The sequence below is a fragment of the Papaver somniferum genome, chromosome 7 (assembly GCF_003573695.1).
Source record: "Papaver somniferum cultivar HN1 chromosome 7, ASM357369v1, whole genome shotgun sequence".
NCBI lineage: Eukaryota > Viridiplantae > Streptophyta > Magnoliopsida > Ranunculales > Papaveraceae > Papaver > Papaver somniferum.
This window is the reverse complement of record NC_039364.1, coordinates 233,084,346-233,146,276: the sequence shown is the minus strand read 5'-3', so window position 1 is coordinate 233,146,276 and position 61,931 is coordinate 233,084,346. Positions and strand designations below refer to the sequence as shown.

Below are 61,931 nucleotides of genomic sequence, written 5' to 3'. Positions count from 1 at the left end.
TCATTTTTCCTAACTTTTTTTCCAACCCCAACTTCTTAAATCAATGTGAGGATGACATGGCTTAATTTTTGTTAGATATTGTGAAGGTGAATGTCTAGTTATCCTAATAAGCTTTTTCTTACTTAAATTAATTTCAATATACTAAATAACCATTTTTATCTCTAAAAAGTTACATTTCAATTACTAAAAATAGAAGTTACATTTAATCCATGAAAAATCATAAACAACACCATTGGAGATGAACTATTTTTCTTCCTTAAATTTAAGGAAAAATTGGAATCCGGGTATCTTGTTTTTGTTGCCACCTAGGAAACACACACAACCACCATTAGAGTCGTTTGGAAAAAATTGACTTGCCTAAAGTTACCATGAGAGATAAACAAGCAATTTTAAGAAAAGAATAACTTTAGAAAGTATAAAATTTGAATTTTGGTGATAATTATGTTTTCTTCAAAACGATACTTGAGAAAATTGGTATTATCAAAACAGTACTTGTGATAATTATGTTTTTTTTCAAAATGACACTCGTGAAAATTGGTATTATCACTGATCTGTGAAAATTGGAATTTTCAGAGAGCTAGTTATGATGATTTTTGCATAGTAGCTAGTATAATAGGGATGCAAGTGGCACATAATGATTACGCGCTACAGAGTTACAGGCCAAGTCAGTGTGCAGCCATAATGACGCAACACTGCATAGACTGTCAAGTGCCAATAATGGCATAACCCTTCAGGGCTAATGAAGTGCAAGAGTACCACTACATTATAAATACATTTTTCTAAGTAATGAAGCTGGTTGGTCAACACAATGAAGCTTCATTAAGGAAAAGGAAAGGCAAAGCCAAAGTTACAAGAGGTAACATGCGATGTTGGCATGTTGGCATATCCGTGGAATTGAGTTGGCCCAAGATCAAGGATAATGAAAGAAGGTATAATAGTACAAGGGTTGGTCTATGCATTAGTTCAAGGATAGACAAATCTTGAATAATTCAAACAAGCTAGTAATGTGAGAGTGTGCATTACTATTGTCAAGCAAGTTGGCTGAGTAAAGCAAGAATAACTCGTATGAGCATATGGCACGTACTGGCATCAATTGGAAATCATGTTGGCATGAATTTGGATTAACTAAGGCGTCTTAGCAAGTTCAAATCAGGTTCATATGCAGTGGTGCATCAAGTTGGCGTAAAAGTGGCACATTATAACTCAAGTGTTTTTTATTGTCTTTGCGAGCATGCCAATGAATTGAGACAAGGTGGAATGGTTATAAATTCAATTTATAACCATATTAGAGTGTATACAACTATTTGGGACAGGTTTGGCGTGATTTGGCAGAAGTTGGTAAAGGATAGTCAGTTATAACACTTTATGCGGTTATGGAAACTACTTGTGGACATATGGATGTTTGTAGGATGTGCAAGCGGTTGCACAGAAGTTTTGGCCTGATCATTAGATTGTATAAATAGCTTAGGGATCAATAATGTTGGTGTTGTTCGTTTGAGAGAAGAACCACTAATGTAGAGAGTGTTTTAGGAATTCACTAAGAGGGTGAATGGCCTGTTTTGGTCCATGTGATGGACGAGTTTCGTAATCTTCCTTTAGTGCAATAAAATGAGTTTGTTGCAGTATATCTTTGTGTTCTAATGTTGCTGATTTGTGTGAGATTGTCAATTGGAATTGATGCATGGCAAACCTCTTATGATTATGGGGGTATGAAGAGTTAGAGAGAAAGAAGAAAAGACTTATGTTGCGTATTGCCTTATGAGTAAAGGCAGATGCATACTTTGGTGCGAGTATATAAGGCTGAGTACTTGTAGGTGAAGATGATTCACTTAACAATGTAGTATTTCCGGTCGTGTCCCATGAAAATTTTAGGCGATTAAATGGGCATGTGACAGCTGGTATCAGAGCTGTGTTAGGGGAAACAATTGTTGATTTTTCTCTCTGTTTACTCAAGTTGGTGTCATTTGTTTGTAAAATTCAGTGGTGAATTGTTTGGGTTTCGCTAGTATGGATATTAGAAGAATTTAGTTTTGTGTTGAAAGATCAATTAGAAAGAACTTTGAAGCTTGAAGTAGCAACATGCCATGAAAGTTTATGACAAAGGTGTCAAAATTCCAGCCCAAAGTGTTAAGCGAACGTGCAAGAGTCATTGAAAACCGGTTTTTCAAGGAATGGCATGACAAAACTAAGGAGTATGCTGACTTTTATGGTGCAAGTCAGGTGTTAAAGTCCATGTTTCTCACAAGTATGAAAAGATGACACATTTGGAACACATATATTTGTGGTGTTATCAGTAGAGAGTACATTACATGTTGTAATGGGGATTTTGCGAAAATTTCTGAATACAAAGAAGTTATTGGCCTTTGCGGTAGAAAAGAATATGGAGAACCTCTCTATGGGATAAATTGAAGGTGTTCTCATCGTATCCAGTTGATGGAAGATTAATGTTATCTCTCTCGAATGCATGTACCTTGGTGGTAGTGCAAAGTCTGGTTGAGGACCAGCATTTTTGTGGCAATTGTGATTCCATAAAAGAAGAATTAGAGTGCCAATTCTTATCTAGCATAAATCTTATTGAAAGGCTGAAGAAAGAAGCGCAAGTTAGGGGAAACCGATACACCACAGTCTTGCGTTTGCAAAGAGTTATTCGTTGATGCTATATGCGCACAAGGAGTGTTTTTGCACCTGGTTTATGAGTGGGATCAATATGCTTAGACAAGGGTGTCCAAATACCTGCACTTGATCATAACCACAAGTTGGTGTTCTTGTCGACTACAAATCAGTATTGCTATAAAGCTGATTTTGGAAAAGGGGAAAGACAAGAGTAACCAGTTGTGCATGGACAGTAAAAATGAGTTCTAAATTTGAATAAGAATGTGGCATTCTTTCTTCATGAAACGTAGGCAGTGGCGCCTCATTTTCAAGGATTATGGCCTTGTTAATATTTTCCAAGGGATTTGTCCGTGGAAGTCATTGAGCGATATGACTTTGCTGAGATCTATGGTGATGCTCATAATCACCAAGTTAAGTCCGTTCCAGTTGCGCAAAGGTGCACACGTTTGTGTTAAGATTTGGGTGCTAATTAGCATAGCATGTATGCAACAGTAGCATGCACCAAATGAGATTTTGGCATGGCCAGAATGCATAATGCGTAAAGAAATGCAAGTTAGACGAATTGTAGATGCATGAAAAAAGAAGGACAAAGTACTGGTGATGCATAAGAATGGCATGAGGTCATTTTGAAGGACAAAGTAATGGAAAAAGAAGGACAAAGTAATGGTGATGCATAAGAATGGCATGAGGTCATTTTTTAAGAAATCTTCATGAAAGCTAAAGCAAATTGAAAGTATCAGTTTGAAGGAGTATTCAACTAAGTGTAAATTATATTGTGCTTCGTTATGGGAGTTGCATAAGAACATTGATAGTTGGAAGAGTGCATGTGGCAAAGTGAATTGTTACATTGGGGACAGTAGGTGATGTCTCGCTTCCTTTGTTGCTTAGAAAATAAGATGAAGTCAGTATTGCAAGGCTTTTTAGGTATTACAAGTTGCAATCAGTTGGCGCGAGTATTTGTTCAAGTTTGAGTATACTTTCAGTTTGGGTCGAGGGGACCTTGCTGTTGGAATGAAGTCTCTCTAAGTAAGATAGTAGCGAATGAGGGTATTTTAAGTGAAAAATCTTACCTCTTTTGTTCAAAGTAAAGCTAGTTCGCATGGAAGATGCTACATAGCATATTAAGCCAAAATATGCAATACAAGACGCTGAAAGTTAAAAGAAGCAAATAGAGGAGTTGGTGGAATAGTCGAGTTTGAAATTGAGAGTTATGTGGAAGTGCAAAGGCATTTGGTAGCAATAACATGGAGTAACGCATCAAGAATGAAGATGTAAGTCCATTAAGTATATGAGTTAAGAGTAACTAATAGATAGGAAGAAAGTGATGTTGTTTTTCCGCCACATTAAAGCGTATCTGTTTGAAAGAGCAAGTGATGCTTAAATTGCTGGTTTCAAAGGCGCGTGAAGAGTATATTGCTTTTAAAGCGATGGAGGAGATCCCGGGTATCCTAAGTCATGACTATACCAAAGTCATGCATTTCAACCAGGGTGTAGCAACAATGCAAGCAAAGAACAACAAGGTGTTGGGTTTTGGCATACAAATGGTGCGAAGCTAGGAGGCGTAATTTAAAATATGATTTGGAGGCCAAATCTAGTGTAAGTTTTTTTTCATTGCTGAAGGAGGCAAAGTCTATGGATTGTGGCGCATACCAGAGTGGTATGGAATCATAGCATGCATACCTTAAGGCATGACATGATTTGGCATAGGCACATATGATTGAAGAATGAGGCCGAGTTTTGTATAAGTCCTGTAATATTGCGTGGTGCAACTAAAGTCGAAAAAAATAGGCATAATACAATGGTAATGATCAACGTGATCAGTTTAGAAGAATCATTTCTTGTGTATACTTAGGCACAAATAATTCATGCGAAGTTCAAGCACAATTCAGGGAATTGGAAAGAAGAATTTCCAAGTTGCATTTGGGTGTTGATATGCGATTGTAGTTGAAATGGGAGCGTAGGCCAACGTGACAACAAAAATAAAAGTCAGTAGGATCAATGGAAAGGAAGTAAGCTAAGTGATATCATTTGGTACTAGGCATAAAGAGTTGGAAAAAATCAGGGCCAAACAAGTTTGCTGAATTCTGAGAGTTGATCAAAATTGTACAAGGCCGAAGAACAAGTATATTGATTATACTTGGTTGCTTTCAACGGGGACTTTGAACATATTGGGTGGGGGAGGTCTATAACAGGGATGCAAGTGGCGCATAATGATTACAAGTTACAGAGTTGCAGGCCAAGTCATGTGTAGCCAGAATGGCGCAACACTGCGTAGATTGTCAAGTGCCAAGAATGGCATAACCCCGCAGGTCCAATGAAGTGCAAGAGTAGCACTACATTGTAAATACATTTGGATAAGTAATGAAGCTGGTTGGCCGACACAATGAAGCTTCATTAAAGAAAAGGAAAGGTAAATCCAAAGTTGGAAGATGTAACATGCGATGTTGGCATGTCCCTGGAATTGAATTGGCCCAAACTCAAGGATAATGCAAGAAGGTAGAATAGGACAAGGGTTGGTCTATGCATTAGTTCAAGTATGGGAAAAGCTTGAATAATGCAAATAATCTATTAATGCGAGATAGTGCATTACTGTTATCAAGCAAGTTGGCTGAGTGAAGCAAGAATAACTCATATCATCATATGTAACGTATTGGCATCAATTGGAAATCATGTTGGCATGAATTAGAAAGTTCAGATCAGGTTCATATGCAGTGGTGCATCAAGTTGGCGTAAAAGTGGCACATTATAGCTCAAGTATTGGTTATTGGCTTTGCGAGCATTCCAATGAAGTGAAACAAGGTGGAACAGTTATAAATTTAATTTGTAACCATATTAGAGTGTCTACAACCGTTTGGGACAGGTGTGGCGTGATTTTGCAGAAGTTGATAAAGGCTAGTCAGTTATCACACTTTATGCGGTTATGGAAACTACCTGTGGACATGTGGTTGTCTGTAGGATTTGCAAGCGGTTGCACAGAAGTTTTGGCCTGATCATTAGCTTGTATAAATAGCTTAGGGATCAATAATGTTGGTGTTGTTCGTTTGAGAGAAGAACCACTAATGTAGAGAGTGTTTTAGTCATTCACCAAGAGGGTGAATGGCATGTTTTGGTCCATGTGATGAACGAGTTTTGTAATCTTCCTTTAGTGCAATAAAATGAGTTTGCTGCAGTATATCTTTGTGTTCTAATGTTGCTGATTTGTGTGAGATTTTCAATTGGAATTGATGCATGGAAAACCTCTTATGCTTATGGGGGCATAAAGAGTTAGAGAGAAAGAAGAAAAGACTTCATTGCGTATTTTCTTATGAGTGAAGCAGATGCATACTTTGGTGCGAGTATGTAAGGCTGAGCACTTGTCGGTGAAGATGATTCACTGAACCACATAGTATTGCTGGTCATGTCTCCTGAAAAATTTAGGCGATTAAATGGGCATGTGACACTAGTCATGATGATTTTTGAAAAATCTAATTTTGTGAAGATTATAACAGGAAAGATTAATTTAGAGAGGATATTTTACCCGTTGTTATTTAAAAACAGTTATGTAGGGAGTTCTTTTAAGAATTTTACTGGTAGAAAACGTTTCTTTAAGATTAACATTAATTCTTGGATTAACCAAATTTTAAAGAGTTAACTTAGTGAGTTATTTTAGGAAGAGGAAAAGGAAAAGGAGAAGTCATGATAAAAATGTAGAGTCATTTTAGGAATTGATTTGAAGATAAATTTAGGTGGAGTTCTTATAGGAAATTTCTTATAAAATCATGTTTTTTAGTTGTTTTTTCTTTCTATTGTAGAATATTAGGGAAAGAGAAAGAGGCAGGGAAAGAGAAAGAAAAAGATTTCATTCATAAGAGTTATCTAGGTTGCATGGATAGATTATCCTTTATATACATGGAGAGGGGAAAACCAAAAGACCTGTGTTTTGGACCGCACATCCATGGGCATGGGCCCTTTAACACTCCCCTTTGTGTGGTTCAATAAAACTTCGTATGCAGTGCTTCACATATAGGCTTCGAATGTTGATCTTCAAATGTAGTTCTCTCTTTTATGACTATTGTGCCGAAATCAATTGCCTTACTAAAACTTGAACAATGAAAACCCCAGTGGGGTAAAACCTTTGTACAACTCTTCACATGTGGTACTTTACATTTTGTCTCGTACTTTACATATAGTTCATCACATGCAATACGATCTTCAAATATCGATGATTCTAAGTTAACTTCCTCGTTAAAACTTCGTTAGGCTAACCCAGAGGGACAATTAAAACCTGAACTAAATAAAAATAGTACAATATTAAGAAAACTTAGAACATATTTGGACTCGAATATGTCTCCTCATTAAAACCTTGACAAGGAAAACTCAGTGGGACAAAACCTTGATGAAGATAAAAGAGTACAACGTGACAGACCCAAGTAAAGGTGATGCGTTCCCGATGATCACTTTTCTCTGTTGAAGTTGACTAGTTTCTTCACAGCTCCTAATGCAAAAAATGCTCGTCGGAAAGACAATCCTTAGCTAGGAAATTACTTTCTGGTGTTTTGTTGTTGTCTCATTAAAAACCTTTCCGAGTAACAAACCCTGTGGGAAAAAGAAACCTCGGTGAAGGAAAATAGTTCAACACACAATTAGTTTCTCTCCCTTTCTAATGCAGACAAAAGGAGTTTATCACATTTTACTTTGGTGACTTGAATGTTTAGATGACCATGTTGTTGATTCTGGAAGTTACGTTACTTAACAGACTATCGTTTTTCATTTCTTTGATTCATATATTTTCAATAATATCAACGCGATATTTATGTCTTCAACGTTCAACATACTTGATGCTTTTAGTGTCGTCTCGCGAAAAACCTTGTCGAGTAACAAACCCTTTGGGAAAAACTATTCTCGATCGAAGGGAAAAAGTGTAAGACACAACTTCAGTTTCGAAGTAAATTATGTCGACATCATATCCTTGGATCCTCTCCCTGATTACTTTAAGAGTTGTTACAGACTATTCCTTTAGTCAATTACTTTTCAAAACTGAATATCGGTAATGACCTAGAAAATAGTCTACCGTATCCCCCCCTGATTACTTTCGTTGGAGAAAATATTATTGTTCCTTTATAGTCAACAACTTTTTGGAATGCACTTTCATTAGCATTCCTTTTAATGTCTTTGCAGGGATATAACACATTTATGTCAATGGTGACTTTTAAGTGCATGATAACATTCATTATACCATTCCAATGACGTTGCGTTGGCGCTGAGCTATATCTATCTAACAAGTTCCCTGAAGATGTAAACTTTAATCGGCTACATTATTATACTAAGTACAACAATGCGTCTATTGTACTTATATATGGGAATTTCATCTCCCAACACATCTTCGTCATCTTCCTTTAGACGAAATGGTCAGTCACTTACATTTGAACCTCGATTAAATATGGGAATGCTATCAGGATGCATGTCTTTGATAAATTTCCTGAAAACTTTAGACATATGCAAACTGGTAGAATAATATACCACAAGCTCAGTATTCTGTCGATCTTTCCCTAAACTTTTCATCTCAAATTCGGATTTCAAATAACTTTTAAGGTCTCTTATTACATCAAGAGTACCCATCATGTATGTACCATAGACATAGATAGCTAAAATTCCAAATCAGGAACTTTCTTGTGAATACGCAAGGGAAAATACCTTACTTTTCTATACCTTCCAAATCAAATAGTCACTTAGACGGGTATACCGCATCCGCCTGATTGCTTCAATCTATAATTAAACATTATATCAAACTGAAAAAGCGGGGTCTAAAAACCACATCCAATATTTCGCTTAGCAATCTGTATGGACTAACTCCAATATACTTTCAAGAGAATCAACTAAACAGTCAGACTCAATCTTAAGAAAAGTATATCAAAGATTTGTATCTCTATTTTTCAATTCAATCCGCAATCAAACAAATAGTAATTTTCGAGCCCGATTGAGTATAAGAAATAACATGGACGGTATCAAAAACCAATATCCAAGTGTCAATCAATTTAATCAACAACCAAAGGTTGTATTCACAATTGATTGAACTTATGCTCAACCTATGACATTTCAATTATATAAACAAATATAATGCGGAAAAGAAATAACACAGACACCAGAAGTTTTGTTAACGAGGAAACCGCAAATGTAGAAAAACCCTAGGACCTAATCAAGATTTGAACACCACACTGTATTAAGCCTCCACAGGAACTAGCCTACTCCAAGTTAACTTCATACTGGAATGTAGTTGAGCCATAACCAATCTCACACTAATCAAGGTACATTCATGTTCCTTACGCCTCTAGAACCATGTCGGATTCTGCGCACTTGATTCCCTTAACTGATCTCACCCACAACTAAGAGTTGCTACGACACAAAGTCGAATACTTGATAAACCAATCTGTCTCATACTGAAAAGTCTATTGAATAGATAAACATGTCTCCCACAGATAAACCTATGAGTTTTGATCCTTCTTTTGATAAATCAAGGTGAACATGAACCAATGGATATACCAGACTTATATTCCCGAAGAACATCCTAGAAATATCAATCACCTCATAATAATTTTAATCATATGGTAGCGAAACAAGATATTGTGGAATCACAAATGATGAGACGAAGATGTTTGTGATTACTTTTTATCTTGCCTATCGGAGATTAAATCTCGAGAAAATCTTAGAGAAGAACACGCAACTACATAGAAAATAGTTGGGTCTCGCTTCACAATCCAATTAAAGTATTCAAGTCGTTAACCTACATGGTTTCATGAAAAACCTAAGGTTAAGGGAGAATCGACTCTAGTTGCAACTAGTATCATTCAAGAGGTGTGGGGATTAGGTTTCCTAGTTGCTAGAGTTCTCCTTTATATAGTCTTCAAATCAGGGTTTGCAATCAATGCTACATTGGTAACAAAGCATTCAATATTCACCGTTAGATGAAAACATCATTAGACTCAAGATAATATCTTTCAACTGTTAGATAGAACTTAGCTTGTTACACACAAATGAAAAGTGACTTCATTTAGATATGAGTAACCGTACCTAAACGTGTACAGCTTTGTTGGCTCAGCAATAGTTAACCAAAGTTAGCCATATGAACACTTTCATATCAACCTCATTCATCTTAACCATAAATAGTTCAATTGCCTCAAATGAAACTAGTTCTAGAATCGATCAATTGTTTATATTCTAATAGAACTATACAAGACACAATTGAAGAAAAATCGATTTTGATTCACTCGAATAAAGTCATGAACATTATAGCCACGGTTTGCAAAAGATTGCATTCTTTATTATATAAATGTATTAGTTCATGAAAAAATCAATTTAGAACCTAACTTACTTAGGTATGCATATGGGTACGCATACTTAAGTACCCGGACTAATTTTGGGTTCTCTAGTATGCGAACAGGTATGCATACCTTCCAAACTCAGCAGAAATTCTCGGACCTGAACCTCACGCCAGTACGCGTACCGGTATACGTACAAGGTTCCCGGACTTTCACTAAACCAACCAGTACGCACACGGTTATGCATATTATGGTTCCCGGACTTGGATTAAACATATGCAAGTACGCATACTATGCTTATATCCAATTTTTTTAAACTCTATTTCAATCATTGAAACATTTCGGAAAATGACAATAGATGTCTCACACAAACTATTAGCTTCAAAGAAATTTTTAAGTGATTGAATGATCAATACGAAACATTCCGAGTTTACATCAAGTGACTGTCTCACAGAAACCGTGTAAGGTGTTACAAGGAGATTTTCACATGATCATCTTTTGACTTTTGTCAAGAATACAAGATGAACTTGGTTAAAGCGAAATCTTACCAACACATATTCAGAGAAATATGTAAGCGAGTTAAACTCAGCTCGAAATATCAAATGTGCATAATTTAAGTCTATATAGCTAAACGAATTTTGTCTCAAATAGGAGATAGATTAGATAGACTTTTGAGTGATAGATGAGTTCAAGTCTCCACATACCTTTCGTTGATGAAGTTCCACAAGCTCCCCCTAGTAGTTCTTTGTCTTCAATCGAACTTCGTATGAAGTCTAATGCTCAACTACACTTTCTATCCTAATCCGAGACTTAGCTATAAGTAGACTAGAAATCAAGACTTATAGTTTTGGAAACTAAACTTGACAAAAAATCTTGAGATAGGAACGCTTGCGAGTTCGACCGATCAGTGCTCTAACAATCTCCCCCTTTGTAAATTTTAGTGACAAAACTATCAGTACTTATGGATTAAAAAATAAATAAAATTTGTAGCTCTCAATCCAAATGTTTGATTTCCTTGGTTCTTCAACATTACTCGAAATCTTCGTCACTTCCAAGTACTCCAGTGATTCTGAACGTGTTGAACTCAGCATCATCACTGTTGAATATCTGTAGCTATAACAATGATAAAAAAAATTGCTCTCAATCATTATTATACAGTGTCATGGTATTATTACACAGCATAAAAGTCCAATTGTATCACAACTTTGACAATAATACTATGGTGATATGTATTACTCCCCCTTAGTCAATACTTCATCTCACATGAAAAACACTCCCCCTTACATAATGATTCGTAAAGCATATGTATTTGTAGTGTGAACTACACATTAATCTCCCCCTTTTTGTCAATATAAATTGGTAAAGGTATGAAAACTAGTGGGATCCTAATAAATTTCCATAGAGATACTTCATAACTAAAAGAGAACATATCAACTTTGTTTCGATGATTTCACATAGACGAAACTAGTGTATTCATCAAGGAGTTTATAAAGATACAAGAAAACTCCTACAATATTCCACAGCCGCACTCCCTACAAAGATTTTGCAATTAAGCATAAGTTTAATTAAGAACTCTCCCCCATAAAATGTTATTCCAGAAAGAACAACAAGAGTGACCTTACTTTCACAAGAAAAGAAGGATTTCTTTGGACATTAAAAAATCACATGAAACATGAATTTGTATCCAAAATACTCAATTAAATTAACCACAAGAGAACCCATGATTAAATTAATCGGAAATGCTCACATAAGAGAACTTATGGAGCCGCACAGTATTTACACAAGGATATGGATCAGGGAAAGACCAATATTGTGGAATATTTAAAGGATTCATTATATTTTTCATCGATATTTGCACAGAGACGTAATAGACTTAATCTTTATAGACAAAAGTTCATCCTATCTTCCATCAATATTTGCATAATGATATAATAGGCTTAATTTTGTTGTCAAAAGTTTATTTTATCTTTTATCAATAAAGACATATGATAGACTTAACTTTTGAGGAAATATGGTACAATCATAGTTCAGGGACGCAAACACACATATCCCATAACAAGTTGCAATATGTAAAACCATAAAGATTAATACTGCAAAATCATCTTCCATGTAAACTTTAGAATTTAAATAAATAAATCTAAAATCATTGCAAGATGAAAAACGTTGGAAATAGTTATGTGTACTCACAATAATTGCTATTCGAAACCCTAGTTATCCTTCTTAAAAAAAAGAATAAATTCTCATAAGAAGTTTCCTAGACAAAATAACTCCTAGCTAGAATGAAACCGAGAGTCATTAGACATGACCAGCAACCAGAGATCGAACTTAAACAAGTTCATCAGTTTCTTTCTTCAGTTCGTTTTTAAGAAATTCAAGATTCTTTGTTGCAATTCCAAGTTGTTCACGTACGACCTCAAAATGTCGAATAAGATTTCCTGCCAGTTGAGATGACATCTGAACTGGGAGTTTGTTTTCATGATCAATAACATGATAAAAAGTTATGAAAACAGGGTTCTTGTGAAACTCAATAACCTTGCCATGTTCAACTTTGTTTTGCTTTTTGCATCCATCCATTGTGTGCGCCAAAGAGTCAGAGAACTTTCGACATTATGGAACGTATATGAGTGCATCATTGGGAAACCCTAGGCATACTCGTGCACGTACTCTCATGGTTGAGAACCAGGTTTAAAACCAGGAGAGTGATGGAGCCTAATTTAGAAGTAATTTTGATAAAACAATCAAACACAAATTCTAAACATATTGACATACGATCTTAGCTCAAAGGAATATAAGATAATTGTTGAAGAACAACAACTCACCCGTCAATGAGAAAAAAACAAAAGTTTTTCAAGGTAAGCAATAAAGAGAATATTCTCAAGAGTTATTGATAAAAAATATTACACTAAGTAATAATATACTGGAGCAGGTCTCAACAGTAATATGATCATTATAAAAATAATAATAATAATAATAATAATAATAATAACGGATCCTAGCTCAGCTGGTCAACCCCGTTCTCCAAAGGTGATGCGTTCCAGGAGGTCCCAGGTTCGAGTCTTCGATGGCATAACATTGCAGGAATTAACATGGAAGGTGTTGTTAGCTTTCCCCCCTTGTGCCACAATCTCGCCCCCCAGTCTGCCGTTTCGGCTCCCCTTGGCAAGGTTACCCATGAGGCCCGCTGGTAGGATAGCACAACAACCTGTTCAATTAATGTAGTAGTATTTCGTTGGAGCTTAGCTTGTTAGGCTTCCAACTAGTTTCATGTAATAATATCCATCCAATAATATAATAAAAAAAAGAGTTTTTTACAAAAATAGGCCCGTTTTTTTGGTGCTTTTCATTTCTAGGCCATTTTTTTTATTTATTGCTAGACTAGGCAAGTTTTGACCAAAAGTGATGGATGGAAAGTTAGCTACAGTTATCTTCCAGCTGTCCATATCTTCTTAGCTAAAAAGACGTTTTAGTCCTTTAAATCTTCATCAACGACATAGATTGCATAATAAAGAGAACGGCTAAGATGTAGTGCTAAGCCATACTCTTCCTACACACAATTCATCAGTTGCAGTCACTTCGTAGACTACTTCAGTTGAACTCTATTCAACACTATTACTTCTATCAAACATCACTGCTACAAATCAAACTCTACAACTCAGCTACAATGTCAGAACTAAAAACTCCCAAGACATCAACATCATCTCATTCGCCACAATGATATCTTCCCTATTCTCAACTACACTTTCACAGTATTGATACCAATCTCATACCCTGTAATTCACATTTACCCCATAACTTCGCAGTTCAACTCCCTTAACCACTCCATGACCCTGTACTTATCACACTGACAACACCTGGAACTCCTTCTCAGCACAACCTGCACCACCACTTGCAATCTGAACTGCAGGTACAATCCACAAACCATCTAGAGATCACAATTACATCCACAACAGGTACAATCCACTCCAAAAACTTGACCTGAGTATACCCCTTTGAATATAAACTAGTATATCTAGTTTTAAACGATGGTAACACTAACCCCAGATCCCCCTTTGAGTACCGTGAGGACTCTTTGAATATATCCAGGCAGTTCCGCCCAAATGAAGTGCTCCAACAGCGCTTCCTATCGCAGCTACTTTTGCTGCTTTCCTTGCATTTTCCACCTGAAGAAGAGTCGGTGAAAAAAATATTAACAACCTAGTAACAAAATTAACAAAAAGGAAGGATCATATTAGGGCATTGACAAATCTACTTTAAGCCATTCAGTCACTACATGGATGAACAAAATATTTAGCCAGCCAATGTAAAATTCTAATTCTCACATAAACTTCAGAATGAAATTTTAATTCTCCACATATCTAGACCTCAAATATGAAGCACAGAAATGTCAAGATCAGATAAAAATCTAAGGAACACGGATATCTTTATTCCTTTTACACATACAAAACCTAAAATCAACGAAATGAAAAATACCGAAATTATGAGAATTTTTGATGAATCTATATTAAAGAAAAGAAACTGGTTTGCTTGGAAAAGAGAGAGGGGTAACATACCACAGGTCCATGGATAGGATCAATAGAGATTAAAGATTGAACATCAGAATTAGACCATTTGATTCCGTTCTCATTAGCATCTATAAACTTAAACTCATGTAATTCTGTACAACAATACACATCTCCACTTTTGCTCATTCTCTCAACTCAAACACACAAATACCTTAAACTCATGTAATTCTGTACCTTAGCTCAACACAGTCAATCCCAGAACCACTATGAGTTCTTCCCTGCACTTCACAAAACCACAACAACAATATCCTCACCACCACCTCCTTCCTCAATTATTCATATGTGCAACTTCAGAATCACCACAACCACAACAGTAAACCACAATTACAACTCCATTCTACATTGATCTCAATTCTGGTTCTATTCTCAATCAAATAAATTGAATACTTTAATCAGCTCAATTAAAAATACCAGAATTAGAAATAATTAGAGACTTACCCAGCAATTCACGTTCTCTGAATTATTAAATCACCAAATCATTTCCACCCAGAACCTAATTCCTGTTTTAAGGAAGAACATAAACCCTAACTGACTACTTCAAGACCTGAACTGTCGTTCAGGCTTTCTGTCGAACACCTTTGTGTGTGTGAAACTGGGAACTCAGAGATGGCAATTTTGCTGTTGTATGAGCTCCCCTTTAACCTGCAATCGAATTGGAGATAAACCCATTTTCGTGTACCTTCTCAAATGCACATACATTCACTAATCAGTCACCATTCATCCAACACCAAAATACTCCCATCATCACCAACAGTTCTCAATCTTCATAAAAAATTCTATCGAACCCTTCTCTCGGTTTCCTGACTTCAATCAACTCCAGCACCACCACAAATCTTCTTTAATATTGAATTACTCTTCATTGTTTCCATCAATTCAGCATCAACAGCTTCTACATACTCTTCTCATATAACTGAAATCACCAGCAAACCCTAATTATTTGATTCATCTTCAGGACAACTTCAATCAAACATCAATTAGAACAAACCCATCTTCTAACTTCTTCTTATTCATCCTCAAATTAAACTCTGATTCCATTTCTCAGAAACCGTAACTCAATTCCCAATTATTCTCCCAGAACTGCTTCATATCATCAATTCATCAACAACCCCTCTTTTCTTCATCCATTAAGATCTCAATTCATTTCTCAATTTCATGCCAAACCCTAACTCTGATTTTATCAGATTAATCCCGAAATTGATTTTCTTCATAAACCTCAACCACACCATCTTCTTCAACAATCATACCACCTCAACATCTGATGTACTTAGATAGACATAACACACGACTCGCAGAGAGTCAGCAGAAAACAAACGGAGGATGATATCAGCAGAATCATTCAAAACCAGCACCAAGAACCCAATTTCAGTTCGAATTCAACCCTAGTCTTCGATTATCGAAACCATCACTGCCAAACACCATCAATACTTTCTTCACAAACTGAACCTTAATCTACTTTGCTTCTTAATTTCTATCAAACCCTTTTTCTTCACTAATGAGCAGAAGAAAGAAAACGGAAGGAGAAGAAAACAAAGAAGAAGAAGATAAGAAGAAGAAGAATGAATTAATCCTCGATAGCAACACGTGATGTCGTCTGGTTCTCAGATAATTAGGCTCGAGTGGTTTATCGTGGTCGTTCAATTAATCCTCGAGATGTCGTCTTAGTTAGATTAGGCTCTCAGATAGCAACACGTGGACATCTTATCTAGTGTGACTGACACACACGTGTGAAGGACATTTCAGTAATCTTACCACATCCATGAGATATCCCTATATGATATTTTGGCGAGATATTGACAAGTCAACGCGATAAATTGACCGAGATGGTTAAAGTGGATGGAATCCGTTTAACTTGCCTAGTTTTGCAAGAAATAAAAAAAGTGGCCTAGAAATGAAAGTGAGGGTCCAGACCAGGCCTACTTCTGCATATAATCCTAAAAAAAATTTAAAATAAAATAATAATAATAATAATAATACAACAAAGACCACATTCTCATGACATAAGATCTTCTTGAGAATTATGAGCATCCTCACACAGTTTCAAGGAGGATGCTCTTTTGAGCAGTCAAGTTGTATTTTGATGAGCACATTGCTCATCAACGATATTGACATTTCCCCTTTTACTTTCTTTAAGATCTTCAGAAGAAACGAAAGGGTTAGTAAAAAGAGAATTATTAAGAGAAGGGCAAGAGATACCTGAAATTTCTGCCTTCCTCGCATTCTTAATGTTGTGTCTGAGTCTATTTATACTTGTCTTGAGCTCGGAGACGTGATTATTGATGTGAATGTAATCGGGAGTAGACAGTTTAGATTCAAGACTTTTTCCCGTGAGAGGCAATGAGTTTGAACTCTTCTTCTTCCTTCGATGACTTTTTATTTTCACAAAGTGAACTGAAGAGTCAGTTGTCCATATGATATTCTTCCCTTTACAATTATAAATAGGTATTGTGTCATATTTACAATAAAGAAGTGGCTCATCACAGCACTTTTCTTGATTGCAGATAAGACATTTTACTCCAGCAAAATGAGAAGTAGGTTTGATTACTTCTTTAGACATACATACGAGAATTTTATGAAGTTTTTCATTTCGCATTCGAAAATGACATCTCCTTTCAAGGTGCCCTTTGTTCCCACTGAAAATACGAGGGTACCCAAATATACCTCAAACTAAAACTTTTCCACCTATAAGTCCTTTCTTCGAAAGTGATTGTCTATCGACTGACTCGAGACACTACAACTAATCGGTTCACACTTCGTGTGATCGTCTATGGATACGAGATCGAGACAATACAACAACGAAGTATGTTTACTTCATAAAAGGTTCAGACTTAACCAAACACAATAGGATTTCTTATCAAGTAAATAGGAAATAACATTTGTGTAATTTACTTTAAATTATAATAACAACAATTATAATTGCAGAAAATAAAAGTAAATGACACATCAAGATTTTGTTAACGAGGAAACCGCAAATGCAGAAAAACCTCGGGACCTTGTCTAGAATTGAATACTCTCAGGATTAATCCGCTATGCAAAATAAAACCAACTTCGTATAGTTGAAACCAAGAAACTAAACCTATAGTTCACCTAGTTCTGTCTGTATTCCCACACCTCCGACCTGTAATAAGTCACGTACTTGGAACAATTCTTTTGGTTCGTATTAAAAACAGTAAAGGAACAACAAATCTGTTTGGTATCAACTCTTTTCAACCAAGTGATATGAGTTCGAAAAAGGCTCTTCAATTTATCTCAATAAACTCCTTCGTCAGGTTCTTAGATCTATCTTATTATCAACTACCGAAGTAATTGTTAAGATTTTGCAATCAATACTTTTAATCACAAAGAATTGTATTGATGTCGATCTACCCAACTAATCAATCTAATCCATCACAAGGATAAACCGATTATAGTTGGATCCTCTTTTACCAAAACAAGTATTGTGCACACCAAAGATTATGAATCCCAAATTAGAAATCTTCAAATTCTTCTTTGTCTTCAAATTTTCTTAGATCTTCAATAAACACTTGCACACAATTATCTTGAATCTCTTGTGATCAATCATGCACATAACGGAGTCTGTTAACAATGGATTATCACAATACGTCTTTAGATCTACAAACAGTCTAAAGATACCCGTAAAAACTTCGATCTAGTTTGAGTGAATCTTATATCAGAAGAGAAGATTCTCAAGCATAAACAAACTAGGTGCAATCAAATTTCAACCACCATTAGTCAATCAAATCAATCGAAAACAAAAGATAAACCGCAATTATCTAGTTTCCCACCAACAGTATTAATAGACCTTCTCAATCCCAAAGAAGACTTTAAACTGAGCGGCCGTAAGAGATTTCTCCTAATTAGGTTACTCTCCTCTCCGAATAGGCGGTTTCACCATTAGTAGCACAACTAAGATAGTTCTTGTTGTACGAGATTAGTTTGATCGAAATGCAAACTTTCATATTTATAGACCAAGGAATGTTGGACACCAAGGAATTTCCAAAACCGAAAATATTCTCAAGATATGCAGTATATTCCAGATTTGGTTTCCATAATTTCTGGAAATGCCTTGTCCAAAATAATGACCGAAAATCTCTTGGAAAATCTCCAACTAGTAAATCTATATTACTAATTATCATTTTCCTAAAATAAAATTATAAACCTTAAATAAAAGATTCTCAATTTATTTTATTCGATCTGGGATTTTCTTCCTTTAGATATTAAGGAATAACTTTGAACAATTAAAGATAAGCCTTACTGCACAAGTTCAAAGTATGTCGACATCTTTACTTTGTAAGTCCTCTTTTATACTTACAATCTTGAAACCGATTTTCCACACTTCCAAACAAGTTTAGAATTCGTTCATCTGACTTTCAAGAACTATGTGATTTATCAAGAACACTCAATCAAAAATCATGGGTTTCACGGTTCTACCAAAACAAGTTTCGGTTCTACCTCATACTAGCTTTCCAAAATTCGGTTGACTAAGTACTAGGATCGGTTCCCCACATATATATGGTATCTAACTTGTACTTGTTGCACATGTCCATAGGATCGGTTCCCCTTTGCTAAAAACGTGATGCACATTTCCAGAGGACCTGTTTCCTTTTCTACTAAAAAATTGTTGCACCTCATACAAGGATCGATTTCCCTTTGTGATATGTTGCACCTCTTACTAGGACCGGTTCCCATTTACCCAGAGTCGGTCATACCAATAACACAAAATCAATCATACCATCTGAGGTGATTACTTAAGATCGGTTTCACTAATAAAAGTCATACCAATACAAAAGTCAGTCCTTTGTGAATAGTTTTACCAAGAACATAAACAAGTCATGAGCGGTTATACTAGTCACACATATTGGTAGTTCAAAATATATGTAATGAATAACGATACAAATAATGCCTGGCGATTTCTCTTTCGATTCACAAACAAGTTCGTAAATTTACTTCCTTAAAACAAATATAAAATATTATTCCCTAGGATGAAATCTTCACCTTATACCTATACATAATCACAATAGCATTCAAACGATTATATCGATGTCTTATATACAAAGTTTAATGGTTAAGCAATAAACCTCGTATTATATTCCTTAATACTATGTCTAACTAGAGTATAATCATTCATGCTTCGCAGTTTTGTTTTCAATATGCACGAATTGAAAGATACAATTAGGGAATGAAGCATTTCGAGTCAAATATCACTAACCTCAACTGGAAGGATGATGTTGTCATTGTAGCTCCTTACTTGTTCACTTCTACAAGTCTTCTCAATACTTGTAATGTCTCATGTCCTAATACTTTCAAGCTAACCTATACGAAGTTGACTCTAGTACATAATCAAGTGACTCTTTAAATGAGTCTTGGTTCACTAAAATATGACAAGCAAACTTGACATACCAACGCTTGGTGTGTTCACCGAGCTATGCTCTAACACCCGCAATAATAATAGTTGTAGAAAATGTTTTTGACTGTTCTCATATGAGCTATTTTGGAAGGTGGATGTTGTTTGTTCATAGGAGCATCAGCTGATGAAGGAGGTTTTTCACTTAGAAACTTGTCATTAGAACGGACAAAATTTATCTTACTAGTACTTGGAGCATCTATTCCTTTATATCCCAGACCACGTGCATCACGATGTTCTTTATATGCTCCCATCATAGTGGATAATTTATAGATATAGAACGGAATCTTTTCAGATTCGCTTCCAGTGATTTGACTTTATCAAGAGAAGCAGCAAGATCAGCCTCTAATTGTTTTTCTCTGGCGAGGAGGCTGACTTATCTGTCGTCAATTTTTTTTTTTTAAAGTCATATCTTGCTTCAGTTTCTGCAAGTCTTTCTTTCAACACAAAGAGATTTTAACGAAGATTATCACATTCATAATTCTTTGAGCGCACATCTTCTTAAAGATCTTTAAGTATAGATTATAAGAGTTTGTAACCACAATCATATCACCTAAAGCTCAATTTCATGTTTTCTTGACAGAGAGGAGTCAGATATTCAGCCAAGCAAGCAGTTGTCTTCTTTCTCTTTATGAGATGATCAAAAAGATTGATATATTGTGAGACTTCTTCGTCAAGATCTTGTCCCCCTTCTGAATCACTTTCATCTGAAAGATCATCCAACTGTTCATCTAGGTATTTTTCCGAGTCGAACACAATTTCAGTTAATGGGGAAGGTATGAGCGATTTCTCGGGATACTCAAGACTTTGAACCAAATCAGATATATTTCGAACTTGTGTTGCGTTTTCAGATATAACACTACTGTTCATAGAGTCATATCGCTATAAACACATACTTATAAGGTCTTAAACGTGTTTGCCTGCTCTGATACCAATTGAAAAATCGGGGGTCTAACAACCACACCCAATTTAGCAATCTGTATGGACTAACTCCAATGTACTTTCAAGAGAATCAACTAGACAGTCAGACTCAATCTTAATTAAGAAAATTATATCAAAGAGTTATATCTCTATTTATCAATTTAATCAGCAATCAAACAAATAGGAATTTGCGAGCCCGATTGAATATAAGAAATAACTTGGACGGTATCAAAAACCAATATCCAAGTGTCAATCTTTAATCAACAACCAAAGGTTGGATTCACAATTGATTGAACTTACGCACAACCTGTGATATTTCAATTATATAAACAAATATAATGCGGGAAAAAAAATAACACAGTCACCAGAAGTTTTTTTAACGAGGAAATCGTAAATGCAGAAAAACCCCGAGACCTAGTCCAGATTTGAACACCACACCGTATTAAGACGCTACATGCACTAGCCTACTCCAATTTAACTTAGGACTGGAATGAGACATAACCAATCTCACACTGATCAAGGTACAGTCGCGTTTCTTACGCCTCTAGAACCACGCCGGATTCCGTGCACTTGATTTCCTTAGATGATCTCACCCACAACTAACTGTTGCTACGACCCAAAGTCGAAAAATTGATAAACCAATCTGTCTCACAGAGAAAAGTCAATTGAATTGATAAATTTGTCTCCCACAAATAAACCTATGAGTTTTGTTCTGTCTTTTGATAAATCAAGGTGAACAGGAACCAATTGATATATCAGACTTATATTCCCGAAGAACAACCTAGAAATATCAATCATCTCACAATAATTTTAATCGTATGGTAGCGAAACAAGATATTGTGGAATCACATACGATGAGACGAAGATTTTTGTGAATACTTTTTATCTTGCCTATCGGAGATTAAATCTCGAGCAAATATTAGAGAAGATAGTACTGTTGTAATATTTCGATTGTAAATAAGGGTTCGTTGCTCGGACTTGTAAAGATTTAAAAACATAAAAATATATACAAACGTTTGTCACAGGATCAAGAGACACTAGTACTCAGGATTCCACCATTAATCATTCACACAATTCATATATTTATTCGAAACAATTATAGCTCAAATCATAAGGACTCTCATTCTTGCCAAGGTAGATTTTTAGAATATTTATTGTATATCACTAGCATGACGCATCAAAAGCACTACGACCAAGCATACATCATCATACGATATCACAACCAATTAAGAAAAATCATAAATCGATTAATAAAAAGTTCAAGTAGTCAAAAAAAGAATTAATATAATTATCATATGCGTAAACAACGGCTTCCTCCATCATCCCAGTGTTGGGGTTTATCTAATCATAATAATCATATTCTCAAAATATATTTGATGCTCAAAGTATGATTAAAAGAGTTAAAAATTATAAAAAATTGTTTCTAAGACTCACAGAAGGCGTCCAGAGAAGAACGACAAAAGGTAACTGCAGCTAACTGCGACACTTCGCTGATGCTGTTGACGCTGCTGAAAATAAGTCTGCTATGGTGAGTCTGTTCTTCGTGTTCTTGAAGCTTTTTAATGGCAGCAGAAGCAGCAGGTGAACATTGTTGTTTTTCCTTCTTCTTCGCTCCTCCTGGCTCTGGATCGACCCCAAACTCTTGATCCCCTCTTCTCTCACTTCTCTATAACTCTTATATATTTCAAAGCTCAAAGAAATCCCGATAGAATCTCCTTTTTCTTTCTTCCAAAGACTCGGAAAATATTTCTCATCTGCTGTTCTTCACGCGACTTTCTGTCGAATCTGTGTTGTTCAAAACTGCTCCAAACTATTCGTAGATAGTCACGGATCCAATCAGAATATATTCTTTCCTGTTTTATCTCCACAATCTAGCCCAAGTCAATCCCCTGAAAATCTTCCAGCGAAGCTCCGAGCATGTTGCGTCTCTGTTTCGTGAACTTGAGATAAAATCTCTCTTTCTTAACTCAACCAAGCCCACAACTTCTCCTGCACGATCAGACCAAGCCCAACCCAACTTGGTCCGATGAAAATTCAAGAGGAAATCACGTCCAAAACCATTGAGAGAAATTTGCAGTCTTAATATAGTTTTCCCGCCATTTCCGTCTTTGAAAATAAAGAAGGTGACCTCCCCCTATCCAACAGTGAAGTCCCCTTAGCAATTTGGGTGGAAACATCATTTTTAGGGTGTAAATAGCCATGGGGTACCCTTATCCAACCGAGGGGTGCCTTTAGCAATTCTTCTGGGATATTTTCCGCACTTTTTCGGGGTTCCTCCGGGACATTTCTAGGGTACTTCCGGCACACTTCTGGGACGCTTCCGGGATACTTCCGGGTGCCTTTAGTAATTTTGTCCCACGCGCGTAAATACCGCTTTTTGAGCCAATTTCTCCGCACATGTTTATTTCTCCAAAAATACCTACAAATACATAAAACACCATAATAAGTACAAAAATGGGTACTAACATTATACAAAATCGAGATGAAAATAGACACATAAATACGTCTATCAAGTACTCAATCACGATAGAAAACAACAAGATCATAACTCGCAACTACAGAGAAAATAGTTGGGTGTGGCTTCAAAATCCAATTGAAGTCTTCAAGTCGTTAACCTACCGGGTTTCGTAAAAAACCTAAGATTAAAGGAGAATCGACTCTAGTCGCGAGGTGTGGGGATTAGGTTTCCCAGTTTCTAGAGTTCTCCTTTATGTAATCTTCAAATCAGGGTTTGCAATCAATGCTCCCTTGTAACAAAGCATTCAATATTCACCGTTAGATGAAAACCTGGTTAGACTCAAGCTAATATATTTCAACCGTTAGATCGAATTTAGCTTCTTACACACAAATGAAAAGTGACTTTATTTAGGTATGAGTAATTGTACCTAAACATGTACACCTTTGTTGGCTCAATAGTTAACCGAAGTTAGCCGTATGAACACTTTCATATGAACTTCATTCATCTTAACCATAACTAGTTCAAATGACTCAAATGAAACTAGTTCTAGAGTTGTTCAATTGTTTATATTATCATATAAGTATACAAGACACAATTGAAGCAAAATTGATTTTGATTCACTCGAATTAATTCATGAACATTAGAGCCACGGTTTGCAAATGATTGTATTTCCTTATTATATATATATATAAATGTATTAGTTCATGAACAAATCGATTTTAGAACTTAACTTACTCAGGTATGCATACAGGTACGCATACCTAAGTATGCGGACTAAGTTTGGGTTTGCCAGTATGTGAACGGGTACACATACCTTCCAAACTCAGGAGAAATTTCCGGACCTGAACCTCATGACAGTACGCTTACCGGTATACGTACAAGGTTCTAGTACTTTCACTAAACCAACCAGTACGCATATGGGTATGCATACTATGGTTCCCGGACTTGGATTACACATATGCAAATACGCATACTATTTTATATCCAATTTTTCTAAACTCCATTTCAATCATTGAAACATTCTCGGAAGACGACAATTGATGTCTCACACAAACTCAGCTTTCGAGAAATATGTAAGCGAGTTAAACTCAGCTCGAAATATCAAATGTGCATTATTGAAGTCTATATAGCTATACGATTTTTGTCTCAAATAGGAGATAGAGTAGATAGACTTTTGGGTGGTAGATGAGTTCAAGTCTCCACATACCTTTCATTGATGAAGTTCCACAAGCTCCCCTTAGTAGTTCTTCATCTTCAATTGATGAACGCCGTGAAGTCTAATGCTTAACGACATTTCCTATCCTAATTCGAGACTTAGCTATAAGTAGACTAGAAATCAAGACTTATAGTTTTAGAAACTAAACTTGACAAACAAGCTTGAGATAGCAACGCTTGCGAGTTCGACCGAGCAGTGCTCTAGCACTAACTGTAAACGCACTATGTGGTTTAGAGTCACTTTATTTAGGGAAATTTTTTTTATCTAGTACTTTTGTAAATATCTGCTATCTCTTGATTCTTTTAGAGATACGTCGCAACCACATACATATGCTACATTTCAAGTTCTTTTGAAATTACTAAGCTAACTAAGTAGCAGAACGCTATAACGTTCATTACAAGAGAACAATTCCAGGGCTTTGTGAGAAACCTCACGCCACAAGGCGAGTATTTATCCTTTAAGACTGCTTTCTTCTCACTATGCTTTTTGAGAAATTAATCATGTATGTCCAATAGGATTTATACTTGGTTGGTTAGCATTACCACACCAAATACCTGTATATTTGTCAAAGAAACAAGTTCTACCTGGATTGTATATGTCAAATATTCTCTTCGTTGACATTAAGCAACAAGGAGCTTAGTTCGATCTTATCTTTCTCTATTTTCTTAAGCAAGTGTATATGAAATTAATCATTAATATTCTCGCATGATCTTTCTATTGACTCGTGAGCATTCTCATAATCCAAACACCCTTCTTCTAAGTGTAGTTGCAACACATTAGTCTATGTTGTATATCCCTTATTGAGGATTCGTAACCTTGCGCAGGTAGTTTTGCAGCTGGTATGTGTGATCTCATCAATTTAACGACATCAGTGTACATTCTGAAAATCAATTATTCTTTGTCACTTCACATTTACATTTGTGGAGTACATGAATCAATATGATACATAGTGGGAACACACTAAGACAATTCCCATCGTTCCCTTAGAAAATACTTTTTTTTATCTCCCCCTAACGACGGGAAGACTGTCTCATTAAAGTGAGAGATCTCCTTCCAAAAGGTTTAAAATGCAGATAATTTTTGTGAACTCATTTCCAACATAACTACTTAACAGTTTTGAAGACCCATCATAGTACGATGTGGAGTCGTAATGGCACATATATAGTGCAACCAAAAATACGTAAGAAAACAAATGTCAGGCTTAAATCCAGTTACCAACTGGTACACATAACAGGTTGACTAATATTGGTCTCTAAAATGAATTAAGTAAAGATGCGTCTAATATTGCATATACCCATAGCAATAAAATGTAGGTTGGTACGCATAACCTATTCCTTAGACACCATCTGTAACCTTTGATGGTAGCCTCTGCGAGATCATTGGGTATAAGATGCTCTATATTGATACCTATTAAACATGCAATATTCATCAAATTCTTTTGATATAAATTCTCTAGCATTAACAAGGGTGGTGAGCCTTGGCACTTTGCATTTTGTAATATGTGTTAGGAATTGTACAAAAATTAAACGGATCGTTTGTTGTGAGAAATAACTGATTCAATGTGTCGAATCATCCACCAGATCCATAAATCACTTGAATGGTCCGCATTCTGCATGGATATATGTTCACTAACAACAATTTATTTCTTTGAAGAATGAATTATTCACCATTTTCATCTGAGTAAAACAAGATGGTCTCAATCATGTTTTACTTAATAAATACTTTGTAAGATGAGTGACATGCTTCATTACTCAAAAGCATAATGGGGAGAAGCAGTGCAAATCTAGTAACTTTAGAAATCACTGATTACGATAGATGCCGGAATTTCACATTTTATTAGTTCATTGTCTTTTACACTCAAATAAAGTGATGCCCGTGTTAGTACTTTCAAAACGGAACATCGTGTTACAACCAATGTGCCTTATGGTTATGTCAAATTAATGTCTTTATCAATCAATCCCAATCATTCCATATCCAACATTATCAACAGCTGATACCCAAGAGGCGTCATAGTTAATGTTGTTGCACTGAGAGTCGGGTAATTTCCAAGGGACATTTAATTTGTTGTGCCGCTAAGTTAGAACAACTAGTTTGTTGATACATATTTGTTCTAGACATGCCCCATTAGTTCATATGCCTTTGAATTGTAATCGAAAGTTGTAGAGAAGAGGTAGCTTTTTTTTCAAAAATTCTGTCGCACCTTTCGTTCCATATGAACCAACATTTAGTTGCGCATATCTTAGTCAACATGTCCCCTCCTACCTTTCATTGATTATATTGTTCATTGAAAGAAAAAAGCCCTGAATTACAATTAACTCCCCCAAACTGATTTAAAATAAGCGCATTCAAAAAATAGATACTCTAAGTTTTCAATATGATCCTGACAGAATACACATTTTTCATCTACACCAGGCATATAACATGAGAGAATCTGACTAATTGGTAAAGCATCATTCAGACATTTCCATACGAGCAATTTTATTAACTGTGGCAGTTCAGCTTTCCAAAATAACTCCTTAGTTCTGTCAATATCATGCATTCCACATAGTCTATCATAAAGTGATTTAACTGTGAAGATGTCATTCCTAGTTAATTTCCATCTAGGTTTATCTTGTTCTAAGTTTTCATCCCTATCTAAAAACAAGTTGATATTCAAAATAGACTGTACAATTATATGAGGAAAAGATTCATTGATTAGTTTCTGGTTCCACTTATTTGTATCAGGATTAATCGGATCCGGTTCAAGTGTTAACGATTTGTTCTTTTCACAAAAGAGTTGATCAAGAGTAATTTCAAGATCAGGTATCCATTGGTCAGTCCAAATATTAATGGACTGACCATCTCCCACATACCAGCACAGATATTCGTGAATCATATTGATTCCTGCAGCATACACTTCCAAATCCAATTAGCAGATTTTTTGATAGAAAACATAGATTGATTCTTAAAGTATTTTTGTTTAAACTGCTTCACCTACCAGGAATATGGTTGGGTTAGAAATCTCCAGGCAAGTCTATCCATCATTGTCTGGTTCATTTTTTCAGCATTTAAACCTTAATCCCCCATGATTATAGACTTACACATGAATTTCCAAGACTTTATATAATGGCCCTTAGTAGTCCCATAATTTATTTTCCAAATTGAACCGATTTATAACTAAAGAGAGAATGTAAAAATTAGAAAGCTTTAAAATTTAAAATTTAAAATTTTGTGGTGGTATTTGTACTCATGGTATAGTCTTATATCCCAACAAACAATCATGTCAGGCCCATAAATGGCTGTTTCCATATTTTTTGAAGGCTGTTTTTAAGCATACCAAAAACTTTCAAGGCATACAAAATATTTTTCCCATCCTAGGTGACCTTATAAGGGGTGTATATTGGGTAGTTCAATTACCTATATACTCTTGAACCTAAAATCAAAAAATAAACTATCCTAAACATCTCTTCTTCTTCCTCCAGCCAAACCACCTTCCTTTTCTCTCAGAATTTTTTTTATCATCACCGTAATTAATTATCGATTCGTGAAAATTCGATCATCAGTTAAATTGAACTATATAATGGATCGTACAAAAAAAAAATCAAACGTCAGGTGTTCTAAATCCTCTTCCAATCCATGAATTAAAGAAGAAGAACCAATTGAAGATGAAGGTGTAAAAACTATAATTGAACCAGAAATTGAATCGGAAATTCAACCATTTGAAGCTCCAAATACTAAAATGAGGATAAGAAGGTATTCCCTACAAAACCAATCTTTTATTTGTTGTTTTTCATGGATTGAATGGGTTAAATTGCTAAAAACTTAAGGTTTTTGACGGTTACAGTAGCGGGTTCGGTTGATAATTGAGTTGAGTTTTGAGCCAAACTTTTCTTGAAATTTCACCCTGAAAGTATCTACGAACAGTTCGGCTAAACCGTAAATGTCAATTTTTAGCCGAACCCCAAAATGTGTATTGAATACGTCCCAGAAGAGTTTCAGGTTCGTCTAATACCTTGCAAACCTTCCCGGCCGAACCTGAGAAGTGAAATTTACCCCAGGTGGTTGTCAGGTTCGGCTGACTCGATTAGATCACTTTCAAGCCGAACCTCTCTCTGTAAACACTTCGAAAATATTGATTTGCAGGATCTAGGGTCGGCTAGCTCGTGTTGTTGAGTTATCATCCGAACCTTCTCTTTGCACACTCACGTTTTTTGATCTTGTTTTGTCCATAACTTTTTCGTCCGATGTCGGAATGACCTCATTCTTTTTGCGCTGTGTTTGTATTTTCATTCTCTTGAAGTTGAAGATAAGATCTCATTGATTTTAATACGTTTAATATGGACCTTGGTAATCTCCATCATTAGACTTCACTTTCTTAACACTTTTAGTAATTTCCACTTTTTTTGTTTGGTTCATCCTATGAAAAGGCTACACAATAGAAAACATATGTAATAAAAAGACGAAACCCTAAATGTGTATGAATTTAAGTGTTCCATGGAAAATCAGTATCATGTTCGGCTGATGTGATTTTTTGAATATGAGCCGAACTTGGAAAACTATATAGTTCAGTTGATATGATATTTAGAGTGAAAACCGAACCTAACTCTCAGGAATAGGTTCGGCTTGTTACTAGACTTTAATATAAGCCGAACTAGAATCTTGCAAATAGTTGGAAGTTGGGAAATGAAGGTTCGGAGTATAACATTAACAAATTCAGCTAGCCGAACTGTTCATCAATTTAGTGGATTCGACTTATATTTTTAAGCCGAACATAATCCTGGTTCGCCGAACCATTATGAAAAATACAATTTTTTGATGGTTTCAAGCTACAAAAGTGAGATTAAACATAAAATAGAAGTGTACATGTGTGTTAGAAGCATTGGGTTCCTCATCTATGTATTCATCATCTGGATTTGGCTCATAAAAATCATCATCTTGAGTTTGAGTTTGAGTTTGTGTAAAATTATTCTCATAATCTAAGAAATCAGCCATTTCTGGATCACTGTTGTAGTTGATATGTATTTTCCTAGGTTTTTTAGATTAATGATGACCCTTCTCATCCTCCATTAAATCAAGAAGAACAATTTTCTCACTTTCTCCTTCTCCTTTTCTCCTTCTCAATAAAAACTTTGATTTTCTTCCCGAAATTTTCTCATCTAAACAAACCTTTCTAATTCTGAAAATTATCTTAATCACTAATCCAGATTACTAACACTAATATGTAAAGGGTAGATTTGCCATTAAAAAAAAATTTGGTTAAGGGGATTTCTAATTTTATTATTTCACATCTTTTTTTGTCTTTATTCAATATGCCTAATAAGATTTCAGTATGCCCAAAATCATGGTTCTATTTTTTCCCAATGGTTTCAAAAACTGGAGAGCGAAAAGGATGAAAGTATTGTGGACACAACTAGGCATAAATGTATGTTTGTCGCTTTACATTTTACCCAACCTTAACTTTTACATTTTGGGCATTAGGCTCATTTGCGCTCTTCGTTAAATAATCGTTATAAGAGCTCAGGCCCAACTGAAGGGTGCCTGCAAGAGCCAAGAGTGAAGAGGTCAATGACGACCGGATCCCGACTGTTCAACCATGGCACGATCTCGCGAAGCAGGCACCAGTTGATCATCAAGGACATTAGAAGGACAAGCCAGAGAAGAGTTAACAGGATGGATTATAATTATTCGATGGTACTTCTGGCATGATAATTCTATCCATACAGGTCACAATCATTGCCATAAAATAATTCTATCAATAATACAAGAAACATCCTTTGAAATCATGCACACTTATGCATATTTTAACCCCATTTGATTCATAAAAATCTGCATAATATCCATTTTCCGATAAGAGTCGCCGTCTCATGGAGTATAATAATACTAATCGAGGCATCTTAGCACATGAAATGACGAAGAAGTCTACCGTATAATCTCTCATTACAAAAGTACATACATTTTTCTTATTATAAACCAAGTGTGCATGAGTTTTTTCTTTTGTTTTTCTCCAATGTTCTCGTTCTGTGCTGTGTTGTGCTGTAAACATGTTGGCATGATACATTCTTTTTCTGGATTGTGACATGTACCATGAGTTGCTTCTAGATAAAAGAATGCAAAGGTAAATTTCAAACCAAACTATTCTCTTCGTCTCCAAAAAAAAAATAGACAGGTTTGTGTGTAAATCAGATATTCAGCTCTAATTCCACCAACTAAATGGACTTTGATTTCTTGCCGGGGAGAAAAATCAAAAATTAGATGCAAAGTAAATTAAAAGATGTAACGTCACATAAGGAAACAAATTCTTCAACTAACAGGAAGCAGCAGCTGCCTGCATTTATAAAATGACTCCACACCAAACTCATGATGCCACCACTTCGCCATCACCATCCCTTTCTTCTCCAACTCCTCCTCCTGCCAATGGGGAGGGACCACATTAAATTAAATTAGGCAAGCTAATTGTGACATTTTTCTTTACAAGATAATAAACCCTTTACCTAAGTAAGCGTACATGACCTAATTTCTGGTTCAAAAATCATACATGCTAAAAAGGCGAAAAAGAATTACATGTGTACTGCTCCAGTATTTTGGATCTGGCAGCGCCACAACCAACCATTCTATTACAGATGATTGTTTATGATAATATTTATAAAATTAAAAACTTAATCAGATAAATTAGACCGTTTAAATGTTATTTATATTCTTTCGATTATGAAATGCTAAATCAAGAATGCTTGATAATGAAAATTGGAAGTTAGGAGGAGAGAAATGGAAACAAACGAGAGTTCAGAGAACAACTCCATCATCCATTTCTTGTAGTTGAATGAGTAGGTCAATCACATTCATCCAAGAAAACACCCAACTTGAAACAAGCCACCAATAAAATAATTTTGTTCTATTTTATTTTTAAAAAAATAATATAGTCTAGAAATTAAAATATTAATACAACAAGGGGAGAATAAAACATCAATGTCCATTTGTTTTGGCTCGTATATAAAGAACCTGACAATTCTATAATTTTTGATTAAACCATCATTTTCTTTCTCACATCATTTCTAAAGCAGAAAAAACAATCAAAGAATGGAGAACAAGATCAACATTCTCAGAAGATCATTTCATGCTTTCTTCCAAAACTACCAGTACTTAACATTTTTGGTGGCGCTCATTTTGTTGCCAGTCTCAATTCTAGTTCTCCTGTCACAGGCAGTTGAATTCTTCTCATATCCGCTCTTGCTAACAATCCAAATTCGCCTAGATAATCTTTTCAATGCAGCCGGATTCCCTCCGTCGTCGCATTTCTTCTTCCTGCTCAATGTAAAACTATCTCAAACCATAACTTGTTCAATCTTCTCTTTTCCTTTCACCCTCTCATTCCTTCTTATTGCTAAATCAGCTGTAATTCAAGCTCTGCACCACAAAACACCTTCAACTACTACTTCTTCTGTGTTTTCTCTGTACAACCCTCTTCTTCTCACCCATTTATGCAACTCATTTATAATCTTCTCCGCACACGCGGTAGGACTGTGCTTTCTGTTTGTTCTCTTCAACACATTTAGTGAATTCGGGTATTCCTCACCGGACTCGGCGTTCTTCCTCTCTGCTGGTGGAGCAGTTGTTTACTCACTAATCCTTGCCAACACCCTTATCATATGCAACATGGCTTTGGTAGTTGCAGGAATGGAGAACTGTGGCGGGTTTGTGGCGATTCTCAAGGCCTGTGTGCTGATCAGAAGCAGGGTGTCAACTGCTCTCTCTTTAGCCTTGCCTGTCAATTTGGGTCTAGCATTTCTTGAAGCTTTGTTCCAGTACCGCGTCATAACAATTTACCATCTGTCTGATAAAATCAGCTTCTATATCGCTTTAGAGGGTCTGTTGATTGCTTATTTATACTCCCTTCTCATAATTCAAGAAACTGTCATCACCTGCATTTTCTACACAAATTGCAAGTCAGAGTTGAGAATAGATGGGGAAGGAAACTCAAACTATTACTATTACAGGATTAAGAACATGGAGGAAAATGAAATATTCACAGACTCAAAAAATTTGCATGAATTGCCATGATGACAAGCTACAAGAAGTTGAACTGAAACAATGGAGATAACTGTAAATTTTTCCACTTGCAGATTGCAAACTCCAAAGTTAGAAAGTTACCCTGCATTACATGGATAAAATAGCTCATAATAGAAGCAACAGATGGAATGTAGCCCAAAATTCATAGTTGCTTTCATCTCTGATTGTCCTTTTCATGTACATTGAAAGCTCTTCTTACATCTAAGAAATTTCTTTCCTTTTCCTGCAATTTTATCTTGTTAGGTAATGAAAGCATTTTTGAGAAAAGACACAATTACAGAAGAATGCCAAGAAGTCAATGGTGAATAACCAAACCAATATGTATAAATGTGATCAACCAACAAGTAAATTGCATTGATTGCAGTTTAATTCACAAGTCCATTTATCCATAATTATTGACTATGACAAGTTAGCATAACCACCATTAATTGGTACTCTATTTCGAATGGAGTGGGCTCTGGTAGCATTTTGGAAGAGAATGTACAGGCGTACAACAGCATTCGATTCATTTATACCAAGAACCAGACAGAACAGAGTTCAGCGACCACTGCAAATCTGAACCAGACTGTAAGTTGTATTGGCCCTCTATGTTCTTCTCCCCAACTGGAAGTATTGAGAGTTGATGAGTCAGCAACACCAATCAAAGCCTTGCCTTAGATCATGAATCAAAGAATAACAAACTTCCCTCATTAAAGAACAACTAACTTGGTCAGATCCATTAAAGCATTCTAAGGTTAGCTAAAAGAGTTGAAGTTGACGCCTTGGATTCAACTACCAACTCATTTTGAGCAGAACTCCAGAGTTTATTAAAGTTCGTTGATCTGGGCACAGTTCTCGAGGGAACACGGTCACTATCTTCGCCTCCAGATGGCTCGTATCCATCGCTGGTAGATCTTACAAACGGGATTCCCTTATGTGTAGATGAAGCAGCAGCTGAAAGACCAGTGAGCACTCTGGACTCTTCGGCCCCTGATGAAGATATACGGAAAGGATGAAAATCTGGCGAGTCTTGACTGCTATCAGGAGAAGAAATGACATTCCTGGCAGTGGCAGACATGGCCCGACTTGTCTGGAAAGCGCTCCGTGCTTCAAGTTGCAATGGTGTTAAACTGCTTGATGTCTCTGCTTTGAAACCACTTCTGTGAATATCAGTAGTTTTGGAAGATATCTTAGCAAGGGCTTCATGTGGAAGGTCGGCAGGGAGGCGGACCCGCTTGGTGGTTCGCTTTCTGTTCTCAGGCCTTGGCGCCATCCGTCCACTGCTGCTAAAGCTACTATCTGTTTCTAGTCCAGAAGTTGCTTCTCTTCTCCCAACGGGCTGAAGGATTTTGGACTTCTTCTTCGCCTCAGCTGCAAGTCTTGATACTTCATCCGCATTCAAACGTGCCAGTGTCCAAGGATTTAGATTTACAGCCCCAGGATTCTTCTTCCTGATTGGTTGTTCTCCAATCATCCTCTTCCTTGAAGAACCTAGCGTCCTGTTGGTGTCAGGAGAAACTACATCGAACTGGAGGAAAACCGGAAATTTGAATATCAGCATCGTAAAAGGTGAAATCACTCGGTCACGATTTTATAGTTTGATAAGGTTAAGTTTATGACAAACCATATTTTCAGATAAAAAAGACAAGAGGAATAGCTTACCTGATCCTCTAGAAACAGACGTGGGGGAGTACACCAAGCGGCTCGATGAAATGTGTTATAAGAGCTTGCACTGCTTAACCCAGTGATAGAGCTGACAGGAGACATTTGAGGGGTTTGCTGACCTCCAACTAATTGTTGTTCCTGCTCCCTCAATGCTATGATGTAATCGTATGTGCTGATTCCCTTTTAAACAAAGACAATCACATCATCAGCTTCTTTCAGATTAATACAGAAATAAAAATAAATAAATAGAAACAAAAATGCAGAAAATAGACTACGCTATTGCTTTTTCCAAATTTCATGAGAAAGTGGGGTACCGGATGAGTTATTGGACTGACCTTTTTTATAATTAGTAAATGAAAGAAGAATAGCTGAACGAGTGGTAAGGTAGCAATCATAGCCAAAATGGTGCAAGAAGCCTGTTAAAAAATCCATTTGCAGTGTAATATGAGACTCAACAAAAACATTCAGTTGGCTAAGTTCACCAGTCACCACTGTATAATCGAATAAGATGATATACAGGATAAATAAAATAAAAGAATCATACTCACCACCACCGCGATAAAAGGAAGAAAAGAAAAACTGCTCCCCAATTTGGAAGTTATCTCTGTAGAGAACTGCTTTCGCTCCAGAAAACAACTGATCATTACAAGGATTCCAGTAGACCACTGAAGAATGAGCTGCAATCCCATGCCCAAATGAGCACAAACAATGATACCTGTCAATAATAACCAAATTGGAAAAGCAACTGAAGACAAAATGCTTACGCTTTGATCTTACGAGTGCTGCGTGTCACTAGAGGGGTTGAGGGGAAATTGGTGTTTAAAACTCGGAATGATTACAGGTGGAGATTGAAAGAAGGTTTTCATTGTTATTTCAAAGATTTCCAGAATTAAGGAAGGGTGAGATAGATGCAAAAGCAGGATGGTATCCCGACATGGCACAGAGATCGAGAAAATTTCAGAGAAAGTAGGATCATATAGCTCATCAAGGACACGGACTGAAAGTTTGAATTTACCAGATAATCAATGAGTAAAGAGAGCTTGAGCTTACCAAGAGAAGGGCGCAGACCATAAGGGTGAAAAACTGCCTGTAATTTCTTTTGCCGATACAATTGTTGACCCACTACAAAAACCATGCCAGAAGATATTAGATGTGTTTGTTCCAGCAAATAGGAATAGTTTCTGTCAAATCAAGAGGTTGCATACTCTGCAATGATGATCGAAGTGGTCCACACACTTATCACAAACTCTGCAGTGTTTACTATACTTGAAAACCTGGGTAATAGTTCAAAAGAATCATTATAAGGTCAATTGAAGCCTGTTGTTTGTCATGGAAAAATGTATCTACTAGAACTATAGCTTACTCCTAAGTGAAGTAAATTTATCAACACAGACAAGCAAGTAGACATACCTCCACCTCACACAGACTGCAGTAGAACATGCCCTCTTCACTCTTTTGTTGCTGACAGGATTCTTCATGGTGATTTCTGGATTTACATATTAGAGCACAAGGACACCACCTCAACAAACCCATACAGCATGATGGATGATGAGAAGATCCGTTTTCAATTTCATTTGCCGAGGCCACCACACCTTCATTCAAGGGCATTCCTCTTGCCGTTGCAGCATTTGCATCGTTTATCGAGGGTGCTGACTTCCCACCTAGTTTAGATTCCTTAACCCATGTATGCTTTCTACTCTCTACAATGTTGACGTACTTCTTGGACTTGAAGATTCCAGGGTCCCCAGGATCAGCTGCTGCGCACCAAATGTATAGGGAGACGACGCCTGTAATCTGATAAGAGTAACATATGTTGTTAAAATTTCAATAAGAAGAGAACAGTTACATAATTTCAAAGATATTGAGTCGAACAAAATCAAATGAGAAGACAAATGTTATCCTTGAATTAACACTGAACTTCACGATCCTTGACATACAGCAATGCAGAGCAGATATCTACAAGGCTTTCCACCTAATCTAGTTCATTCAATCAGTCAAAATAAACCTTCAATAAAATGCAACCCAACTGAGGAAATCTATCTGGTAAACAGCAATTACTCTGAATTGAGCAGCTGATAAGTAACAAAAGAATTGTATAACACTACATTTTCTACCTTGAATCAACACAGGTTTCTAACAAACACCAATTCAGCTTCAGTGGGATTGTCCAAGTCTCAAGTTTACTAATGAAACCCCAAATTCAACAATTCAACAAATGTAGCTAGAAATCAAATTCCAGTTTGATCCAAGGCAAAATGGATGAAAATTTGAAGTAATTTAGTTTCTAGTAAAACAGCAATTCAGCTTCAATCACTGGGATTGCCCAAGTCTCACCCATGTTTACTAATGAAATCCCAATTTCGAAATGTAGATAGAAACTAAATTCCAGTTCGATCTAAAACAAAATGGAAGAAAATTTGAAATAGAAAAACAACAAATCATGATTCATAATTAGAGAAGAGATGAACAAAATGCAAAAAGTTTAAAACTATAAAAAACAACACGGATCTGATTTCCATAAACCCTAAAATAATTAGTAAAAGAACTTACAAGTGGAGTGTAGATCCCCATTATAATATACTGAAACTTCTTCTTCCTTCCAACAAAAGGAACAAAAAACACATAGAAAGCAAATCCCAATGCCAGAAACACAGACACAGCAACCACCTAAAATATCAAAACAAACACTCGAAATTCAAAATTAAGAATCCAGAAAACACTCCAACTAAAATCATCAAATTACTGCGACTAACCTGAAGAGGATGGTAAGGAAGTTGCCATCCATGTTTCCTCATTATTACTCAGTAGATGAAATTTGTGATGAGAAGAGAAAAAGAAGAACCCAGAAAAGTTGCATGGGTGAACTGAAAAGGTGTAAGTAAGGAGATAAAAGAAGAACGAAAGAAACAATGGAGAAAGTTGAGATTTCTTTGGTTTGTTCTACACTGCTACTACTTTTTTGAAGTCACGGAAAAGTTTTAAGTTTATTGCAGGTCAGATAAGTCACCTTCCGTCATGGCAGACAGAGGGATCAGACAGGAAGTGTTTTTTCGCTTTGTGTTTTATTTATTGTTTTTGGTTGTCTCGTTGAGTGTGCAAATCTGCTACTATTTCTGGTGCAGTAAAACATAAAGTTATTAATTGGTCATCTTCAACCACTACTTTATGGTACACCACAGTACTCTCTCTCTCTCTCCTCCAGTGGTAAAAGTAAAAAAGGGTCATTTGGATTTCAAACATTTAAAATTAGATGACCTTGAAACTGACTAAAATATGGATCTTCAGGTGAAGAAGGCTTGCCGTAAAATTTCATGACTTTTACGGGCGGATACCGGCCTGCTCTAGTAGGGGTTGATACCAGTCCATCGATTCAATGGTCAAAATCGTTAGGATCTTTTTTACCTATATGCAATGATATTGGAAGAAGATTTGAACATACTCATTGGGTTAAATTTGAATAAATTTTAAGGAGGGAATCAGTGACGGAGCCAAACGAAGTATTGGATGGTGTCAAATGTTTTTTCTTTTTCTTCAAAATACTACTTATTTGACCCCTTAAAGACTAAAAATAAAATTTACTTCACAGTATATAAAAAATTCCAAAAATGCCATTAATTTGATATAACACCACCCTTTGAAAACATGTCGTTAAAATTAAAATCTGTATGTGGTGAGGTTTGGTATCCTGGAACATACTCATTTTTGGTTGGAAAATAGGGTCCTATAAGAAGCACGTATTATCAAAATATTAGATTTAAATTTGTTTCGGTTTGAGTTTTGTAGAAAATGGAGCAAATCATATATGATAATATGCATATAATAGTGTCCACAGATCCTTCCTTGATCGTAAGAAATTGAAAACGTGGCGGTTAGGGATAAAAAATATAACTAACATTTGGGCACGGAAAGGGAAAAAAATATCATTGAAACTCCATTAATTAATACTCGATTATTTTAGGTAGTGACTAAATGCAACCCCTATTAAGTTTAATCATAACCTTTTAGAAAAATGATTAACTCTATTGGAATAGGTAAACAAAACTCACTACCATCTTACCCAACAAATTTCGCAGGAACACAAAATAGCCTTAGAGAACAAGACCTTAGAAATCAAAAGCATCGCTTAAGAGAAGAAGAAAAAAAAAATTGAATCTCAAACCATCACATAAAAGTTCGTCACTTCCATTTTAACCCATGAACTACCATCAGGTTACATCGTATTACCCTGCATAATATTTGAGAATCAAACGCTAAAAATTTCATTCAACTCGATGATTGAAAACCTTCCATAATCTGTAATCCAAAACTATTGAAGCACGGTTTTTGGAATTCAATGAAAAAAATCAAAATCTATCTTAAAACTGTAGTAAGGGTTTGGTGAGAATTGAGCTTATTTAAATTCAAGAAGAAGTAGATAAAATATTGATCTCCTACTGTAATAAAATCACCCGGTTAAAACCATTAATTGAATCACCATTTGACATTGATTTGAGAATACCCGGTTGAAACCATTAAATTGAATGACATAGCTTTGAAATTAAACGCTTTGTAGTTCCGGTTATCAAAATGAGAATCTGTCTTCTTTAGCTTTAGAATACATTTCGATTAGCAACTTTAGAATAGGTTTAGAATCTGCCCCTGCTTCAGCGCCTTTTTGTTATAAAAGTTCAACTGAAAAGGGAAAACGAAGAGAGGGAAGTAGCAGGGCCGTCTTACAGTATTTGGGTACCTTAGGCGACAAATAAAAATTGGGCCTTTTTTGGACTACCGAATAACCGATGCATTACACAAAAATATTTACCTGATAGCAAAAAAGACGTACCTGATAACACATGATGATATGAGTATAATATTACCAAACATTTATCATTTTGTTCAAGAAGATACAATACTAGTAATGGACGTAAAGATCGACCTTTTCGCATTTACGGATACGAACTCATTTATAATACTATCATAGTCAATACTACTTAGCATATCTGCTTCAATGGATAACATCGCTAGTCCGTTTAATCTTTCTTGAGACATCGTTGATCGAAGGTAGGATTTGATCAACTTTAACTTCGAAAAACTTCTTTCTGCAGATGCAACTGTAACAGGGATTGTCAATAAAATTCTATATGAAATAGACGCATTTGAATAGCAGCCACCCATATTTGTTAAGAAACTCAACACGTCAATAGCCTTTTTTGTTTCGTTAGGCAAAAAACTTCGCAAAACCTTCAACTCCGTATATAACTCATCCCCATTGATATCGAATTCCATTTCATAGCTTAGGTACTTTTCAAGTTTCACACAAGAATTCCGTAAGGTACTATCATCAAGAGACCTTAATTTTTCTATATTAAACAAAAATCCATAAGTTTCCTCGTATGCTTGAAATTGTTTAAACCTACGTTTGAGAGAAGAAATAGCCTGGTCCATTATAAAAATGAAGTATTCAATTCGGAAGGATTCCATACCTTGCAGTGGTGGTTGTACTTCCTCTATCTCATCGATTTCATCAAAGTGCTTTTTTCTTTTTCGTACTCGTACCTCATAAAAAAATAGGCTCTATATTCATGGATGTTGCAAGTATTTTAGCTTCTTCCAATGCCCCCTCAAATCCATTCCTTCTGTAATCCTTAAAGAAAGAAACAAGATCTTTTAGTTTAGTAACGGCATCATCAAGATTCATATCTTCGGTTTGAAGTTTAATGCTCACTGAGTTAACCGCAAGTAGTGCTCTATGCCAAACAACCATACCAAGTATAATCTCAAAATTATCAATCTCTCGTGTCAATATGGAATAAGCAGTACCCCTTGTCTTCGCATCAAAATCAGCCGAAGTCGACAGCTCTATTAAGGCATCTCGTATTTCGGGAGCTTGAAATCGGATTGCTTTGATAGCTTCTATATGACTCTCCCACCGAGTATCTGATAATGGTTTAACCGTAAGACCTTTTACATGTTTCTTAAACACCGTCCAACGTTTTGTAGATCCTGAGAAGAAGTTATATATATATATATGTTGCACCACTTGGAAAAAGGAGACTGCTCTAGGACATGAACTGGCCATATCACAAAGTGCAAGGTTAAGACTATGACAAGCACATGGCATATAAAAAGCTCAAGGATTTACCTTTAGTAGTCTCTTTTGCACCCCTTTATTCTTTCCGGTCATATTAGCTCCATTATCGTACCCTTGCCCTCTAACATTACGAATATCAAGGTTCAGGTTCTGCAAGAGCTCTTCTAGTTTATTAAAAAGTCCTCTTCCCGTCGAGTCGTCCACCTTTACAAATCCCAAAAAGTACTCCTCAACTTTGGTCGAAGACGTGGACACATCTACACATCTTATGACAAGAGACATTTGCTCTTCATTACTTATGTCCGGAGTACAATCAAGTATTACAGAAAAATACTTTGCTTCTTGAATTTTCTGAACAATTTTATCTTTCACATGACGTGCCAACAATGCGATTAATTCATTTTGGATTGAAGGACCAAGATAATGATGATAAACTTCATGGTTTTTAATACGTCGAAGATGTTCTTGCATTACCAAATCGAACTCGGCAATCATTTCAATAAAGCTTAAGAAATTACCGTTATTCGCTACACCAACCTTGTCGTTTGTTCCACGGAACGCCAAATTATTTTTAGCAAGGGTTCTAATAACAGCAACAATTCTTATCAATACTTGTTTCCAATATTCTTTCTCCCTCTTGATTTGTTCATGAATCTCCTTATCAATAGTTTCATTCTTGTGAAGTCTAATTTCCAATTCTTTCCATTTATGCATGGAAGTATAGTGCCTAGTAGATAACTCATGACGTGAAAGCTTAGCACCCATATTATGCCAATCTCTACTGCCGTTTGTATCCAGCTGATAATTGCGTCCACCAAGAACACGAAGAACAGACACGCAAGGACAGTCGTTTATCAACAGTGAAGCAGACTCACAGGCGTGGGTCGTAGGTGTGGGTCTTAGGACCACATCGACAATAGCACTTCTCTTTTATCGTTCTTTTGTGACACTTCCTGTGGGTCGCACATTAGTTGTTTACACCATTTTCTCTTCTTCTCTTCATTGTAAACACCATTTGAGCAATAAATAAATATTTTGAGCGTGTTTTTATCATGATGAGCTAAACCCAACACTGGGACGACGGAGGAGGGTGAATTTCATACACGGGTAAGTTTATTTATGACTTTTGCATTAATTTAAAATTGAAATATCATTTGAATTAATTGGTTGTTATTTAATTTGATGATGTATGCTTAGCTTAGGTGTTTTTATACATCATGCTTAGGACTTACAATCGATGTTTTGAGAATCTATCTTGGCAAAATCAGAGTCCATGTTAATTGTATTGAGTTTTAAATTGTCAAAGAATATATGAATGAACCCTCTGTAGTGAATTCGGCCAAATCCTTAGTCCCAGTACCTCTCGCCCATTGTTAATACTTTTGTATATATATTTTTATTAAATCTAAAAATTCCATTTCCTTCACAAGTCTGAAACGAATCTTTTTACCACTATTTACTAGAATCACAATCAAAAATCCTAATCATTTTGGCGCCGCCGACGCGGATTTGTGCTTAGGTAGAATTTTTAGGTTTTTATATTTTTTATTATTCCATTTGTTCTTTTTACGTCTCTTTGGTTGTGTCTTTGTATTACAGGTTTGAAGCTGGATACTAAAGACCTTGGAATCAAAGCTTAAAGCTAAAAGAGAAGGAAAAAAGACAAAGCAAAAAAATAAAGAAAAAAAAGAGAAAAAAAAAAGAGAGAGAGAGAATTATTTTTTTAAGAGACTTTCCAAATTTTTTTTTGTAATTATTATTATTATTTTTTATATTTCTTTTCATTGGACTGGACTTTGGACAATTTATTTTAATTTTAAACCCTATGGAAGGGTTATAAAAATTTTTTAAATATAACTGTTTGCAGGGAAGGACGACGATTACAATATCGTCTCGGCCCCTCGGGTTCGCACACTGACACCGGAGTCAGTGGACCGAGTCGACTACATCGGTTCTTCCCCCGTATGGTACGAGAGGTAAACTTTTAAACACCCGCGAATCTCCTGTCAGCGGGTTTACTGTCTGCCTTAAGGTGATTATATGTTGAGGACTGAACCGGCTGCTTTAATTTCCTAGTAAAGGGCAAGAACAGGCCATATAAGATAAGGGTTCGGATTTCATCACCGTTCCCTTCTTGCCCTCCTTAGGTAAACGAAACCTAACGCGAACCCAAGCTTAAAATTTGATTAGAACGAGACCGATAGGGTAACGAGCTTAGTAGGAAAGTCGTTCGAAAAATATTGGTTACTCTTTTAGCATGCTTCGAAGTTCATGATGGTTTCTGTGAGTTAAATGCGTGACTGCGCCGCCTTGTGATAGCGGTGAGGCCTTGCGTATCAAAGCTCCACTGAGCTTCCCTCGCCTCAATTCAACTTACTTTGACTCGGATTGATTCCAGAGGGGTTTGCTTAAATTGTAACGAATTCCCTTTCGAAGGATTAGAAGCTGGTCTAGAAACAATCTAAGTGGAGCCATCATGATTTTTGTTTGCTAGAAATCAGTAGGTTTGATTTGGTCGAGTCATCCTTGTTTGTGATTGTGTAGAATTTCCTTGCAATTAAGAATGTCGAACTGGTATGACAAAAGTCAATACAATGAGTATCGATCTGAATTTGAAGATGGACATCATCATTTTTATGACCATGGTGGGAATAGTAGTTTGGAACGCCAACCTTTTCAAGGTTATGGTTCATACCATGGTGAGCCCAATTACTATCCACACGCGAATTGGTCTTACGAGTAAGAAAATTAGGAACACTGTAGTACTGGTTACTCGTTTTTGGAAACTAGTCCTGATTATGATATTTCTGAACCTGTTCCATCTCTAGAAGATACCCAACAACGGATTGAAAGGACGTATAAACATTTAGTTGCAATGAATAATTCAAAAGAAGAGTGTACACGATATTCTGAGATGATAAACGAGAGTGGTAAACGTATAAGTGTTATGCTCAGTGAAATTCAGGCACGTCTAGAGGCAGAAAATGAACAGTTGGCTAATGCTGCTCGAAATAATCTAAATTTCCAAAATAGGGTTTCTAATTCTACCCTTGATATCAATAGTGAATATTTTCCTAATTTAGAGGACGAGGCCTGAAAAAAAAATGCTTATTTAGATAAGTTTCAATCATCTTTGTACTATTATGATGATGAGGATAGTAGTAATGAAGAATCTGAAATATGTAGGCATAGTAATCAGGAATCTATTAATCCAATTGAGCTTTATAATGATTATATTATTTCTAGTTCAAATCCAAATAATTTTTATGATTATTCACCTATTCAAAAGGACGAGGATTTGATTAGGGATACACCGTTTTAGACGCTGTAGTTTTTCCTTTTGATTACGAAGCCGATAGTGGTTTAGAGGAACGGGTTTATTCCGAAAATGCTGTTTTAGAGTCTAGGGACTTAGAAACAATAGTATTAGATGAAGAAGATATACCCGTAGAGATGAGTGAGGATAAACCCAACTTAGAAGAATCAATTAGCCATTTTCGGGAATCCGATGACCTAGAAATTAGGGAAGTTGTGACTAGTCTTTCTAGAGACACAGAAAACTCTAAGTTTGGGGGTGATTATCATTCTCCGTGTGCTTTAACTCTTAAAAAGTTCCCTCGTGTAGGACTTGACATTTGTGCCTCAACCATCTTACAAGATTATCTTCGTATACTTTTTCCTGAATCTAATGATGTCCAAAGAGAAGCTCAGTTGTTAGAAACCCATCCTCTTGTTTATGTGGTTGACCCAGGCTATGATACCAAGATTGACTTTGTTTTCCCACTAACAAATTTTCTTCCAATTGTGGGAACATTTGATTTTAAGATGTGTCGGTTATTAAGTTTTGAGACTAAACCTAATTACTTTAGGAGAATAGGGTCGACACATTTTCTTAAGGAAGACCAACTCTTTCATTGTGGTCAGTTTTGTGAGTCACGTCTAATTGACTTTAAGGATCCGCAGTTGTTCAGGTTATTGTTATGTGCTTCTAAGTTCATACTCGAGTATTTCCAGACTCTACAACCTTATCTTAGGAATCCTTCTTTTAAGGAAGTCCAGCCTATGAAAGCATTTTATTTAGACCCTTTTATAGAGCCTGAACCTGAGCCACAACTAGAGATAGTTGTCTTAAACAAAAAGTTAAATAAGGGTATGTTCGGTATCTTCTTGGTCTGTTGCAGTTTCCTCTTCTTGTGGTTAGCACTTTTTGACCCAGATGACCCACAATTATTCCGGCTACTTCTATATGATTCTATGAGGTGACTAATTCCTTCCAATGTCTGGCTGAAGACTTTAAAATTAGCACTTCTTGGGAGGTAACCCAATCTCAGGCAACATGGTAGTATCTTTCCTTAACCCTTTTGCTTCAAATGGTAACAGTTTCTCCTTGTTCATATGCTTTTACTTTTATCTTTAGAACATTGAGGACAATGTTAGATTTAAGTTTGGGGGTATGAGAGAAACTTTTTAGTTGCATTTTTGAAACTTCTAGCGTCACATGGTATCCAGTTAGCTAAGTTTACATACTGTTTCTCACCGAAAAGATAGAAATTGGAATGCTAGGGATAACAACTTATTGAGACATTATAGAAAAAGACATTGAGATCCTTGAAATTCAGGAGAGAACTTGTTCCTTTTAGAGGGTAACCGTGATGGACCTAACCATACATGATGGAAAGGAAAGTAGGTCAGGGAAATGCCAGAAAGACAAAGCAACCTCACAATGTAGTCTTAGTTACTGGATTGCGACTCTCTCTCAGTAGAAACTTATCATCATCAACAAGCAGAGCGACATCAAAATCTATGAAGAAAGTGAAGACGTTTTAGGTTTAGAAGCAACAATAGAAGACAATAATTCAAAAATCAAAGCTGAAGTTATAAGAGCAAATGATATAAGTTGTTAAAATCCATGATACCAAGACATCACAAGTTGCGAAGATCCAAGTTTTGAAAGTCCTTCTCTCATGGCCATGTAAATTTTTGTCTTGTAATTTTTTTGTTCATAAAAAAAACAAAAAAGAATGAAAAATGAAAAAAAAAATAAAAATAAAAAATGAAACATCATTACGTTCTTTTTGTTCAATAAGGCCATAGGGAAGAAGAAATTTATAATTCAAGCAAGGAATCGAAGAGAAGAGTTAATTGTCAAGGTTCTATGAGGTTCGAGAGTTTATCATCAACATTTGAAGACCGAAGAAGACGTTATTTCTACTGAGCACTGTGAGAGAGTTGAAGAAAGATGAATTTTGATTGCTTTGTTAGTCTGCTTTCAATCTGGCACAAGATCTTTCTAGCACTGGTTTAACTCATCACACGTAATTAGTCCAGCTGTGTAGCAGATGTCCCTCTCATTTTTATCTCGCTCCTAATCTTATCCAGCTGTAAAGCAACGGACGCATCTTACAATGTTTATCTAGCTGTGTAGCGGATATCTCTTTATCTAGCAGTCGTGTGGATGTGTCTCCCCTTTTCTTCAGTCAGCTTTAGAGCTGACACCTTTATTTTCTCTTGCATTCTACTTACTTGGAGATAGGTTGAGAATATGTATGTCCTCATAGCTCTTTGGATACTTGTGACCAATTAGGAGTAAAGGTTTTTTGGGTACACCTCTGGTAAACCCTCCCGAGACTAACTCGGTCACTAGGGACACCTAGTGAATTAGGATTTTATTTTCCATATTAGTTTTGCTCGAGGACTAGCAAATAATAAGTTTGGGGTGTTGATAGACACATTTATGTGTCTAATATGTCTCAATTGTATGTATTGTTAGTACTCGATTTTCTATTTATTTTGTTATTTTATGTCTTTGTATGTATTTTTAGAGAAATAAGCTCTTGCGGCATAATTGGCTCGAAAAGTGGTGTTTTACACCCCAGGATAAAGTACTAAAGGCACCCAGGAAACACCCCGGAGGAGTGTTAAAAGAGCCCCAAAAATGTGTCGGAGAAACCCCAAAAAATTACTATTCACGCCCAAAAAATTACTATTTGCACCCCATAAGGCAAATGCTAAAGGGACACCGTAGAGGATTAGGGGGATGGCATCTTCTTCCCAAAAATTCAAAAATGAATTTTGGCGGGAAAACGGTTCCCATCTACTGTGTGATTTTTCGATCAAAGTTTGAAGGAGTTTTGGGTAGACTAAAGGGATGAAACTTCATGGGTAGTTGTGATATGTCCTAACAAAGATATTATGGGTGTTTGTTTCGATCGAATTTGGCTAGATAACTTGGTTTTAATCCAAACAGGGAGTTAGAGGAAAAACATGAGCTTGCACGGGTTGTGAGGAATTTAAACGTGTACTGCACGTGTTTGGAAGAGTTAATCGATATTATGTAGCGTGAAGAAGGTATAGAGGGAAAGAAATACAGCTGCATGCGCGTGGAAGATCAAAAAATGGAAACTTTGGCCGTGGAGAATAATATTGATAAATGAAGATTATTTGGGAGATATGGCGTGATTAAATAGGATTAGGAGTATAAATATATTTATCAAGGTACAAGAGAGGGGTGTCGAGAGTTTGGGGTCGATAGGAGAGCTCAGGAGCGAGAAATCAAGAGTTGATGAAACTCTGTTTCTGATCCTGCTGATGATGAAGAACACCAAGAACACGAAGAACAGACACGCAAGGACAGTCGTTTATCAACAGTGAAACAGACTCACAGGCGTGGGTCGTAGGTGTGGGTCTTAGAACCACATCGACAATAGCACTTCTCTTTTATCGTTCTTTTGTGACGCTTCATGTGGGTCGCACATTAGTTGTTTACACCATTTTCTCTTCTTCTCTTCATTGTAAACACCATTTGAGCAATAAATAAATATTTTGAGCGTGTTTTAATCATGATGAGCTAAACCCAACACTGGGATGACGGAGGAGGGTGAATTTCATACATGGGTAAATTTATTTTATTCTTTTTTTTTATGACTTTTGCATTAATTTAAAATTGAAATATCATTTGAATTAATTGGTTGTTATTTAATTTGATGATGTATGCTTAGCTTAGGTGTTTTTATACATCATGCTTAGGACTTACAATCGATGTTTTGAGAATCTATCTTGGCAAAATCAGAGTCCATGTTAATTGTATTGAGTTTTAAATTGTCAAAGAATATATGAATGAACCCTCTGTAGTGAATTCGGCCAAATCCTTAGTCCCAGTACCTCTCGCCCATTGTTAATACTTTTGTATATATATTTTTATTAAATCTAAAAATTCCATTTCCTTCACAAGTCTGAAACGAATCTTTTTACCACTATTTACTACAATCACAATCAAAAATCCTAATCAATAGGAAAATCCAGGGTTCTTATATCTAGTTTGTATTTGTTAAATCCTCTTTTATTCTTCATTGAACTCATTTTGATGATTTTTCTGTGAGGTTGATATAATAATGAAAAGTTGCAGTTAAAATAGGGAACGAAATTCAGTTTGATATACTAGTTTATCTTGTTGCTCATGCAGAACTTTAAATTATTTTATAAATGGTACCCACTTTGTGGCTTTCATCCTAATAGTTTGGCCACGAATTTTTTCAACTTACTTGGAAAGACGCTAATTCATGTTTGGGCACTGGTATAGATAGATTAGATTCTTTTTCTTCCAGGCTTCTTGCTTATCAACATGCACCTATAATGGAGGATGAGAAATGGTTAGTGGAGAAGAAGTATGAGTCATCAATAAAGTTATAAAATAACCCTCTTTCCCTCACTATTACCCCTTATAAATATCATCACCAATTCAGATACATCTAGTTTAGGTGAGAAAATCCCTATTAGTGATAGTTTTGTGTTGTCATCAAAGGTTGCATTCCAAATACCTTGTTTTATAATTAATGTTACAGCAATACTCGGTCGAACTCGTAAGCGTTGCTACCTCAAGCTTGTTTGTCAATATTAGTGATCAAAACTATAAGTCTTGATTTCTAGTCTACTTATAGTGATATCTCGGATTAGGATATTTTAGTGTAGTTGAGCTTTAGACTTCACGGTTCATCGTTGAAGACGAAGAACTACTAAAGAGATCTTGTGGAACTTCATTAACAAAAAGGTATATAGAGACTGAAACTCATCTATCACTGTGAAAGTATATTTCTATTATATCTCCTATCTTTGAGACATAAGTCGTATTACGATAGTTTTCGTTCATACACATTTGAGACTTCGAGATGAGTTTAACTCGCTTATATATTTCTCGAAATATGTGTTGATAAGCTTTCGCTTCAACCAAGTTCATCTTAATTCTTGACCAAATTCAAAAGATGATCATGTGAAAGTCGCCGAGTAACATCTTACATGGTTTGTGTGATACAATCATTTGATGTAGGCTTGGAATGTTTCGTTATGATTATTTCAATATCTTGAAAATCGCTTTGATACTAATAGTGTGTGAAAACGACTATTGTCATCCTCTAAGAAAGTTTCAATAATTGAAATAGAGTTTAGAACAAGTGGATATAAACATAGTATGCGTACTTTCATGTGTGTTAATCCATGACCGGGAACCATAGTATGCGTACTCGTATGCCTACTTGTTGGTTTGAGAAGTCCGAGAACCTAAGTATGCGTACCGGCGTAGAGTTTCACATTCGAGAATTTTTGCTGGGTTTGGAGGTATGCATACCCGTTTGCATACTGGCGAAAACCAAACTTGGTCCGGCTACTTAAGTATGCATACCTGTTTGCATACTTGAGTGATCATTGTTTTAAAATCGGTTGGTTCATGAACTAATACATTTATATAATAAGGAATGCAATCTTTGCAAACCATGGCTATAATGTTCACGAATTGATTCAAGTGAATCAAACCGATTTTGCTTCAATTGTGTTCTTGTATACGTCTATGAGAATATATAAATTGAAAAACTCTAGAACTAGTTCATTTGAAGTCATTTGAATTAGTTGTGATTAAGATGAATAAGGTTGATATGAAGGTGTTCGTATAGCTAACCACGGTTAAATACTATTGAGCCAACCCGGTGTACATATTTAGGTACGGTTACACAAACCTAAATGAAAAGTGCATTTCATTTGTGTGTCACAAGATAAACTCAATCTAATGGTTGAAATATATTAGCTTGAAATGAATCAGGTTTTCATCAAACGGTGAATATTGAATGCTTTGTTACTAAGCTAACGTTGATTGCAAACCCTGATTTGAAAATTATATAAAGGAGAACTCTAGCAACTGGGAAACCTAATCCCCACACCTCATGTGTGTTACTAGTTGTATGATCTAGAATCGATTCTCCTTTAACCTTAAGTTTTTCACGAAACACTGTAGGTTAACGACTTGAAGACTTCATCAAACCCTTTAAAAACCTAAGTCATATAAGTCCCCACGTCGCGCGATGAGAATACCCACTCTTGCGTGAGCGTCACCGCCACCTTGAAATTTCTCTATTCCACTTTTCCTCGAATTCTATGAATGTAACAGTGAATACCGGTTTTATGTTGAAAAAACAGTTTCACGCATTAAAAAAAGCAACAACAAGAAAACAGTCCTTCCCTAAAAAAATAATAAACAAAAAAAAAAAAAACAGGAACTGTTTATGAAACTCTGTTCCCCTTTTCCGTCTTTCTGTTCTTCTTTCTTCATCATATCTGTTTTAAATGAGAGATTTTTGTTGTAATTATTGTTTATTTGTTTTTATCTTGCAGGTACAGTTTTTGAAGATGAGATAATATTAGGGTTTAGGGTTTCGTCGATTGAAGGAAAGTTTGGGTACTTTTTTTTAATCTATTAGTGAAAGTTTGGGTACTTGATACAGTGGGTTGCAACATATTCAATTTGAGGGTTAGGTATTGTTTTAGTTTCTTCTTTTATTCAGCGTATGTGATCGATTGATAAATAAAAATAGTGGTAAATCATAACTCTTTTTATGTCTCTTTATTTCTCATTATGTTATTGATTAACAGGAACGAAGAAGTAAAGTACATAACAGCTTAGCTCAGGTAACACACTTATAATCTCTTCCAGTTTTAGCAGTGGCTCATCCCTTTCGTCTAATTTTTTTTCTCACTCATCTCACCCGCACAATGGTTTTCTGCGTTCTTGACTGGTATTCTAATCTCTTCTCTTCTCTGATCTGATTTGTGATTTTAGTGTTTTAACTATTCCTATGTTCCTGTATAAACCTTTATTGTTTTTTTTCTTTGGTATTAGTTTGTTCCTAGGTTTCTGATTTGTTTTTCTTTGGGTTATTTACAGGTTGGTGGGTGGCTATTCAAAAAACAACATCTGAAAATTGAGGTGATCTTATTATTGGGTCGACCGACCGGTGGGCCTGAAGGGAGGGAGTCTCTTTTATGGCCACTTTTTTTGTAAATTGGAACCTAACATAAATTTGCATTTTCATAAAAAGATTTTGGTAGTGTGCACTTGATAATACCAAAATATCCCTCCCTTTTAGTCAAATTACCGTAATTCCTTCTTTAAGGGTATAATTGGCAACCAAACTTTAATATAACATATCTAAAAATCCGTGCATTGGAATTTTACAAATTTTATCTCGTTGGAAAGGTATTAAAAAAAGTCATGCATTGAGTATAAACAACAATATCAAATTTAGAGTTTTTTACGGAAAATTTGGAGGTATTTATCATTTTAGGCAAAATTTTAGAAAATTAAATGTATATCCATTATGCAAACCACCACAAAGGATACATAATACTTTATGTAGCCATATTTTGGTTTTTGCATCAACTAATTTTCCTTTGCAACTAATAAAACGATGTACTCCCTCTGTTTCAAGAAAAGTTATACTTTTATTTTAGGAACAATTCTTGAAAATTGAATGCATAGTTATTATGCAAACCACCACAAAGGACGCATAACACATCATGCAACCATATTTTGGTTTATGGATCAACCAATTTTTTGTTTTAGAAAAAGTCATACTTTCACATTCCGTTTCAGGAAAAGTGATACTTTCATTCCGTTTCGGGAAAGTGATATTATCGCTCCGTTTAGGGAAAAGTGATACTTTCGCTCCGTTTCGGGAAAAGTGATAGTTTGGCTCCGTTTTCAGAAAAAGTGATACTCTCGCTCTATTCCAGAAAAAGTGATACTTTTAAGGGGAAATTAGGGGGAGACCCAAAAAAAACAATATTATCATTGTCAGGCCCACAATTAATTTTGGGTACCGTGACACCCATAATTATTTCTTTGACACCCATAATTATATGAAATTATTAAGAATCAATACATAACTCGTTATGCATACTATTTTTTCAGGCATAACTCGTTATGCAGCCTAATTTTTCAGGGGTATAATTGGAAGCGCAACTTGGACATAACATATCTAAAAATCCGTGCCTTGGAATTTTAAAAATTTTATATCGTTGGAAATCTTTTTAAGAGAGCTACACAACGAGTACAAACAACAATATCAACTCGATGCAACTGTTCCATAGGATATTGGTGCATATGAACCTGCCGAGATTCTCACTGCAAAGCAAAATTCAGACGGGTTAAATGCTATCATTATTTCCATTACTCCAGATCTTCAGCACCATGTGACTGCGTGGACTCGTTCTAAATATGCCTGGGATATCTTAGAAAACGTTTGTCCGGGATATCTTAGAAAACATATTTGAAGAAATGGACTGTACTTGTGTTGAGTACTATCTTATCTAAGATTTTCTCGAGATTTATCGGATAAGCAAGATAAAAAGTAGTCACAAACATCTTCGTCTCATCATTTGTGATTCCAAAATATCTTGTTTCGTTTCAATACGATTAAGATTATTGTGATGTGATTTATAATACTAGGATGTTCGTCGAGAATATAAGTATGGTTTATCAATTTCTTCATGTTCATCTTGATTTATCAAAATACGGAACAAAAACTCTTGGGTATTTCTGTGGGAGACAGGTTTATTCAATCTATAGACTTTTCTGTGTGAGACAGATTTGTTTATCAAGTCTTCGACATTGGGTCGTATCAACTCTTAGTTGTGGGTGAGATCATCTAAGGGAATCAAGTGCGTAGTATCCTGATAGGATCAGAGACGTAAGGAGCGCAACTGTACCTTGAATCAGTGTGAGATTGATTGGGGTTCAACTACAGTCCAGGCCAAAGTTAATTTGTAGTAGGCTACGGTTTGGACACTCATTTGCAAAATGGCGAAAACCTTTACACTTAAAGCACTGAGGCATATCCTCATTATCAGTCTACAATTAAGTTGTGCTAGAGTGAACAAAGATATGTCCACCATAAGCTTTTCAAAAGGAATTCATAGAGCCATGTTTCTCAGAGTGTTTAGACCATAATTCTTTCCCTAATGATCTAGTATTTTCTTTGGAAACTAACTTATTTGCGTTTACATAACTCTGATGTTTTTTGAAAATTTTTGAGCTTGTTTGCTAATAAATTCACTCTTCGTTGAAGTTTGTTGACATGTCTCATTTTATTTGAAGGAAATACGATTTTGTGCATATAATATATTAGGAATTTGGACATGTTGGTAATAATTTCTATCTATTCGATTTGCTGATTGCATTGTGAAATAGAATTAAATCTCTTTGATATATCTCTTGGTAGAGCTCGCTTTTAAGTTTGTGCTCTCTAAATTATATTGGAGTTTAGTCCATACAGACTGCCGAACGAATTATTGGGTGTGGTAGTTATAGAATTAAAGCTCACAGATTTCTATCTATTCGATTTGTTGATTGCATTGTGAAATAGAATTAAATATCTTTGATATATCTCTTGGTAGAGATCGCTTTTAAGTTGGTACTCTCTAAATTATATTGGAGTTTAGTCCATACAGACTGCCAAACGAATTATTGGGTGTGGTAGTTATACCCCCCTTTTTCATGGTTAATACACAAGATGTGACATAATGTTCATTTCTAGATGTCAAAAATATGTCGTTTTAAGTTGCGAATTTTAGGATAAATTTTTTCTGTAGTTTGTGAATCTTTAATTAGTTCGTGAACAAATTAATGATTTTACCTTCGTATAAAATCCTAGTCATAGTCTCTTGTGCCCAACTTTCTGAACCGATGCTTCCTCTCTGCTTCATATAGGGATAGTGCCACCAGCTGGTCACCATTTGCGTGTATCAGACATTTCTTAATAACTTATACTTTTTCTTCAATATAGTAATGTGATGCATGAGTGTTGTCGCTAACCTCTGGCTCTGGTTTCCATTGGTAACAACAAACTCGTTCCTGGTTTGATCCAAGAATTGACGGGTCGTTTGATTCATTCCTGTAGTTGGAACCGAATCTAACACTTTGCAATAACTTATAACTAGGTCATTATCTTCCTCATTTGAAAATGTAGGCATTGCAGTGAATGTTTGCAGAAATTATTTATGAAACTAAACAAGTGTGGGGTGAGGAAGTATGGTCGAGTGCTTGGGGTTTACATAACATTACTAGCCGAAAAGGTTGATGGGAAAAATTTATTAAATAGATATTCCCCTGTTACGGACATCATGCAAAGCAATAATAGAAGGAAAAAACATAAGGGAAACGACAACACAAGATAACTTTCAATAGAAAATAGTTTGGTGGTGTTAGGAAACCAATCAATGTTGTTTGAATTATTGAATACATATATGTCATGGATAAGCTGCATTATTAACTTGATGAACATACATTGAAGTGACCGCACCATTACACAGTGCACCCTAAATTGTGTGGAGGGATTGTTTACAAGTCAAAGATACTATTTTGAAATATATATGACAAACCAACTTCTTTTTAATAAAATTAAAATAGCTAGTACACTTATTGAAAAGAAATACTGAAAAAAGATACAAGAAAAATTATTAAAACATATCATTTTCGCAGGAAACACGATTACACTAGCCCGTGCAACAAGCCTTTAAACCTCTAGGTGACCCTAGAGAACGAGTTGTGTCTCTTGAGGGATTACTGAGAGGTACACCTATGAAACCTATAATTAAAATAATACAACGAAAATGAAAAATTAAAAAAACAAAAAAACACGTATTACATTATTTAGTTTTCAATACGACTACCAAATAATTCGTTTGCGTCGAAATTTCCAAATGGATACATCCTTTCTGCTTCATATAGGGATAGCACAGTCACTTGGTCACCATTTTCGAGAGACATACAACGTATAAATAGCTGACAATTTCGCTTAAGTATTGTAATGCGCTGCATCAGATATGACACTGGTCTCTGGATCTGGTTTCCATTGACAAGAGAAAACTCGTTCCTAACTTGATTCCAAAATTGTCTATTACTCTGATTCCTTCCTGCCGTTGGGACTAAATCTAACACTTTGCAAAAACTTCTAGCGAGGTCATTATCTTCCTCATTTGAATATGCCATGCCGGTGAATGTAATTGTAGAAATAATATATGAAACTGCACAAGGTTGGGGCGAGGAATTATGGTTAAGTGTTTCGGTTTATATAACATTAGTACCTGATAAGGTTATTGGAAAAAATGAATAATGTTGTCATTCCCTGTTATGACATCATGCAAAGCAATAATAAAAGGAAAAGAAAAAAGGCAAACGACTGTACAAGATAACGTTTAATAGGAAATAGTTTGGTGTTGTTAGAAATCCAATAAATGTTGTCTGAATTATTGAGTACATATATATCATGGATAAGATGCATTATTAAATTGATGGCCATATATTTTAGTCACAACACAATTGCACATTGCACCATAAATTGTACGGAGGCAACTGTTTACAAGTCAAAGAGAAACTGAAATATATATGACAAACCAATAGATTTTTATTAAAGAAAAAAAATCTAATAAAGGATATCGAAAAAAGAAATATTTATTAAAATATGCAATTTTCGCAGGGAACCCGATTATACTTAGCCCGTGCAACAAGCCTTTAAACCCCTAGGTGAACCCAAAGGACGAGTTGTATCTCGTGAGATCTTACTAAGAGGTACTCCCACAAAACCTATGATTAAACTAATACAACGAAAATTTATATGAAAGTACCAAATAATTCGTTTGAGACAGAATGGACGCATCTGTTCCATTCATACATGGCAATCGCCATAACATAATTACCATTTACAAGAACAACATACTGCCTTAAGAGCCTACAAATGTGGTAAGCCTGTGCTGGAGTGGTTTGAGATTCCTATAGGTATCATTGCAATTTTATGATTAAAATCTTTAGTAACTTGACACCAAAATCGCCTTCCCGATGGATCATTTCCCTCGTCTAAAACTTTGCAATAGCTTCGGACAAGGGCATAATACTCCGCAAGTGAAAAGGCAGGCATTTTGGTGGTTATTCTAACAGGTATAAAATATAGAACAACACAAGTTTGGAATGAGGAGGTTAGAATGACCGGTTGGGATTATATAGCCGTGATGTTATATGTTATTGGGAATGCCACAAGTTGGAATAATTTTAAGCCCGCTGTGGTGACCGACATCCTACCTAGCTTTTAAATAATAAAGAAACTAACAAAAAATGTGGACCAAAAGTGTAATTGGAAAATAAAAAAGATTTATAAAATAGTGGATCCCCGGTTACGGAAAACATACAAAGCAACAAGAGAAGAAAAGACACAACACTAAGGACAACTCTTATAAGAGAGATACTCATTAAATACTCAAATAAAAAACTATTCTCTTAAACATATTAGGTCCACCTCAATCACAACTCATCACTCCGGTGTGGTTTACAAACTAAAACGGTATTGCACTACCACATTGATCTTTTAAATGCATAAAATTAAATTTCTCCATATCTTAATGCGAGATTCAAATATCAATGCAGCTTCAAAATGATAAAACGGTTCTTTCCTCCACTTGGTATAAGCATCATGTGCCGCAAACCTGTCGCCTCTGTGCCTAGCGAGAAACTCATTGTACTTGGTCCACAATTTTTTAACGTGAAAGAATCTAGAACAAACGTGGGATGAATCATATTGATAGCGTGGTTTTTTGCTCTTATCTCCCAACTTTCCTATGAAAGGACCATCGTATACCTGGAGACAAAATATACTCTCATGTTGATGTTCTTCGGGAAGATACCTCACTATGTAATAATTTTTAACCCATTCGCCCTCTTCCTCAACATCCTTCATTCATTCCCTTCGTTGGAATTTATCTTGACCTCGTTTCTTTGACGCCATTTTCTCTTCATATTTTTTCACAACCGATGATTATGTTATGGTTTCTGTTGTAGGTTTTTTTCTGCTTAGAACTTCATCCATTAAATTAATACATTTGTTAGGTGATGAAGACGAAGTTGAATTTATAGTTGCATGCTCGGTTCTTTTGTGTATCTCTGCTTCCATTTTGGAAATTGATTTGGTTGTTCGCTTGCATCTTCTAAGTATGTGTTAAATAGTTAATGATGATGGACTTGACATCTACAAATGAAAAAAATTAACAGTGGCGAAATATTTTTATGGATAAGGTAGTGTATGATAGAGAATAAGTTATCCTCTTTATATACACACCAAAGACCAATGGCTATAATTTTTTTCAAAAATAAATAAAAAATTTGTAATGCTATACAGGTTATTGGGAAAAGAATAAATATTTTTAGATTCAGTCCCCTGTTTTCGGCATACCGCCAAGCCATAAAATTTGAAAGGGTTTTGAAAACTGACAAGTCGGAGGGCCAATACTTTAATTGGGAAAACTACAAATATTTATAAATTAAATCAGTAAACTATTTTCGGAATAATGCCAAGCTATAAAAGCTGAACGAGACGTTGGAAAACTGAAAACGCGGAGAGAGCCAATACTTTAATTATGAAAATGACAAAAAATATTAAAGTTGGTTGTTTTGCAAATTCAATAAAGTATGTCTGCATTATTGAGTAAAATAGTGTGTTGGGTAACCTACAAACACTATTAAAGGAAAAAGGAATCAGAGATGACGCAAGTTGGGAAGAAAAAACTGATGCAATGTCCCCTACCACACAAAATAACACCATTCCTTTACCCCAGACAATATGACAAGATTATAAAGATACAAAAATCTCAAAATACGTCTAGTCAACACCAAACAAAGATAAGAAATAAAATTACAAATATAAAAAAGTTTTTTCTTTAACATACGTACTAGTTTCATCTAAATTTATTTGGTCATTTCAATCTCATGAATCAGGTGGGGTATCCATAACACAATCAAAAGTGCTTTGCATCGAAAGACCAATGTTGAGATCCATACCATCGAATTATCTACCCGACTCTCCATACCGATATCCATATTTCCTTGATATACACTTGCATAGGGGTCTTCTGTTTGTTGAAATGGATGGTAACATTCTTCAAGATTATACATAATAGTACCTGAAGGTTGGGGATTTCCAAGTAGAGTTTCCGCAACACCTTCCTGTTGTCGATACGTGCCGTGTAGTATGTATTCTTCTGGAAATTGGGGTGAAAATTACTACTGGGTGTCCCGCCTGTGGTAAAACCGGAAGAAAAAGATCTCCCACGAAGACAGTACTCTTTGGAATGGTCCCGAACAACTATTTTAGATTCATATATAAACATGTGTTGCTCGAAACATAAGTTAAACAAATCCTTCTAAAAAGAAAAAAATTAAACAATTAATCCATTTCACAACAAATACTAGTACAGAAAGACAAGGAAAAAAATGTAACGTACTTACCCGTCCGGCGGTAATAGGATCAAAATTATAGGATAAGATGTAGGCCTTGGCACCTACAAATCTGTAAGATCCCTATTAATGTACACAGGAAAACGCTAGTCAATTGCTAGTTGTTCACTCACCGACTCGTCGTCGGGATCATCGTTATAGGACGAAGACATCATGCCCGGAGGTGGACGGGAGGGTCTGCATCGACGTGTACTATTAACTACACGAATCACATCATGGACTGTATGTATGTTACTCCTTCAGGAATTAATCTTCCCATACTCTTCTCCTTCCACCGTGCATCGTACAACTCAGACACATGGAGGAACCAGTAATGATGTACGGGTTCAATTACGATCGGATGGACTGAATCTAACTTGGGGGATCACATGGGATAACTATTTCACCAGTAATTTGATGCATATATCTCTCACCGAGGTACACGCTCAACGTCTCACCCTTACATCCATAGAATACAACTCTGGTCTTTGATAAGTTTTTTGCCGCCATTACCTCTTGAAAATCGTTGTATTGATCATCTCTCCAAGGTTTCCATATAATATCTTCTCTAGTTCTCATGTTTATATGGTGTCAGGATGTACCAATTGAATGCTTGTAGTTATCAACTTGATTTCGACCCGTTCGATTTTCCTTCCTAAATAATAAAATTGCTGGATAAAGGCACTGATTACTGATGATAGTTTCATATATTCTCAAAAGTGGTTGGAAATTGCGGAAATAAAAGTTGTACCAATACTCTAGAATATTCCACATCCCACCCATTTCATTACGATCACTAGAGGTCCATATGTCGAGGCAATCATACAAATTTCCTAATGCGGCATTACCCCAATCATACTGACCCTAGTTATGCAAATTTTCCAACAATTCTAACCATCCCTTGTGTACTCTTGTCGTTGTGCATGTTTCTTAACAAAAATCTACCAATACACCACAATCAAAAAATTCTAGTCAAATCTTCTCATACACCCTGGTTGTGTTGGTTTTCCATACTACTAATGTAGTGTGCAAGAAAACTCAATGGAATTGAGCATGTAGTAGATTCCCATGCACCGACTTTCTCACATGGACGACCATCTATAGCCGCTTTCTCTTCAGTAGCGGATGCTCTTGCATCCCAATTTTCCTTCACACGAGAAAGATACGTGTTATCATATCCTAAATAATATGTCTTCTTCAAACCTGCACGTATTCTTGGCATCGTTCGTCCACCACCTATTGGAATACCAATTAGCCTTACAAAATCTAAAGGTGTTATTCCTAACTCGAACTCCGAAAAATAAAATGACACTACACCATTTTTGGGGATCAGCAACGGAGCCCGGCCGTTGCTGACCGGACTCGCAACGGCAAAGTGACGTTTCAAAACCCGATGTTGCATTTTTTCGCAACGACATAAGCTTCGTTGCGACTCTTGGTCAGCAACGGAGATTCGCAACGTACCGTGCCGTTGCGACCCTGTTTATTCGCAACCAAGGTTTGTCGTTGCTAAGCTGTTTCTGATTACAGGAATACCCCTACCCGACCTAAAATGTTATTGGTTCTGGTTCTAACTTAGCAACATATTATTGAAGTTGCTAATATTTTGCAACATAAAAAAAGGTCAAGTCTTCATTGACCTGGTTAAAATCCATTTCCCCCCACATTTACCCAGTTCCTCATATTCATCATTCCACAGATATAAAAACTAAGTCATTCATTGAATGGACAAACATATATACAAACTATGACACATTCATTCAGTTTCATTTTCCACATTCACCATTATGAAAAAAAGTATTCTTCAATTGAAGTTAACAAAAAGTATGAGTATTTGATCCAATGTATACAAGTATCATAGTTTACAAATGTCATGCAATTGATATGATCACTAAGACCCAATTTTTTGTGACTTGACATACAGTGCTCTATGTTGTTATTCATAATTGGATGGATGACCTAGTTGGTGTCAACTGAAAGAGGCATTGAAAAACAGGGAAATAAGGACTAATACAGGGAAAGAAAGACCTAGTTTGTGTCAACTGAGACTCCACTTGCTTAACCAAATTCCTCTGCAAGTCATAGATAGATTCAGTTGCAGCTGTATTGCTTTTTGACTTAAGACCAAATACATGCATATGACCATAGACCACTATAAGTGAACCGAGCACAAAAATCCTCATCATATGACCTCAAGGCCTTACTGTTAGCTAAAAATAAAAAGGTATTCAACATCTCATAGACCACTATTAACTTCCATTCTAGGCAGATATGTGACTAAACTAGATAAATTATATTGTTCAAGAACGCGACGATAGCTTCAAAATTGATATTCATCTAAAGTTTGCAGTGTTGGATTAACTTCAACATAGAAGTCACTAATAAGCTGGTTAGGACAAGTAGGAAATTGATGTAATCCTAAGGGAATTAGAAGTCATCTAGTTCTAAGAAAAGGAAAGACATGTAATAAGGTAATAAGACTAGGAAAAGGAATTCATAGTTCTATATATATATATGATCACCAAAGTTGTGGTTGATCATATGATCAAGATTAGAGCTTGTGTTTAGTTTTGAGAGTTTTCTAAACATCAATAAAGAGAGTTGTCTTTATATAAGCTAAGTTTCATCTTGCAGTTGCCATTAATTGGTATCAGAGCTTGATTCTGAGCCATGGAATACGAAACCACCATTGTGGGTGCAAAACAGTTCACGTCACCATCAATACAAGTTCCAATCCTCAACGCCACAAACTACACAGTATGGGCCATGAGAATGAAGGTACTGATGAAAATCTACAAAGTTTGGGAAACAATTGATCCTGGTACATTGGACCCAGACAAAAACAATGTTGCCATTGGATTACTCTTTCAAGCAATACCAGAATGTCTTGTTCTACAAGTTGGTGAACAGGAAACTTCAAAGAAAATTTGGGATGCAATAAAGGCACGTAATCTCGGAGATGATCGAGTTAAAGAAGCCCGTCTGCAAACCTTAATGTCTGAATTTGAAAGAGTGAAGATGAAAGACACTGATACTATTGATAGCTTAGCAGGAAAGCTATCAGAAATAGCCTCAAAAGCTGCGTCACTTGGACAATCCATTGATGAAGATAAACTGGTAAAGAAGTTTCTCAATAGTTTACCAAGATACAAGTATATTCATATCATAGATTCTCTCGAACAAGTCTTAGATTTAAAGAAGACTAGCCATGAAGATATAATTGGAAGATTGAAAGCATATGAAAAGAGAATCCTTGATGAAGAAAACAATGGAGAAACTCAAGGAAAACTCTTGTACACAAACTCTTACCAACAAAACTCTGCGACAAGAGGAAGAGGTCGTGGAAGAGGTGGTAGAGGATACAGAGGCCGAGGAAGGGGAGGAAGGTTTAACTCACAAGATAGAACAACAAGTCAGAATGATCAAAACCAAGAGAAAGAAAAGAATGATAGATCAAACATTATTTGTTACAGATGTGATAAACCATGACACTTCTACTCTGTATGCCCTGAAAGAATACAAAATATGGAAGAAGCAAACAAGAACGAAACAAGGGAAGCAGATACAGCTCTTTTCATGCACGAAGTTGTATTCTTAAACGAATGGAAACTAATACCAAAGAACTACGAATCAAAGGATGGAGAAGAAGGAATTATTTCAATCAACAGAAACAAGACTTGGTTTCTAGTTGATAAGCCAGGTGGGGTAAAAGTGATTGGTCTTAAGTGGATCTTCAAAATAAAACGGAATGCTGATGGTACTGTCAATAAATACAAAGCAAGGCTTGTAGCTAAAGGATATGTACAAGAATCAGGCATAGATTTTGATGAAGTTTTTGCACCAGTTGCTAGAATTGAAACAATACGCTTATTAATTGCAGAGGAAGCATCAAAATCATGGTAAATTCACCACTTAGACGTTAAGACGGCATTCTTACATGGTGAATTGCGAGAAGATGTGTATGTTGAACAACCAGAAGGTTTTGAAGTAAAAGGACAAGAGCATAAGGTTTATAAGTTATCAAAAACTCTATATGGTCTAAGACAGGCTCCTCGAGCGTGGAATACAAAGTTAGATAAAATCTTAAGAGAAATCAGATTTGTTAAGTGCTCTAAAGAATCATTAGT

General features: G+C 35.8%; 3 protein-coding genes across 3 annotated transcripts; 1 reads left to right on the top strand and 2 right to left on the bottom strand.

Moving 5' to 3' along the window:
* The first annotated feature begins 31,519 nt into the window (after window positions 1-31,519).
* LOC113296118 lies at window positions 31,520-32,500 on the top strand. The gene has a single exon (XM_026544454.1). It carries the CDS (start codon window positions 31,520-31,522, stop codon window positions 32,498-32,500), a length of 981 nt encoding a protein of 326 aa, XP_026400239.1.
* A 308-nt stretch (window positions 32,501-32,808) lies between these two features.
* Window positions 32,809-37,223, bottom strand: LOC113299848 (probable protein S-acyltransferase 22). The gene is made up of 9 exons (XM_026548946.1): window positions 36,907-37,223; window positions 36,704-36,820; window positions 35,564-35,947; window positions 35,359-35,427; window positions 35,204-35,275; window positions 34,702-34,830; window positions 34,489-34,569; window positions 34,151-34,333; window positions 32,809-34,016 (listed from the first exon to the last, which is right to left on the bottom strand). The coding sequence occupies exons 1-9, from the start codon at window positions 36,946-36,948 to the stop codon at window positions 33,228-33,230; spliced, it is 1,866 nt and encodes a 621-aa protein (XP_026404731.1). The 5' UTR covers window positions 36,949-37,223; the 3' UTR covers window positions 32,809-33,227.
* A 2,466-nt stretch (window positions 37,224-39,689) lies between these two features.
* Window positions 39,690-40,988, bottom strand: LOC113296117 (zinc finger MYM-type protein 1-like). Its single transcript, XM_026544453.1, has 2 exons — window positions 40,275-40,988; window positions 39,690-40,106 (listed from the first exon to the last, which is right to left on the bottom strand). The coding sequence occupies exons 1-2, from the start codon at window positions 40,986-40,988 to the stop codon at window positions 39,690-39,692; spliced, it is 1,131 nt and encodes a 376-aa protein (XP_026400238.1).
* Window positions 40,989-61,931: the final 20,943 nt, after the last annotated feature.

Coding starts and splice junctions, on each gene's coding strand:
- LOC113296118 (XM_026544454.1), top strand. CDS start 31,520: ATGGAGAACAAGATCAACATTCTCAGAAGATCATTTCATGCTTTCTTC.
- LOC113299848 (XM_026548946.1), bottom strand. CDS start 36,948: ATGAGGAAACATGGATGGCAACTTCCTTACCATCCTCTTCAG. Junction 34,570..34,701: donor TTCCTTTTATCGCGGTGGTG/GTGAGTATGATT, acceptor ATTTTTTAACAG/GCTTCTTGCACCATTTTGGC. Junction 34,017..34,150: donor GTCTGTTTCTAGAGGATCAG/GTAAGCTATTCC, acceptor GTTTTCCTCCAG/TTCGATGTAGTTTCTCCTGA.
- LOC113296117 (XM_026544453.1), bottom strand. CDS start 40,988: ATGGGTGCTAAGCTTTCACGTCATGAGTTATCTACTAGGCACTATACT. Junction 40,107..40,274: donor TGCAAAAGAGACTACTAAAG/GTAAATCCTTGA, acceptor ACGGTGTTTAAG/AAACATGTAAAAGGTCTTAC.